The following is a 72,089-nucleotide window of genomic DNA, read 5'->3' as shown; positions in this document are numbered from 1 at the left end:
TCTGCAGAGGAAGGAGGGATGCCCCCTCCTTCCTCTTGGGAGCCAGTCTGACAGGGAAGGGCAGGGATGCCACCATGGCTGGGGCAGCTGGGGTGGGGGTGCAGCCATGGCAGTGGCTGCAGCAGCAAGGGCTGGCACATGCCACTGAGGCTGCAGGGGCCGGCAGGTGGGCACATGGCCACAGTCATGGTGGCAGGGGCATCCATTGTAAAAGTGTTCCTTAATGAGCCACCAAGAATCTTTTTTTGTTTTTTTAAATAAAATCCTCATGTTCAAACCTGCTGCTCCTAACAAGTTCCCAGCCTCACACAGCCTGATTTTCCAACCAGACCAGAGACTATCTGGGTCAGGGTCCGTTACAGTCCAACTCTTCTCCCTTCTCCAGGTGTGTCACCTGGCTCTTCAATTTCTCTGGCAATGACCCAGCTCATACCCACAGTCTCAGTGGGTAAACACTGTCTTTGTGCATCTGCCACTTCATCTTTATTCCCCCCTAGTGACTTCAAGCATCCAGGCCCATCCTGGTACTGCTCTATCCTCCCTGTTTGACAGGGGAGGGAGCCATTGACCTGGCTCTCTTTCAAGAATCCTTCTAGCAGGTTCCCAGCCTGGGGCTGCAGCAGCCCTGCTTCCCGCACTGGTCCCAGGGACTTTACCAATTGCTTTACCAAAGCAATCTCCTTATCATCTGATTTTTCAATGTCCTCTTCAGTTTTGGTCTCCAACCTTCATATATGCTGGGATACCACTGACTGTTCACTCTGTTCCTCAGAAGATCGGCTAGGTGTTCCACCCGTAGGCAGGGGGAAGTGGACTCCGCTCCCACCTGCCTTGCCACCATTTTCCATAGATAGATTCTCCATAATATTCAATAATATAAACAATTCTTGATATCTCTATATACCATACCATTTCCAAAACATTTTCACCTACCCAGCATATGACATCTGTCTGGGAAAAATCCAGGTGCTATTAATATAACAGTAATGGTTCGAATTACACTGATGTAACCTGTCAGCCAAGGAAAGTGAACTGGACTGTGCGTGTGTGAATAATGATGACTTCACTGTACTAGTCACTGAAGGTGGTAGACACCATTGAGTGAGAATGTGTATATGTGGCCATCACATTCAAAATGACTGAGCAGGTAGAGCAACGAATCTGCATCAGATTTGTGTTAAGCTTGAACCTGCCTCCATGGAAACTATTCAGATGATTCAGAAGGCCACAGCTATGGGCAACTGGTTATTGACAGCTTCATCATAACTATCTGTCCACCCATGCATCATGTCTCATGCAGAAACATCAAATCATCCAGCCCTCCTACAGCCCATATTTGGTGCCCTACAATTTCTTGCTTTTCCCAAAGCTAAAATCATCTTTGGAAGAAAAAAAAAGAGATTTCATACCATTGATGAGACTCAGGAAAATATGATAAGGCAGCTTATTGCTATTGGAAGATCTGTGTGAGGTTCCAAGGTGCCTACGTTGAAGGGGATGGAAGCATCATTGTCCTATCCACCATGTTTCTTGTATCCTGCATCTTCTTCAGTAAATGTCTCTATTTTTCATATTATATGGCTGGATATCTTCTGGACAGACCTTGTATTTCCAAAACATTTTTATCTATTCAATAAGCAAAGTGGAGACTATGTTCCCCTCTCATAGTACAATACTGAACAGAGTGGTCACTTTTCCTAAGCAGAGTAACTATAAGAATTCCATGTCCAATTAGAGCAGATAAGGAGAGCTTTGAGATTTTTTAATGATGGGAAGATGTTGGATCATCCTGCTTATATGAGATAAGGATGATTCTGACTTCAGAGCCTGCACCATAGTCATGTTTGTGCAGTGGCAGGATCCCACATGGACATAAATGTAGGTTTATCCTTACACATAGATACATATACACACACATACATATTTCAGTTAATGAGATACAGCCTTGTCTTGCTAGAGAGAGTGATTTTGTCTCTTGAACTCTTACTCTTCCACCATGCAGAGAGGACCAGTAAATGCTGATCCATGAAAAAGAGAATGGCACTGAGAGGATGGTGGGCTTCTCTTGTGTTTCCAGACTGCTGGATGAAAAAAAAGGTCATCCTGTGATTAGCTATACCTTCATACTAATGTGAATGAGTTGTGAGAGGGAAGGGGACTAGCACTGTAGATAACCAGAGTTTTATCGAGCCTTAAAGACAACTCCTGGTCCCAACATTAGTCCCCCAGTGATATCTGAGCCTCTGTAACTAGCCTCTTGCCAGCATCTCCCCCCTCCCCTTCACCAGGAAATCAAGTTTATCTCATTACCTAAAGCTGCTATCCTCCTTCCCATACATACATGCTTACAACACAGTTGTATCTCAGCTCTGGCCTCACTCCATCCACATCAGCCCAGTTTGTCTGTATTTCGCACTTTGGTTTCTCAACGTGCCTTAAGAGAGCGTAACAGCAGAGGCCACTTTGTAAAGGCAATAGAGTTACCATAAAGGGAGAGAGGGGAAGATTTAGAGTATGAAAGGGAGTTAGAAACCTGGCGCACTAGCTATAGGCTGTGGACTCTAAGAATGTAGAGCCACAAACACCGTGGTCCTTGTCAATGGGCCAGGAAGAGGAAGATGAAATCAGTGGGTCAAAGTCCTGCCTGGAAATGAAATCTAAGACTGCACCTGTGTGAAAGGTGACCCATCCTCTCAGCCAGGATGGTGCCTCAAAACTCCCATTATTTATGCTTAGTTCTTACTACTCCCTTAAAGTAAGGGATTGTGAAACAAGAGCAAGAGAATCAACTGGGCAGAACTTGCACCACACACTGGGTGAACCCAGGTATAAAATGTGGATGAGTATAAAATGCAAATGACTTCTTCATCTATAGAAACAGTTTCACTTGGGTCAGTGGAACAAGCAACCCTACTAGGTCATGGGGAGACCCTCAGCCCCTAACCTGTTGAGGGTGCTGTTTCTCTTTCTTCCCCTCTGAGTTTCCTACCCTACCAGTGTGGCACAGTGTCCCAAAGCTCAGTCACAGCTCTGCCCACTACAGTTCACAGTTAGAAAGGCTTCTGCTCCAAAGGTGGAAAGGCTTCTGCTCTAAATTGCTCCCCTTCCCCTCCTGCAGTGTTGGGAACTGCTCTGCCTGGTTTCAGGAATTGTAGCCATTTAAAGCTGAGTGTGCAAGCTCTGGAATGAAGCCACTGAGGAGACAAGGCTTGTCTCTGGCAGCAGATGCTGCCCCTGCTTCATCTCCCTGCCCCCAAAGCACGGTCAATGTCAATGATGGGTAAGACCCCGGGGGGGGGCAACCTAAGCCAGACTCAATCACTTGGGAGGCCATCATGGAAGGACTCAGGGTGTTGTGACAAAGAGGGAATGATACCCCCCCCCGCCCTTCTGACATAGCTCAGTCCCCATGTCTTCTGGGAGAAGCACTTCCTGACTCTAATTCACTTAAGCCTAAAAGCCCGAGATGGGGAGGACATGCGACCTTTTACCAGCTAACGCAGGGTCCCAGGTAATCTGGCAAGAGAAAGAATTCTTAATAATCCTGTGAAACCTTCTTTGATAAGAATGCTTTTAGTTACATGTTTTTATTTTCCCACAGCTTTATAGCCTTTTAGTTGATAGACCCTGATTTAAGAAGAAGCCCTAATGGTTCTTTGTACACTATCTACTGTTTACTGCCTGACAATGATGAATAGGTTGTACCCGAACTTCTGTGCAAAAAAAAAAACAAAAACAATAAAAGCCTGTCTAGGCGAAAGGTACGCAGCGCTCTCCCCTAGAGAGAGTGTCCTGTCCTTTTTCTCCACAGGACTTGGTAGTCTGTGTGAATTTGTTTTGATCATCCATAACTCTGCGGGCACTGCTGGTCAGTGCATGTGTCACTCCAGTGTCTGACCATAAGGGTCACTGCTCCTTACTCTTATTCCCAGAACTATTGAACTCCTGCATGGAGCGAAGACCACCAAAAAGGTGCCCCTCACTAGAAGTGTGAGTGACAGTGCTCTGCCACTACATGTAGTATCATTTTTATATTCAAGGGCTCATGGGAAGCTGGCATCCCAGACTCCTTCCAAAAGGAAAGAAAAAACAATAATTCTCTTATTAATCAGAATAACAGGCAAATCAGAAACGTCATCAAAACCACACCAAAAGCTTGAATTATCATTAGTGAGAGATTGGTATTCTATCTGACCACATCTAACAAAGTAACTGGATAATTTTTAAATGTTTATTTGTAGTGCTGGGCCAAGATCTAGAAAATGTATAAATGAAAAACTCAGATCCATCTGAACTTGGCATTTTCAATTGATCTAGTGGCTCATTTGTATTTAATCTATTAATTAGGAGACAGCAAAGAATTGCAAGTAATAACATCTTTTGTTTTTCAGAATGGTTATAGGATTTTCAGATGGTGTATTGAAAAGTATAACAAACAGATGCAAGCCTGGAAATAAAATTAAGCAAGGGTGTTTGAAGGTCAAAATTAGATGTTGCACAGCAAGGTCTGGGTTAATAGCAGTGGTAGAAAACAAACAGCTCCTTGTGACCAGACTGAGTTGAGAAACAACCAGGTCACAGGACCTATTCCTAAAAGCCCTGGAGCAATCAGCAGCTGGGAGCGTGCTGGGAATCTGAGAGGCGGTAGCCTGCTGAGATGGAAAGGCCAGTGTATGTGGTAGGGTAGGGGGTATAAGTTCCTCTGTACTATCCACCCAGTTGCAGTGATGAGATGTCTCAGGAGGGGCTCTCGTGCACCTGGCCCACGTGGAAAAGTTGATGTGAGGCAGCAGCACCTCTGCCCACCACAAATGTCCTTTACCAAAAGGACATTTTGCCTCCCAGAGCCTCAAATCTGGGGTCCGTGCTCAGAGAGTCCATGTATGTAGTATGGAGGAAAACATATGTGCTTTCAAAGCATACAGTGTATACCTGTGTATAGAAGCAGACATTCAGATCCCAGTGGTGCCTCTTTTTAGCTTTGTCACTTTCTAGTTGTGATGTTGATAAAGCCTCTCCATATCTCTTAGTCTGAATGTCCTCGTCTGTGAGGGCATGTTTATTTTGGAATGTTATGTGGATTATGTATGTTGTAGAAAGTTCAAGCAAGTTGTAGATGGCCCATAAGGAAGGAATTAAGAAAGTGGAAGTGAAGAGAAAATAAGAGGAATAATAAGCATCTAAGTCTTTGAAACACTGCATATTCTAGACCCAGCAACTACCAGGTCCTGCATACAATAAGGTAATTAACTTGCTGCTCAAACTCATTGCAGTTTGCAGAAACAGCAGGGGGCCTGTCTTTCCAGACAGACACTAACTCAGGTGCTCTATAGGCCCCTCCCCTCACTGGGGAATCAGCAAAGAATGTTAGAGATTGAGGCCTTCAGCCACTTAGGCCATTCACAAGAAATCAAGAGTAATAATGGCCTGGGATATATTGCACAAACCACTCAGGCTTTCTTAGAAAAGTGGGAAATTTGGCATAAAACATGTATCCCCTATAATCCTACAGTTCAAGCAATTGTTGAAAGAGTTCACCAAACATTTAAAACATTATTGAGTGAACAACAACAACAACAAAAGGAAGTCGGGAAACATCCCCCAGGAATTTAACCATGCTGGGAATATATACATACAATTTTTTGAATTGTAATGATAATTTAAAGTCACCCATAGACAAACACCTTGTGCAAAACAGGCCTGCAGTCCCACACCCCTTGGTCTTAAACTAAAACCTGTTAGGGGAGAGAAAATGAGAAGGCCCAGTTGCACTATTAACTTGGGGAAGGAGGGTATGCTTGTGTTTTCTCTCCAGAAGGACCACTGGAGCTGCTGACAAAGAGGATGAAGCCATATCAGAAAAGGTTTCCTTGGCAGTGACCCATCTCCACCCCAATTGGACTCTTCCGATCCAGGATTCTTTAAGCTGCACATCACCCACCCTGAAGTGAAATTCCATCCAGTACTCCTGGAGCGATATTCAACATCACCTAAGAGAAACTTTTTCTACCAATTTAAAAGGACAAATTGGTAAATTATAGCTAGAATTACATAGGCAGCTGCAGGACATTCAGTGCTTAACCAAGCAAGAAATTTTTCAAACCCTCTGTGACAATCTCGGCTTGCTAAACCCCAAAAATTGATTTGATGAGCTTATATCTGAAAATGTGAATCTTTGGAGCTGCCAGTTGCTTACTGATTATAATAGTGCTCTGTGGGACTTCCAGCCAAGATGGAGGCATAGGTAGACACACTGTGCCTCTTCACAGAACCAAAATAAGGACAACAAAAAATTAGAAACAAACAAAAAAAGAACCAGAACTGACAGAAAATTGAACTGCACAAAAGTCCAACGACCAAAGAGTTAAAACAGACACATTGGTCCAGACTGGTAGGAAGGGCAGAGTTGAGCGGCCGGGCAGAGAGGGGTCATGGCAAAAAAAAAAAAAAAAAAAAAAAAGTGGTGGCTTGGAGATCTTGGGCACACAAGGCAGCAGCTGATGGACCCCAGGTGCTCAGGTGGTGGCTGGCAGACCCTGGGCGCAGAGTGGCAGTGGGCAGACCCAGCAAGGTGCGCAAGGAAGCTGGCTGACCAGGTGGTCACACGTTTGTGCACAGATAAACCAGGAAAAACTGGGGAGCGAGACAGACTGTGCAACCCAGGGTCCCAGCACGGGGAAATAATGCCTCAAAACATCGATTGAAAATACCTGTGGGGGTTGAGGCAGTGGGAGAGACTCCCAGTCTCACAGCACAGTTCCTTGGAGAGACTCACAGGGTCCTAGCATGTACACAAGCCCACCCACATGGGAATCAGCACCAGAAGGGCCCAGTTCTCTTGGGGGAAGCAGCGGCAGGGACTTAAATCTGAGAGAGAGCAGAGCAAGTTCCACTGTTCCCTCTTGGACCCCGCCCCCACATACAACATCACAACCCAGCCACTGGGTTGCCCTGCCCTGGTGAGCACCTAAGGCTCTGCCCCTCACTACATAACAGGCACATCAAGATGAAAAAAAATGCCCCAAACAGAAGAACAGATCAATGCTCCAGAACAAATACAGCTAAGCAACAAAGAGATAGCCAACCTATCAGATGCACAGTTCAAAGCAGTGGTAATCAGGATGCTCACAGAATTGGTTAAATTTGTTTGCAAATTAGATGAAGAAATGAAGGCTACACTAAGTGAAATGAAGGAAAATGCACAGGGAACCAGTAGTGATGGAAAGAAAACTGGGACTCAAATCAATGGAGTGGACCAGAAGGAAGAAAGAAAGAAACAAACAGAAAAGAAGGAAGAAACAAGAATTCAAAAAAGTGAGGAGAGGCTTAGGAACCTCCAGGACAACTTTAAATATTCCAACAACCAAATTATAGGGGTATCAGAAGGGAAAGAGGAAGAACAAGAAGTGGAAAACTTATTTGAGAAAATAATGAAGGAGAACTTCCCCAATCTGGTAAAGGAAATAGACTTCCAGGAAGTCCAGGAAGCTCAGAGAGTCCCAAAGAAGGTGGACCCAAGGAGGAGCACACCAAGGCACATCATAATTACGTTACCCAAGATTAAAATGAAAGAGAGAATCCTAGAAGCAGCAAGAGATAAGGAGACAGTCACCTACCAAGGAGTTCCCATCAGACTGTTAGCTGCTTTCTCAAAAGAGACCTTACAGGCAAGAAGGGGCTGGAAAGAAGTATTCCAAGTCATGAAAGGTAAGGACCTACATCCAAGATTGCTTTATCCAGCAAAGCTTTCATTTAGGATGGAAGGGCAGATAAAGTGCTTCCCAGGTAAGGTCAAGATCAAGGAGTTCATCAAGCCCTTATGATATAAAATGTTAAAGGGACTTATCTAAGAAAAAGAAGATAAAAAGTATGAACAGTAAAATGACAGCAAACTCACAGTTATTAACAACCACACCTTAAAAAAAAGCAAAAGCAAACTAAGCAAGTAACTAGAACAGGAACAGAACCACAGAAATGGAGATAACATGGGGGTCAGCAACAGGGGAGAGGAGAGAGGGAGAAAAGGTATAGAGAATAAGTAGCATAGATAGTAGGCAGAAAATAGGGGGAGGACAAGAATAGTACGGGAAATGTAGAAGCTAAAGAACTTATGACACATGGACATGAACTAAAGGGGGGGATGTGGGTGGGAGAGGGTGTGCAGGGTGGAGGGGAATGAAGGGGGAAAATGGGACAACTGTAATAGCATAATCAATAAAATATATTTTAAAAAAATAGTGCTCTGTGTACTTTGCTGCATTTGCAAATTATTTCCCCAGGGTCGTGTAAGAGACCAGCAAATGGCAAGCTTTGTGGGATCTAGATCAGTTGTAAATAAAAATGGGGGGCGGGGAGGATATAGGGAACCATTCTGCATGGTGTGGGAATGTAGCCCAGCTCCCACTCGGAAAAGCCAGTGGGAAGCGAGGTCTGGCACGCAGGATCCACGCCCATGAGTAGGTTCTCCCATGGGGAATCAGGCCTGCATTGTACCTAGGCTGCTCTGAGACTTGCTTTTGCTAAAACTTCCTCACCCTGAATTGAGGCAAAAGTGCTTACTGTAACTTCCTAAGATCTGCTCTAAACCTCCCAAGTATGGGGCATAACCAATCCAACCACTTTTCCCCCTGGTCTGTAACATCCTTCTATTTGAAATAATTAGCAACATCTTTCCTTTGTTATCTGTAAAAAGTAATCACCTACAGCAAACCTGTGCATAGTAAAAGAGGACCATCCTCAATGTAATGTACCCAGGAAATCAATAAAAGCCTGTCCAGGCAGGAGCCAGGGCCCTCTCTCTCTCACTTAGAAAGCAACCATGCTGTCCCTATTTCTCCACAGGACTTCTGTAATCCGTGTGAATTTGTTCACTGTGGCCCCAACACATGGACCCTGCCTGCCAGGGTCCGCGTCAAGGGCACAGTGGCATCCACCTTGCAGAGGACCTGGAATAACCTAGCACCCAATAGCCTTAGCTGTTTGCATCCTCTCCTGTCCCTGATTGCCCTCAAATTTTATAGCCTATCTCAGGGCCCCTGCCACCCTACAAACACTGAAGACAGATCTGTGGCTCATTCCTCTCCTTACACTCAGAGTGGCTCTGGGTGAGTGTTCTTAGAGAATCACTTTCTGTTCACACTGGCCTCAAATATTCCACGCAAAGCCCCAGAGGCCACTAGCAAGCTCAAGGTATTTCCCCGGGAGCCACCTCCCACCCTCTGCTTCAAACCTAATGCCTGTCTGAATTTCCTAAGTTCTAGCCACTGTAACTATCTCATATCTCAAATCTCCTCGTTCCTCCCCCCAACCCTCCTTCCTTCTTTCCTTCTATTTGCACTCATTTTCCTTCCTCTTTTGTCTCCTTTCTCCCTCTCTCTCCTTGCCTTATTTATTCCTGTTGATGACTGTTTGCATGGCATTACAAGCTCTGGTCTCATTTTACCCCCAAAGACACTGCCCATCACCTAATCGCCTTGCTCTCAAATTCTTCACTCAGAGCTCTGGGAAGTCTTGCCCTCCATCAGACTCTGCTTCCTTGCATCTAGACACTATCGCACAGTTGGCAACTGTAATGGACATTAGTTACAAAAGTGAAGTGGGGGAGGTGAGTATATTCTCTTAGTGAGATCCTAAATATCTGCCTGCTCCAGTCCTGGTTCATCAGCCCACCCTTCAATCCCATGGGTCAACTCACATCCTTCCAATGCATCCTCTCCTGTTTAAGTTACCAAAATAGGCCACTGTTGTTTCCAACCAAAGAACTACATGGAACCTAGTTAAAGAGGGATCAGGGGACATTGGCCACACAGAACAAGATTATCCCAGTTGTCACAATGAGAAATGATCAGGGCCTAAGCCAAGGCAGGAGCAATGAGTGTGCAGAGAAAGGGGATGAATTAAAGAGCTAATACATGAGAAGGTAAAGACATGAGGCTCAAATGATGTGGAAGATGAACCCACCACCAGGCCCCTGATTGGGGTGTTGGATAAAAGATGGGATGGGACCCTAGCAAAGGGAGCAGGTGTGGGAGAAGGAGATGGCATGATCTTTTATAGGCAGAGAAGGACAGATATACCTGTGGAACACCCAAGGAAGGACATCCAGGAAGAAGTGGGTTGAACAGTTCTGGAAATCTCCCCAAGAGCAGATTATTGCCTAAGGCTGTTGAAGCTGTTCCTGCCTGGTCTTCTGAAGAGCAAGTCCCTCGTGAGGAACTTTGGGGCTAAGACTAGAGGAGAGGAGACATCAGAGTAAAATGACAGAAACCTTAGAGGAGAAGTCTGAGACCTGGCCTCCATCAGGCCTCCCACCACCTTGTGTTCTCAAAGATAAGCCACTTACTGTTTCTAAGCATCAACCTGCCCATCTATAGAATGAGGCTTTATGCCTTCCTCATACTTCCATCATCCCATCAAGGGGAATCATGAGGGTGAGAGGGCTTACTGGCCACTTGTAGGAATAGAGATTGATATTGCAGCCAAGGCTGGCCATGGGTGAGAATGGACCACTTTAGGTCAGGATCAAGGCCACAGCGATGAAGAGGAGGAATGTGAGGGCCCTGACACAAGGTGATATAATACCACTTTATTGAGGGTGGCCTCTCTTGAGCAACTTAGTACAGACTATTTCTTTTTCTTCTTAACCAAATGTGAAAGCCTCACCAAATACTTGCTGGCTTCCAGCAAGCCCTTGTGGATCCACTCTTCTCCTCTCCAGATTTTTAGATTTAAATCCAAGCTGTTAAAGGCAGATTTTTCTGGTCTCTGGGGTGCAAGTGGGAACCAGAATGATTCAGAATAGCAACAAGGGCTCACAGAGGCCAGGGATGCTCCCTTCTGAGGCTGGATGTCCTGGGCTGAAAGACTTCCCTGTGTCTGCAAGACTATACAGTTCCAAGGCCTATGCATGGCATGGGTACTCTGTGGAAGTCACAGAGTATGCAGTGAGACAGATGGCACCTCTTTTCAGCCACTGAAAACAGAGTCATTGACCAGACCAAGTAAAGCTGCAGACACTCAAAGTGAATAAAAGGCGCAATTGAATATTGTTACCCCTGGAATGGTAGTGTTTTGTGTGTGGTGTCCCATTTTCAGAAAATGGATGCATGTAATTCAGAACTAGTATAAGCATCCCCACAAGGACAATGAGAACATAGTCCTTGGTTTATCGGGGACCAGACTTAGGAGCACTGACAGCCTAAGAGATACCAATGGATTCTGTAATACTGAGGCTGGGAAGACCCCAAATCAAGACATCATCTGGACAACAAAGAAAGTGAGACTAACTGAACCAGAGGGAATGCAGTATTTACTACACTGGACTGCAGTACAGTCAGAGCCCAGTTCACATGGCCAATGCCCATGTGCAAGACCTATGACTTCAGGGAACTTACTTCGTCTTTTCCACACTCGGTTTCATTTTGTTCTTGGGGATGGGATGCATATAAAGCACTGACAAAGCACTGACACTTAGTAAATGCTCAATAAGTTGTAGCTTTTATTTTCCTATGGCTTTATCCTCTTTTCCTTTCCCTTATCTCCAGAGGTGAGGCATTGCCTCACAACCTTCATCCCACACAACAGCAAAAGCACAAATAGATGTTCTCCTTCCACTGCTCTCAGTGACCAGCAAGACTTACACAGGCACTTTACCTCCTGAGGGTACAATTTCTCATCTGCCAGCAAGTTGTGAAAACAGATGATGCGGAGGGCCACTTATTGCAAAAGTCTACGGAACTGAAAATTCATGACTCTCAATTTGTACTCATGTACCTGTGTAGTCTCAAGGCATTAGAAATTTCCCAGCTGGTTTGGTGTTATTACCTAGATATTCTCATGACAAAGTCAGCTTCACAATCTATACTGCAATAGACTCCAGGCTCGACAATTCTGTATGAGAGAGGAAGTCCTAGACACTCTGGGAAAGCATCATTTCTGAAAATATTAATGAATACTTTATTATGTATAAATAATAATGAAGAGAAATGTATAAGTGTCCTTGTTCTCCTGTTATTAGTATTTTAAAAGGCACAAAATAGAAGTCCTAAGTATCAATTCATTGCCTTTTAGTTTTGCTCATTAATGGCATTCACATTGCCATTAAAGTTTTCTTACAAGTGACCAGAGGGGAGAGGGGAGGGAATTTCAGGGGGAAAGAGGAAGGGTTTACAGGAACAAGTATAAAGGACACATGGACAAAAACTGGGGGGGGGGGTGGAAATGGGAGGGAGGTGGGGAGGGCTGGGGAGATGGGCTGGGATGGGAATAAAAGACAGAAAACTGTACTTGAACAACAATTAAAATTTTTAAGAAAGACTTCTCCATGTCATCTCCCTCAACTGACATCGATTATTTATGTCACCTGCTTCTCCCCTTAGCTTTCTGACATATTCTGGAATTCGGTCTTTGTAAGAGTCTGTCTTGAGAAGTGTGATAGATAGTGTCTGACAAGTGCATGGAGATGTACACTTATATCATGAGACTGCTGGTAAGGGGGAAGGTTTTTTTTTTTGCTTCTCGTTTTTTTAATGTATTTTTTATTAATAATACATGTGCAATGTTATATTAGTTTCACGTGCAAAACAGGTAGTGTTTAGTCATTTATATAACCTACAAAGTGATTACCCCAATAAGTCTAGTACCCATCTGAGATCATACACAATTATTACGATATTATTAATGCCATACTTTGTGTCTCTGTGATTTTTTTTGGTTTAAATTTTTTTATTTAATTATTTTTCAACTACAGTATCCTGTCTTTCAACTACAGTATCCCAGCCCCCACCCCCCCCCCCCCCGTGCCCCACACCTCCCTCCCATTTCCACCCCCCTTAGTTGTTGTCCATGTGTCCTTTGTACTAGTTCCTGTAAATCCTTCCCCTTTTCCCCCTGAAATTCCCTCCCCTCTCCCTTCCAGTCACTGTCCCCCTGTTCTCTATTTCAGTGTCATTGTTTTTATTCTGCTTGCTTGTTTGTTTTGCTGTTTAGCTTCCTGTTAAAGGTGAGATCATATGGTATTTGTCTTTCACCTCCTGGCTTATTTCACTCAGCATAATGCTTTCCAGTTCCATCCAAGCCGTTGCAAAGGGTAGTGCTCCTTCTTTCTTTCTGCTGCATAGAATTCCATTGTGTATATGTACCATAATTTTTTGATCCATTCATTTACTGACGGGCACCTAGGTTGCTTCCAGCCCTTGGCTATTGTAAATTGTGCTGCTATGAACATTGGGGTGCATAGGTTCTTTTGGATTAGTGTTTTAGGGTTCTTAGGATATAGTCCCAGCAATGGAATTGCTGGGTCATAAGGCAGGTCTATTTTTACTTTTCTTAGAAAATGCCATTCTGTTTTCCATAATGGTTGTACCAGTCTGCATTTCCACCAACAGTGAACTAGGGACCCCTTTCCCCCACAACCTCTCCAACGTTTGTTGTTTGTTGCTTTGTTTATGATAGCCATTCTGACTGGTGTAAGGTGGTATCTCATTGTGGTTTTAATTTGCATCTCTCTGATAACTAGCAATATTGAGCACCTTTTCATGTGTCTCTGGACCCTCTGTATGTCCTCCTTGGAGAAGTGTCTGTTCAAGTCCTTTTCCCATTTTTTAATTGGGTTATTTGTCTTCTTAGAGTGGGGTCGTGTAAGTTCTTTGTATATTTTGGAGATTAAACCCTTGTCTGAGGTATCATTGGCAATTGTGTTTTCCCATACAGTTGGTCGTCTTTTTTAATTTAATACTGTTTTCTTTAGCCAGGCAGAAGCTTTTTATTTTGATGAGATCCCATTTGTTTATTCTTTCCTTTATCTCCCCTACTCTAGGGGACATATCAGTAAAAATGTTGCTGCGTGAAATATCTGAGATTTTCTTGCCAATGTTCTCCTCTAGGATTTTAATGGTTTCACGGCTTATATTAAAGTTTTTTTATCCACCTTGAATTTATTTTGGTGTATGGTGTAAGTCTGTGCTCAAGTTTCTTTTTTTTTTTTGCACGTAGCTGTCCAGTTCTCCCAACACCATTTGTTGAAGAGGCTATTTTTAGTCCGTTTTATGTTACCGTCCCCTTTGTCGAATATTAATTGACTATAGAGAGTTGGGTTGATTTCTGGGCTTTCTGTTCTGTTCTATTGGTCCATGTGCCTGTTTTTATGCCAGTACCATGCTGTTTTGATTACAGTGGCCTTGTAAAACAATTTGTTATCAGGTATTGTGATACCTCCTACTTTGTTCTTCTTTCTCAAAATAGCAGCCGCTATTCAGGCTCGTTTATGGTTCCATATAAATTTTTGAAGTGTTTGCTCTATGTCTGTGAAATATGCCATTGGTACTTTAATAGGTATTGCATTGAATCTGCATATTGCTTTGGGTAGTATGGACATTTTGATGATGTTAATTCTTCCAATCCATGAGCATGGTATATGTTTCCATTTGTTTGTGTCTTCCGTGATTTCTTTCTTCAGGGCTGTGTAGCTTTCTGCATACAGGTCTTTTACCTCCTTAGTTAGGTTTATTCCCAGATATTTTATTTTTCTTTTTGCTATATCGAATGGGATTTTTTCTTGATTTCTGCTTCTGCTGATTTATTGTTGGTACACAAAAATACCTTTGATTTCTGGATATTGACTTTGTAACCTGCTGTTTTACCAAATTCATTTATTAGTTCGAGCAGTTTTTGAGTAGAGTCTATAGGATTTTCCATGTACTCTATCACGTCATCTGCAAACAGTGACAGTTTTGTTTCCTCCTTTCCTATTCGGATGCCTTTTATTTTATTTTCTTGTCTGATAGCTGTGGCTAAAACTTCCAGTACTATATTGAGTACAAGTGGTGAAAGTGGACATCCTTGTCTTGTCCCTCATCTCATTGGAAAAGCTTTTAGTTTTTGCCCATTGAGTATGATGTATGCTGTAGGTTTCTCATATATGGCCTGTATTATATTGAGGAATGCTCCCTCTATTCCCACTTCGCTGATTGTTTTTTATCGGAAATGGGTGTTGTACCTTATCAAAAGCTTTTTCCTATTGATATGATCATGTGGTTTTTGTCTTTGCTTTAGTTTATGTGCTGTATTACATTTACTGATTTGTGAATATTGAACCATCCTTGCATCCCTGGGATGAATCCCACTTGGTCATGGTGTATGATCTTTTTGATATATTGTTGGATGCGGTTTTCCAATATTTTGTTGAGGATTTTAGCATCTATGTTCATCAGTGATATTGGCCTGAAGTTTTCTTTCTTTGTTGTGTCTCTATCTGGTTTTGGAGTTAAGATCATGCTGGCTTCATAAAAAGAATCTGGGAGTTTTCCATCCTTCTGGATTTTTTGGAATAGTCTGTGGAGAATAGGGGTTAGCTCTTCCTTAAATGCTTTGTAGAATTCTCCTGTGAAACCATCTGGTCCAGGGCTTTTGTGTGATGGGAGTTTTTTGATTACTGCTTCAATTTCTTTTGCTGTTATTGGTGTGTTTACATTTTCTGCTCCTTTTTCACTGAGTTTTGGAAAATTGTATTTCTCTAGAAATGTGTCCCTATCCCCTAGGTTTTCAAATTTCTTGGCATACAGTTCTTCATAGTAATTTCTTACAATCCCTTCTATTTCTGTGGTATCAGTTGTGATCTCTCCTCTTTCATTTCTGATTGTGTTTATTTGTGTCCACGCTCTTCTTTTCTTAATGAGCCTACTTAAAGGCTTGTCTATTTTGTTTATCTTCTCAAAGAACCAATTCCTGGATTCACTGATCCTTAGAATTGTGCTTTTAGTATCTATGTCATTTAGTTCTGGTCTGATCTTGGTTATTTCCTTCCTTCAGCTTGCTCTGGGCTGTTTTTGTTGTTGTTCCTCGAGTTCTTGCAGGCGTACTGTTAGGTTGTTTGTTTGAAATGTTTCTATCTTCTTTAGGTAGGCCTGTATTGCTATAAAGTTCCCTCTGAGGACTGCCTTCGCTGTGTCCCATAAGTTTTGGGTTGTTGTGAGATCATTTTCATTTGTTTCCAGAAACTTTTTGATTTCTTCCCTAATTTCATTCTTGACCCATTTGTTGTTTAATAGCATACCATTCAGTCTCTATGATTTTGGGTGTTTTGGGTTTTTTCCTTTGGGGTTGGTTTCCAATTTCGGTCCCTTGTGGTCAGAGAAAATGCTTTGTATGATTTCAATTTTCTTGAATTTGTTGAGGCTTGTTTTGTGTCCTATCGTGTGGTCTGTCTTTGAGAATGTTCCATGCACATTTGAAAAGAATGTGTATTTAGCTGCTTTGGGATGAAGGGCTCTCTATATATCAGTTAAGTTCATTTCATCCTGGGTGTTGTTTAATGTTGCAATATCTTTATTGATATTTTGTTTGGAAGATCTGTCCATTTTTGATAGTGGGGTGTTAAAATCCCCTACTATAATTGTGTTGCTGTCAATATCTTTCTTGAAATCCTCTAAGATTTTCTTGATATATTTGGGTGCTCCTATGTTGGGTGCATATATATTTATGATGTTTATGTCTTCTTGGTGGATTCTTCCCTTGAGTATTATGAAGTGACCTTCTGGGTCTCTCTTTATGGCCCTTTTTTTGAAGTCTATTTTGTCTGATATGAGAATTGCTACCCCAGCTTTTTTTTCTGGTCCGTTTGCTTGGAAAACTTGCTTCCATACTTTCACTTTTAGTCTGTGATGGTCTTTTGTCCTGAGGTGGGTCTCTTGTAGGCAGCATATGTGTGGGCCATGCTTTTGTATCCATTGAGCTATTCTGTGTCTTTTGATTGGAGCATTTAATCCATTTACGTTTAAGGTTATTATTGTTAGGTACTTATTCATTGCCATTTTTGTACCTGTGTCCCTCTCTGCCTCTCTCTTTTCCTTCCTTTCCTTAAAGCAGTCCTTTTAGTATTTCTTGTAGGCTGGTTTGGTGGAAGCATATTCTTTTAGACTTCTTTTGTCTTGAAAGCTCTTTATTTGGCCTTCTATCTTGATTGAGAGCCTTGCTGGGTAAAGTAGCCTTGGTTGTAGGCCTCTGGTTCTCATTACTTGGAATATTCCTTGCCATTCTCTTCTGGATTGTAGTGTTTCCATTGAGAAGTCAGTAGCTAACCTTATTGGGGCTCCCTTGTATGTTACTTCTTTTTTCTCCCTTGCTGCCTTTAAGATTCTCTGTTTGTCTTGGAATCTTGCCATTTCAGTGATGATGTGTCTTGAAGTGGGCCTCTTTGGGTTCCTCTTGATTGGGACTCTGTGTGATTCCTGGATTTGTGTGACTTTTTCTCTCATCAACTTAGGGAAATTTTCTTTCATTACTCTTTCAAATACATTTTCTATCCCTTGTTCTTCTTCTTCTCCTTCTGGTATTCCTTTTATTCGGATATTATTACGTTTCATATTGTCTTGCATTTCTCTTAATCCCTCTTCATTCTTTCTGAGCCTCTTTTCCTTTTCCTGATCTTTCTGTGAGATGTTTTCTACTTTGTCCTCCAACTCACTAATCCGATCTTCTGTCTCATTGAATCTACTTTTAATACTTTCTACTGTGTTTTTCAATTCGGAAATTGTATTCTTCATTTCCTCTTGTCCCTTGCTAATAGTTTCCATTTCCTTTTTTTCATGTTGGTATAGTTTGTTGTGAGACCGTTGTAGCTCTCCTGTAGTTTCTGGTAGCTCATTGTGAGCTCTTTGAACTTCCTGATAACCAGTGCTTTGAATTCAATATCTGATAGTTGACTTGCCTCTATTTCATCTCACATTCTTTCTGAGGGTTCCTCCTTTCCTTTCATTTGGGGATTGTTTCTTTTTCTTCCCATTGTTTGTGAGACTCTTCTTGTTAGCCTCAGCCTCTTAGATTGATCTGTTCTGACTCCCTGGGCTTATGGTGTGAACTTCTGTGGTGGAATGCCTGTGAAATTCAGTGGTGCAGTCTCTTTTGGTTATCCTGTCGTTCTCTGCTTCCCTCTACTCAAATATGCAGCAACTTGTGGCTTCTATCCTGTAGCAGAGTGAAATTTGTCTCTCGGATTCTACTGTTGGGAAGCCTCTTCTGTGGGTCCAGCTCTGCTCTTTTCATATTTTCAAGTTCTGTGTGTCTTGTCTGGTTCCTCTGTGGCCGTCAAGATTTCTGGTCCCTTATTTTCATATATGCTGAGCAACTGCTGGCTGCCTGGCTTCTCCTCTGCCGATCAGACAGGATTCTCTCCCTTGTGTACAATGAACTGGAATCTGCTACATCCTACTCTGTCGCCATCTTGCCTCCTCCTCTATTTTTATAGCTATCAAATTTCTACTTTTTACTCCCTGAATTCTTTAACTATGTCCATACTCCTCAAGACAATCTATAGATTTAATGCAAACCCTATTAAATACCAATGGGATTGTTCACAGAACTAGAACAAATAATCCTAAAATTTATATGGAACTACAAAAGATCCCTAATAGCCCCATCACTTGAGACTGAAGAACAAAGTTGGAGGTATCATGCTACCTGATATCAAACTATACTACAAGGCTATAGTAATCAAAAACAGCACAGTACTAGCATAAATGCAGACACATAGATCGATGGAAGAGAATAGAGAGCCCATAAATAAACTCACGACTATATGGTCAATTAATCTATGACAAAGAGGCAAGAATACACAATGGGGTAAAGACAGTCGCTTCAACAAATGATGTTGGGAAACTGGACAGATACATGCAAAAAAAAAAAAAAAGCTAGACTTCTTTCTTCACCATGTACAAAAATAAACTTAAAATATGTTGAAGACATAAATAGATTTCTGAAACCATAAAACTAGAAGAAAATATGGGCAGTAAACTCTTTTTTTTGTCCTCTCCCAAAGACATGCTTATTGATTTTAGAGATAGGGAGAGGAAGATAGAAAGAGAGAGAGGGAACCATCAATGTGAGGGAGAAACATCAATTGGTTGCCTTTCATAAGCACCCTAACCAGGAGGTGAACCTGCAACCGAGGCATGTGCCCTGACCAGTAATGGAACCCATGACGTTTTGGATTGTGGGACAATGCGCAACCAATTGAGCTATACTGGCCAGAGCAGTAAACTCTTTGATATTACTTTCAGCAATTTTTGGTGGGGGGGATATGTCTCCTAAGGCAAGGAAAACCAAGAAAAAAATAAACAAATGTGACTGTTGTTTTAAAACAAGCATCAGCACATGTCACAAGGCTTAGAGAAAGGCTCTCTTATCATTCTTCAGTCCTGATGCTAGCAGGTGCTACCATTTAGAGGACAACTTAGAGTTACGTGCCCATAGAAAATAGAGGGGCAGTGGGGAAGGGTAGCTAAGAGTCAGCTTATGTGATTTTTACTGATGTCACATATATAGTTCCAACTAAAGTTTTCCAATTCTCCGACGCCAGCTAGAAACCCAACCACACAATTCAATTTTGATACTAACTACCTGGAGCTAAAGCAGACCCAAAAGTTTAAGGGCTCTGTCCCAATTCAGATGCCAGCTGCAAAGAGAGTGCCAAAGAACATTCACTTATGCCCAGCTGACCAAAAATTTGTTTAAGAGATTCACAGAACTCGTGAAAGCACTCTACTTACAAGTACAGTTTTATTATAAAGAATACAGGGGACTTCTGCCAAGATGGAGGCATAGTTGGAGACGCCATGCTTTCTCCCACAACCAAGTTTAGAGAAAACAAAATATTAGGAGCAGAAAGCACAGCCAGAACACAGAAAATTGAACTTTTTGGAAGTCTGATAACAATGAATTCTTCAGCCTGACCGGTAAGAGGGGCGAAGCCAGCAGCTGGCAGAGCGGGGTTGCACAGGAAAACTTGGTCAGACGGACTCAGGCGCACGGATCCCAGGCATGGGGTTGCAATGGGCGGACCCAGTGAGCAACCGGCATACCCAGCGAGGGTGCAGGGCAGCGGGTTGACTGTGGTCCTGCATTCATGCGCAGATAGACCAGTGAGGGAGTGAGCGGTGAGATGGGACCGAGCAGGCCCCAGCAGCGAGAGGCAGCAGAGGGGGCCGCCATTTCCCGACTCTGACCCCGCCCCCACATACAAGGTCACAACCCAGTGACCTGGGAGGCCCTGCCCTGGTGAACACTTAAGGCTCCGCTCCTCATAATTAACGGGTGCCAACAGACCAAAAATGGCTCCAGAGCCCATAAATCTAAGCGACAAAGAAATAGCAAAACTTTCAGATGCACAGTTCAAAACACTGGTGATCAGGAAGCTCACAGAACTGGTTGCTTTTAGTCACAAATTAGAGGAACACATGAAGGCTAAGGTAATTGAAATGAAGGGAAATGCACAGGAAATCAATAGTAATGGAAAGGAAACTGGGGCTCAAATCAAGGGAGGGGACCAGAAGGAAGAAAAAAAATGACCAAACAGAAAAGGATGAAGAAACAAGAATTCAAAAAAATGAGGAGAGGCTTAGGAAGCTCCAGGACATCTTTAAACGCTCCAACATCCAAATTATAGGGATACCAGAAGGGGAAGAGGAATAGCCATGAGTGGAAAACTTATTTGAACAAATAATTAAGGAGAACTTCTCCAATCTGGTAAAGGAAATAGACTTCCAGGAAGTCCAGGAAGCTCAGAGAGTCCCAAAGAAGGTGGACCCAAGGAGGAGCACACCAAGGCACATCATAATTACGTTACCCAAGATTAAAATGAAAGAGAGAATCCTAGAAGCAGCAAGAGATAAGGAGACAGTCACCTACCAAGGAGTTCCCATCAGACTATTAGCGGATTTCTCAAAAGAGACCTTACAGGCCAGAAGGGGCTGGAAAGAAGTATTCCAAGTCATGAAAGGCAAGGACCTACATCCAAGATTGCTCTATCCAGCAAAGCTTTCATTTAGAATGGAAGGGCAGATAAAGTGCTTCTCAGATAAGATCAAGTTCAAGAAGTTCATCATCACCAAGCCCTTATTATATGAAATGTTAAAGGGACTTATCTAAGAAAAAGAAGATAAAAAAGATGACCAGTGAAAGGACAGCAAACTCACAGTTACTAACAAGTACACCTAAAACAAAAGCAAACTAAGAGGACAGCTAAATCAGGAGCAGAACCATAGAAATGAAGATCACATGGAGGGTTAGCAACAGGGCAGTGGGAGAAGGAGAAGGGGGGAGAAGGAACAGAAAAGAAGTAGCATAGACAGTACATAGAAAATAGAAGGGGGGGGCAAGAATAGTATGGGAAATATAGAATCTAAAGAACTTGAGACACGTGGTCATGAACTAAAGGGGGGGATGGTGGAGGAGGGGTGTGCAAGGTGGAGGGGAATGAAGGGGGGAAATAGAACAACTGTAATGGCATAATCAATAAATTTTTTTAAAAAGAAAGAGAAAAAAAAGAATACAGACAAACAGCCAAATGGAAGAAATGCATAAGGCAACATGTAGAGTGGGGATGTGCATAACTTCCATGCCCTCTTTAGTTACGCCACCTTCCCTGATCCTAGATGGGTTCAGGGAAGCCACCAACTGGAAGTTCAGATAGCCTTACTGTTTCAGAGTTTTTAATCTAAGCTTCTTTTTTTTTTTTAAGGTAGACATAATTTATTAAGTTGTGATCATTGGTGATTGAAGTAAATCTCCTGTCCCTCTCTCCTCCCAGAAAGTCAGGGGTTGGTCTGAAAGTCTTAATCCTCTAATCTTCTGTTTGGTTCCTCTCCCAACCAGCCCCCATCATGAAGCTATCTAGGGTCCTGCCAAGAATTAACTCATTCAAATTAACTGAGGTATGGTCTAAAGGGCTTCCTTATGAGTAAAACAAGATATCCCCATTACTCAGGAAATTCCAAGGGCTTTACGACCTCTCGGCCAGGAACCAAGGACAAAGATCACATATAACCAGAGCTGGGCTGAAATGTTGGGACAGCCACCCATCACCAGCTGATTGAGTGAGCACTTGCACTCCTGAAGCATCAGGTTTCTGACCTGTAAACATCCCAAGACATCCCTCAACCTTCCTAACGAGTAGGTTGTGCGCACTCAGGAGAGTATGAAAGGTATCAAACAAGTGTGAGTTAAAATCCTACGCACATTGCCCTGACCAGCGTGGTTCACTTAGTTGGAGCATTGTCTTATAATCTGAAAGGTTGCAAGTTCAATTCCCAGTCAGGTCACATGCCTAGGTTGAGAGTTTGAACCTGGTCAGCATGTACAGGAGGCAACTGATCGATGTTTCTCTCACACATCCATGTTTCTGTCCCTCTCCCTCTCCTTCCCTTCCCCTCTCTCTAAAATCAATAAGCATGTGCTTCGGAGAGGATTGAAAAGAAAAACCTCTACACACACATTAGATTCTATTTCATTCCCACTACCATTTCTAAAAATCAGAACCAGCCATGACTCTCCTTCATAGCTGATAGGAAGGTAGATTTTCAAATGCACTAAAAAGAATTATTTGTTGGTTTTTATGAAGTTAAACATTCACGTACCCTATGACTCACCAATTTTACTCCTAGTTATTTACCACAAGAAATAAAAACCTATGTTTACAAAAGAGAATTGTACTTAAGTGTTCAAAGAAGCTTTCTCTTTTTTTTTTTCTTTTTCTCTAAAAACAACCTGGAAATAGCAGCTGAATGGATAAAGGAATTGTGGTGTAATAAAAAGGAAGGAACTACTTGTGGTCCCTGAGAAATAAGATACCTACTAAAGAAGGGGTTCTGCTGACTAATGGGGCTCAAATAGGACAGGAACAAAATCACAGAAATGGAAATTACATGGAGTGTTATCAGCAGGAAAGGGGGGGTAGGGGAATGGGGGAAAAGGTACAGGGAATAAGAAGCATAATGGCTAGGTACAAAATAGACAGGGGAATGTTAAGAATAGTATAGAAAATGGAAAAGCCGAAAAATTTATATTTACGACCCATGGACATGAACTAAGAGTGGAAGAATGCTGGTTGGAAGGGGCTGCAGGGCAGAGGGGGATAAAGGGGAGAAAAAAAATGGGACAACTATAATAGCATAATCAATAAAATATACTTAAAAATGAAAATAAAATAAACCCCTAGCACCCATTTCTACACAAGGAACTCTCATGCAAATTGCACTTCAGGAAGAAGCCTGGATTGAGCCACCTGTCTCTGCACTGAACTGCTTACCTGCACTGTGTTTTTGCCATCTGAACCAACCCTTATGAAGCAGTTCCTGGAGTCCTGTTTCAATCAACAGAACTCAGGTTTGCCCCATTCAATTGGAACTGTGCAGATATAAGCACATCAGCTTCTTCACCAACCAATCAGAGAAGCTCATTCTGTCCAAACAGAACAGTGCCTTTTGGACCAATCAAGCTGCAAGGATTTGGAGTCCTCATTTGTAAGAGGATAAACCAATCAGAGATTAGGGGCAAACGCTCTTGTCTATATAAGTCAGCTCCCCTTTGGCTCTGAGAGTACATTTTCCCTTCCCACTGAAGACTGTAGACTGCATGTCCCTAGCTAAAAAACTGGAGATGAAACACTAAAGATGTCTCACTAGACCAGAGCATACCACAGCACAATAAAATAGTGTAAGGCAGAGCACAGCAGCCCAGACTATCAAAGAGCAGAGCAGAGCTGTCTAGCTGGGGAAGGTCCTGGACCCAGGGCCTCCAAACAGCCGTGCTGTATCACAATTGAGCTGTTTGCACTGAATAAAGTTCCTTTCTTCACCACACCCAAAATTGGAGATTCCTATTGGTGTTGAGTTGATGCCAATGGCCATTGGTTGACATACTGAAATAAATAAAAATCCAAATGGATAAACCTTGAAATTTTAAGAAGCCAGACACAAAAATTTTATTTATATTAAATATAGAATAGCCAAAACTAATCTAGAGAGACAAAAGTAAGAACACAGTTGTTAGGTGGTTGGTAAGAAAGGGGTATGAGGAACTTGAAAATTATCTATATTATGTTTTCAGTTGTGGTTACGTAGTATATATGATGATCAAAGTTCTCCGAACTGAAAATTTAAACTCTCTCATGTTACTGTATATTGATTGTAACTAAATTAAAACAATTTTTAAAAGCCCTCTTAGTAAGGATCATAGGCCTGAGAACTGCATGGAGGTCTCTGGATAGGAAGAGGGGCCTGTGGGCTAGAAAGGACAAATCCCGTCTAATCCTAAAACCCAATTATGAATTCCTGATTGAATTAGCTACTGGGGGTGGCTAAGGAAGGGTTTTGATGGCTATATGAACACAGGTCTAAACTTACCGCTCCCTGAATCCTACACAGGATTGTATAAAATGAATTATTTGAGTCACAATCCTTGCCTGTCTCCCCCAGTTCTGAGGTCTCAAACCAGAAACTCCTGGGCCACAGCAAGGCATGCCATTCATCTCTGTATCCTCCATGCCTGGCAGGACAAGCAGGCCTTAGGTGTTCTATAAATTCTAAATTGTACTAAATTGGTAAATACCAAGGTTGGCTATAGATGACTCAGAAACCCAACCTTGGATGCCAAAGTATGCAGTTTGTCAACATGCATTGACTATATTAAGCAGATAATCATGCACTTCCTACAACCAAAAGGTGATAGGGGTGATAGGGGTGGGATAGCTTTCTCTTCATGCTGAATACCAAAGAGGCAGCAAATGCAGACCACTCAGAAGCTGTGTTGTAAGGGGAGCAGAGAAAAGGGGCAGTCTTTGTCTCCCTCCCCACCCCTCTTTTTCTTACTCCCTCCCTGCCCTCCATGCTGTTGGGAATAATCATGTATGTATTTTGTGAAGAGATATATTGTGGGGGAAATCCTCATGAGTTCCTTCACTTCATTCACCTCATCCACTTCTTTCTCCAAATTTCTTTTTTTTTAAATTTTAATTGTTGTTCAAGTACAGTTTTCTACCTTTTACCCCCATCCCAGCCCACCCCCCAGCCCTCCCCACCTCCTTCCCATTATCATGCACCGCCCCCCACCCTTGTTATTGTCCCTGTGTCCCTTATACTGGTTCCTGCAAACCCTTTCCCTTTTCCCCTGAAATTCCCTCCCCTCTCCCCTCTAGTCACGTCAGCCTGTTCTCTATTTCAGTGTCTTTGGTTATATTTTGCTTGTTTGTTTGTTTTGTTGATTAGGTTACACTTATAGGTGAGATCATATGGTATTTGTCTTTTACCGCCTGGTTTATTTCACTCAGCATAATGCTTTCCAGTTCCATCCATGTTGTTGCAAAGGGTAGCAGCTCCTTCTTTCTTTCTGCTGCATAGAATTCCATTGTGTAAATGTACCATAGTTTGTTTTTCTTTGCACGGAAGTACAGAGAGGAGATAGAGTGTGAGGAGAGTTATAACTCCTGCTAAAGACCCATCAGTCCCAGATAGACTCTCAGGCACATCCCATAGATGGGCCAGATTAAATCACCTGCATGGGTCCAGCATCACCATGGAAACAAATCCACCTCTGGGAAGTAATGAAAATTGCTGGTGTAGAGTCAACTTGATTTTTAAAAAGGTGAGTTACTTAGGGCTGAAAAAGGAGTGATAAAGTGTTGATTCTAGTTAAGAAGTAAGAGGTCATACCATCCACCAAGATATTGGGTATGCACAGAAGCAACTGTTTATAAATCTAATGTTGAAGTTTGAGCTCAGCACTTTGTAATATCTATTAATGATACTTCTTGACATCTACTTATATGGTATACATACATTTCATCTTGATCATCCAAGTTTAATCCCTCAACAACATGAGAGACACCTCTAGGGGTCTACAGAAACACCCAATAATGGGGCATGCTTCAGAGCAACAAGAACAAGATCAGCACGACTATACCTCACAGGAAATAGCTTCTGGTTCCAGCCATGAAGTCCTCCAATCTCAACCCCAGCGGGAAAAGAGAAGTTGGACTGAGCTTGTGGACCTGAGTAAGTGTCCTGCAGATGTAATTGTCTCTATGTTTATTCCCATAGAAATAGAAATGACAGAGGACTGGCAGCCTGTTAGAAAGCTTGGTAATGTATCTGTCTCAGACCTGGGGAATCCAAAAGTCAGTCCTGGGACTTTTCTTCCCCCTTCTACCCACCACTTCGTTGAACACCACAAGCCTGTGCCAGAGACTACAGCAAGGGCAAGAACAGCTTACCCAGGCTTCATGCTCATATTTATGGGTCATTTCTCATTTTCAAAATGACTGAAACTGATGGGGGTAAATAAAGAACAGATAAACAATACAGGGAAGAATAATACAGGGAATAATACAGGGAAAAGTGATATAGGATCTGGTCTCCCACACCTGATTCTCAATGCACCTCAACCTCATAAGGGTAAATAATATGTGTCCTAGAGCAGGACACACCCACAGGCAATAATTTATATCTCTAAATCCAAAAAAGTACCAAACAGCAGTCAATGCTACAGATATAAACCCCAGTTCCATTCACATACTGACCCTCTATGGTCTAAAAAATCAATGAGCAAGAAGGTGCTTCCCTAGTTAAGGGTTATACATGGTCAGATTTTGAACTCTTATGGAGAAAAATTTTTAGGGACATCAGCAAGAAATAAGTGGAGAATGGAGCAAAAATGGCTGTCATTGGCTAACAGATCATCCCCTTACTCAGCAAGTTTTTACCTTATTTTGCAACCTCAGAATGTCAAAGGTGGAAGGATGTTTGTGACCCTCAGACCCTCTCACCTCACTATATAGGTTATATCGGCGAGGCCCCAAGGTTTATACAAGGGAAGTAGGCCCCAAGCTTGCCACTCCCAGGCTGGCCCTGTGGCCCTGACATTCACATGAAGGTCTTTTAATGACAGTACCAGCTCTTCCTCAAGTAGGTGACTTTATTTTGAGATTGTTGACAAATGTATTCAAAGAAGCTGACATTTTAGACTCATTTGATTTAGTAAGAACAAAGCATTTGCATGCCAATGTGTAGGCTTAGACATGAGTTTCCCTTCAGTATAAATAGGACATATATCATTATGCCATGGTAGTCCCAAAAAGAGGAAAGCCAGATATGTTTATCAAAAAGGGAAAGCCAGTTACCTGGCTGGCATGGCTCAGTGGACTGAGTACTGGCCTGTGAACCAAAGTCTCGCTGGTTTGATTCTCAATCAGGGCACATGCCTGGGTTGCAGGCCAGGTAACCAGTGTGGGGCACGTGAGAGGCGACCACACATTGATGTTTCTCTCCCTCTCTCTCTTTCCTTTCCCCTCTCTCTAAAAATACATAAATAAATTTTTGCCCTGGCTGGCACAGCTCGGTGGATTGAGCGCGGGCCTGCAAACCAAATAACTCCAGTTCAATTCCCAGTCAAGGCACATGCCTGGGTTGCAGGCCAGTTCCCAGCAGGGGACACACAAGAGGCAACCACACACTGATATTTCTCTCCCTGTCTCCTTCCCTTCCCCTCTAAAGATAAATAAATAGAATCTTTTTTTTTTAAAGGGAAGTCAGGCAAGACTGGAAATGAAACTTCCCCTGTGAGACATAAGAAACTTCCTCGGATAAAGGCAAGACCAGATTCCAAGACCAGATAACACCCACACTCCGAGTTCCCAGCACAACCCCACTAAAAGGTCCACTGCCATCCTGAGTGGCGGTGCCTACTCTGCTCTATAACTCTACCTTGTTCCGGTCACCTCAGGTACTTTCCAAGGTCCAGGGCACCAAAATCAAAGAACGGCCCTGAGAGGACTGTCACTTAGTACAGGCTACATACAGCTCATGAGCAGAAAGAAAGGTCAGCAGGGGCAAAAGTCACTCATAATCCTCGAACATCTTGTGGAACCAAAGGGTTGAGCTGATAGGTGCCAAGAGCCACCCAGCCCCCATGACTCTCCCTTTGACTGGACAAGCACGAGAGTAGCTTTAAAACGGGGGCGGGGGTAAATATTTTGAGCACAGATGCCAGTTGTTTATGTAAGTTCTGGGAAATGGCAACTGCCTTGCATCTGGAGAGTCTAAGGAGCCTCCTGCAGGAGATGGGTTTGGGCATGGCCCCTTAACTGGGGAGAGCAGGAATTCATGGTTCCAGCTCATTTGTTGCCAGTCACCTGTGAGAGATCATCCTGCCTTTCTCTGCAGCTACCAGATTGGGTAGAACTCAGGAGGGAGGCCAAAACTGTCTCAGAGTGGAAGAGAAACAGTAACGCTAGTGACAGTGCCTTCTCCCACTATTTCACAGTAAGCATGTGCCTAGCACTGTGCAATGCATCCCATACACATTATTTTATTCCCATTTATTAGGTCCTGGCAGGCACCTATCTTATCCGTGGAGGTAGTACTTTGTTTTCCTTGCTGTAGGGACAGAGAATAAAGTGATATGATGTTACCACCCTGAAAGGGCATCTGCTCTGTGTGCTCTGTTGTGACTCACATTCTTGTTCCAGGGACAACAACCAAAACTGCACAGTGCCCCAAAGAAAGATGTCACCTTCACAGGCTTTAGTTTGCTAAAGAGTCCTAGGCTGAGAGGGATCTGAGGACCCTGGGGCGGAGAGCATTGTGGGGGTGGAGAGGATTTCTCCTGAGCCTGGGCATGAGTCAGACTTCTTTCAACTGGAGGCTGTACCTATATCTTACTTTGTAAAATCCTGGAGAGGTGAAGGCCCTGTGTCAGCTTTGACTGACAAACATCCTACAACTAAGTGGCTTAAAACATAGCTACTTCTCATCTCACAATTCTGAAGTTAGCTACATGGCTTTCTTTCCTGTTGCTGGGTCAGCTGGTCTAGGATGGCCTTCTCTGGGACTGCTCCTGTCAATTCTTATCTTCTAGCAGACTGGCCTGGACTGGGTCCAATGGCATCTGGGTGGATTCAGAGAAAGAGAAAGAACAATGGGAGGCCTTGAGGCTCAGAGCTTGCGCACCTTCACTTCCATCACATGCTATTGGCTAAAGTAAGACATAAAGTAAGACATCCCAGATTCAAGAAGAAAGAAAGGAACTGAAAAAAGTGCAGATATAGGAAAGAGTAAAGGATGTGGCCATTCTTGCACTCTGCCACCACCTCCATGACGTGATCCAGGTAATTCAGAACCACATCCCTTTAAGAAACCTGTGGATTGAACAAAGGAAAATTCAGTGGTGACTAATGAGGACTGAGTGCCAGAAAAGTGTCTTTTTATAATTTAAATGCGGGTTTGACCACCTGCCCAACCCATGAGACAGGTGCTGGTGAAAAAAGGAAACAGGTTTATTCAGTGTCAAAACCTGGAAGAATGGTGGACTGCAGTCTCAAAGACCATCCCCTATTGCTGCTCCAGCCCATGGTTCTTAAAGAAATAGGGAGGAGAGGGCTTTTTTTCCCCCCCTATCCAATTATTTTGCTAGCTTTGGAAGCTCAGGCCCTGTCCATTCATATTTCTAGCTTTCGGTGCACTGGGGCCCTATCCACTCATCTTTCTAGCCTTTGCTACACTCAGTGTAGAAACTTCCCCTTGTGACAACTTGATCAATGGGGCTCCCAGGAGCTCCCTGACCGTCTACAGTAGTGGGGAGGGAGAAAGGCTACAGGACCCCAGTGATGAAGCCTGGAGATGCTGCATCTCTTATCCTACCTCCTGACATGGGACACGACTCCCACACATCCCAGACAGCCAGTTCGAGTCCACAGGGCACCCCAGATTCTGGTGTGTCAGCATTCTCTGTGCAGCACCCATGTGGCTTGTGTTCCCACTGTCTATTTTAACATTCTGAGTGTTCGTGATATTTAATTCCCCTAAGAATCTTGTTCAACCTTGTGAAGAAAGAGTTCCTCCAACTGGATCGAATGTATTTTCCTCCAGCTTGCTCATTAGAAACCAGAGCAGATTATCTACTTTGGAGAAATGTGGCAATTCTTATACTTCAGTGTTATAGACTAAAATCTGTACCCACTAAAAACAGATGAGTGACCTACCTATGATCAGAGAGGCTAAGTAACGTGCCTTGGTTCACACAGCTATTAAATAGCTGAACCCTGAACAGCCTACTAGCCCTGCCTCTATCAACCACACAATATGATATTTCAGGTGCCTGTAGTTGAAGAAATACAGTCCACCAGTTTTGGTAACCATGACATGAAACCTGAGGGCTAGCAGCTGCAAAGAGAATAGCGTATAAGATGGCCCATCAGGAAGCAAGGAGCCCTGGAAGCTGGGTTCTTGGCCACTTTTACTTCACCCTCCTTCTCCAGTCAGGGACCTGGAATATATGTTGGACCTGATATTTGTTGAAAAAAAAACATGTATAAGTGGACCTGTGTAGTTCAAACTCATATTGTTCAAGGGTTAACTGTACATCTAGAAGGATATACCTTAATACCATGTCTGTCTGGAAAAAGTCCAATCATTGTTAATGTAACTAGAATGGTTCGTGTAGCATCAATGTAACGTGGAAGTCAGAAAAAGTGGGTTGAAATGCACATGTTGGAAAAATGACAACTTCACTGTACTATCAGTAAGGTCAGTAGACACCACTGAATGAGCACATGTACTGTGTGGCCACTGCATTAGAAATGACTGAGTGAGTAGAGCAACGAATCTGCATCATATTTTGCATTAAGCTTGAACATTCCTCCATGGAAACTATTTGGATGATTCAGAAGGTGACAGCTTTGGGCAACTGGTGATTGGCAGCTTCCTCATGATAACACCCCTGCTCATGCATCACATCTCATGCTGAGTTTTTTTGCAAAACATCAAATCACCCAGGTGACTCAGTCCCCCTACAGCCCAGATTTGGCACCGTGTGACTTCTTGCTTTTCCTCAAACTAACATCATCTTTGAAAGGGAAGAGATTTCAGACCATTGATAAGATTCAGGAAAATACAATGGGGCAGCTGATAGCAATTGTGACAACCACATGTGTAAGGTTCCAAGGTGCCTACATTGAAGGGGACTGAGGCATCACTGTCCCATGTGCAATGTTTCTTGTGTCTTGTACCTTCTTCAATAGTTGTCTTTATTTTTCATAGTGCATGGCTGAATACATTATGAACAGATGTCTTATATTTACATTTGGAAAAGGATACTGTCTTAATTTTTGTCTTTCTATTCTGTTTCAAGATGCATTTTCTTTATTTTTCTCAAAGTAATATACATACTGAGCTTAAAGGTCAAGAAGTGATAAATTGTTGTCTTAAAGCAACAAATACAACAACAAAAAGCTGTCTTATTTCACAAATTTCTCCCCTGAGTTCCACTCCCCAAGGAAATATTGCCAACTCTTCTAGAAAGTTCTTCTGATATTCACTTTATCAGGTTTTATTCGTTTGGTTTTGTTCATTCACCCACCTTCGCCCGATTGCTAATCATATTCATGTTGCAGTTTTTGACTGAGGAGCTCTTGGCATTAACTTTTGACCTCCCATCCCTACTTCTGTTCACATCTTCCTAAAATATAATCATTCTGAAGACTTGGTTTCTTCCATTCTGGGAAATTTTCTTGTATCATATCTTCAACATCTTTTTTTCCCTATGTCTGTCTTTCTCAACCTCCTATAAGTCAGTAGGTGTACGTTAGTAGGTGTTCTCTTCTACTTCTCTTTCTCTGGCTTGATTTTAGATTCTACTTGATTTAGATTCTAACTGTTCTATTGTTTTTCTTTTGTTTCCTTCATTATGTTTAGGTGTTGTTTTTCATTTCAAGATTCTTGTGCTCTTACTAGTTTTTAGTTCTATTTTTAAATTCTATTCTGTATTTGTTTTATAGATGTAACACCATTTCCTATATCTCTCAAGGTAGTTAGTACAGTCTTTATTATTTTTCAGTTTCCTATGTGTTCTTTCATTGTCTGTACCCCCCCTCTGGGTTCTCTTTTCCTCACTGTTTTGGGCTCTCTCTGTCAGGTTGGACCCTTTCCTTTAATACCTGGTACTTCTGGGTTGTCCATATACCTAGAACGAGGTACAAAAAAAAATTGGAAGTGTTATGTGAAGATTACCAGGACTTGTGCATCTCACCAGAGGGTCATCAGATTTTTTGGCCCCTCAAAAATTCATGTTCAGTCTTCTGTGGGATTTTCATACTCCCCAGGAAGAGTTCTCCAGCTGCCTGCCTGGGGATACAGGTCTGCCTGATGCTGTTCTAGGGTCAAGGCAGAGGAAAGAACTATTCAACGGGAGTCTGATTTTAGTCCTACCTTCCGTCCTCTGCTTTTCCTAGTCTCCTGCAGCCTGTCACATCACCATTCAGTTCATGTGGAGAATAAACCTCTGGTCTCCACTGATGGAAAAGCAGGAGAAGGGCAAAGGACAAGGCCCCCAGATGCTTTGGAGGGAGGGAAGGACTTGATAGTCCAATTGCTTTATTTATAGGCTTTCAACTTTCCCCCTCATTTTTATCCCCAAGCCTGACCCTTGCTCCTTGGTTTTTGGTGTCCCTGGATGCTGAGCACCTCGGGGGCTTATAGGGTAAAGCATTCAGCACTCAAAGGAAAAAGCCATCACAAGTAAGAAGCTCAAACCTTCCATGTTGTGCAAAGTCAGTTTCACTCGTCCACCAGTTTTGATTTGAATTCCGTGTCTGCCCTTATTTTGTGTCCTTGGTTCAACTGTCACATTATAAAACAGAAAATCAATGCTTTTAAAATTGTCCTGCTCCATTTTGGTGGGAGGATCCAAGTGTTTATAGCTAAATAGCCACATTCATCTGGAATACTCTGTGTTTTAAAAAATAGACCCCTCTTTCAGTTACATCAGGAAACCTTATGTTGTATATAATATAGATTAACAGTTGAGTGAAGGTGGGTGAATAAATGGAGCCAAATAAATAAAATATTATTTTAGCACTTAGGAAAATCACAAATGACTTTGGATGACTTAGTAAAATTTATGAACAGGATTCATATTTTTCCTGACAGAGCCTTAAACATCTTTTGAAAATTAATCTAAACCCCAAAATTGATATGTTCAGAGACACTATCATTAGTGGCTACCCCTCCTAATTTCACCCCAGCCTTTACATTCTGAACTGAGTATGGTTTTCTGGGAGAGCACAGCCAGGACCCTCGAGGAGAAGCTCTTCTTGAGGCTCCATTGCCGAGGAAACCCCTTCCTCACAGCAAGAGCAGAGGGGGACCCTGTCCATGGCCCACAGCACCTGTGACTAAAATATTGTTTCCTCCACATGTTGGAGTCCACTCTTGGGAGCATTTGGGGTTTAATCTTCTAAATGTTACAAATCAATTTCCAAAAAATATGAGGTCATCAAGAGGGCCAAGCTCATGGGTTTAAAACCTCCTGTGACCACACGCCATAAATCTGTGTCTTAACAGTTCATCTCAGGAGACCAAGCTGCACCAGCAGGGCCATCTGTTTAATAAGCTTGCTCAGCAAAGTAAGTGGTACCTGCGTCAGGCCACTCCAGTCATGGCAATCCCTTACCTTGTCAATCTTCTCTTTCAAGGTAGATTCATTGAAATGGAGTTTGGGGTTATAAAGACCTCAGTCAGCCTCAGTGACTCATAAGGATCTGAATGGTCCAAGAACCACATTATAAACAGAGACAAACCAATGCCCAAGCCTGTCCAAGCTCTCACTGACCTTTAAAGGTGAGTTAGAACTCACCCACAGGTAACCTATCCTGAAGACCATTGTGCCATCCCTTCTTCTGGAAGACCATTGTGCCATCCCTTCTTCTGGACAGAGGCCCAAGCCCTTATCTGAGGTATAGGGGACAGACCCAGACAGCTCAGTATCCCGTCCTGCCCCATTTCAACCCAGATCAGTGCCTTGGTGGATTGCCTTGCCTGGAATGCTCTGCCTCCCTGTGAGCTAAACACTCACAGGGAAGTTGTTAACACAAGACAGTAAATAGAACAGGCCTTAACACAGATTCCAGCTACCCCACACACTGTGAGGGAGCAAATGCAGATTATGTTGAACGTAGAGAAGGAGGAAGAGATGAGAGGCAAAAATGAGTTTGTCTGAAAATGTATCTGCTGTGCCCCGTTATTCTGTTGGGTATGTGGCTTTGCCTATGTCCTCTGCTTTGGTTACATAAATCTCAAAGAACTAAATATAAATAAAGCATCTCTTTGCACATGTCTCCTTCATTTGCTTAAGCTCCACCATCCTTGAGCCCATGAATCTCACCTGCTGGTGGGAAGGTCAACACTGACTTATGGAATTCAAACACATGCAATGTGATGGGTGCTGAGGGTTGAGAGAGTTAATTAACTCTGACTGTGGAGATAAAAAACAACTGGCCAAGGAGGTGCTACTTACCTGTACTTTAAATAATGAGTGTAACGGTGATCAGGAGAGAATTTTGGAAAAGAATGAACAAGATGAGGAAAGAATGAAATGAGATGGAGAACAACATGAAGAAAGTCAGCATGCAAGCGTGTGTCTGGTGGGGCTGAGGCTGAGAGCCCAGACTGGAGAAGAAGAGGGAAGAGAAGGAGACTGGAGAGTTGGAGAGATGGAGCAGGACAGCTTACAGAGGGCCTGGGATTCTAGACTAAGGAATTCAGACTTTACTCTTTAGGCAATGGAAAATCTTTGAAAGTATTCAGCAAGATGTAATTTTTAAAGATGTGCCATTTCCGGAAACAACTGGGGCACAGTATGGAGGGTTGATTGGAGAGGGGTGAAATGGGAGGCTGGGGGACCGAGCTGTGGGATTGACCCAAGCAAGAAATAATGAGGGATGAACTTAAAGAAGGCTAGGAGTCACAGACCAGAGGAGGAAAATGAGAAGCACTCTTAATACAATTGGCAAAATTGGAGGAAGGTGAAGAGAGAATGTCAAAACTGGTTTTGATGTCTCTAGCTTTGGTAACTAGGGTAATAATGAGGCTGGTAACCAAAATGTAAAACTCAAGAAATGGGGAAGCAACTGAGTGGAAAGATTAAGTTCAACCTCAGTTCTAGGAACTGAAAAAAACAATGCCCAGTCTCCCTGAACTTCTCCCCCAAGCCCCAAGCAGTATGCACCAGGGCAACTAAAATGGTCTCCTGTCTCTGGGCAGCTTTCTGATGGAAATACATGTAAAACCAGAAGGTGCAGCAGAAGGAGCAGAGCTAAGGCTGCTAGACTCATCACTGCCTCATTTCTGTTTTGTTTGAATTTGAGCAAATGCACTTAACCTAACATGATTCTGCTTCCTCCTCAGTAAGTGTGAATACTAAGAATAGGGTGTATATATAGCACTTTGCATGGCATCTAGAATGTGATGTTGAGCAAGAACTCGTTATTATAATCGTCACTGACATCATTACTAGTTTTCAGAGCCCTGGAGACAGGGCATTTTCACTATCATGTGGCTTGGATTACTGTAGGTTTATTAAGACAACCTGCCATCCTCTATCTACAACACATAGAGATTCTGGTTGATGTACCATGAAATGAAACAATATAGAAACTACAGCTCAGAGTGAGCCCTGTCATTTCAAAGAATGGCATTCCCTTTGCCCTTGTTGTCCCTGAGTTCAGGCTAGACTGTGCCCCCAATTTTGTGTGTTGCTGGCTCAGAAGGTGGAGTCCTATGGCAACACAACCTGCCTAGGCTTGGCCACAGTGTAGTCAGTTTTCTTTGTTCACTTATAGTATCAGCTCCCATTTCCTTGCATCTGCTCTAGAAAGGTACTTTTGACACAGTACTTCCAACCCAGTAAGACACATTTTAGACCTATTTTACAAAAGAGGAAGTTAGGATTGAGAGGGCGTAAGGAATATCTCAGGACACATAGCCGTTAAATGCAAACTGAGCCTGGCCCTTCCTCTGCTGGCCCAGCATTTTGGAGACTGTGGGCAAGGGCCAGAAGAGGAGCCAGGCTAGGAAGGAAACCCCAACTCCCTTCCCTTGTTTTCTAGATAGTATCCTTGGCACACCTTATAGCACTTGTCTGGAGTCTTTCAGGAATCATAGCCATCCAGAATCATAGACTCCCAGGTCTGAATCATCCCATCAGTGCTGGAGAACTTCCCACAGTGTCACTCACCCACCCTCATATTCATACAAGCTCTCATGAGCTCATGTCCCCCCACAACAGCCAGTCCTATCAGTCAGGGGACAATTCTTAGAACACATTCCCTTACTTTGTGCTATCAGTTCCCACCCATAACTTCTACTCACTAGCACAAGTTTGACTCCTTAGGATACAATAGAAACTGGAATTTTACCTTCTCTGTGTAATAGCCACAACACCCCCCCCCCCGTCTAGAGCAACAAGGACCCTAACATTCTTTCCTATGCTGTTGTAATCTGAGACTCTTTTTTTTTTTTGTCATGCAGACTATTTTTTACACACTTTACAGAAGGTTCCACACAGCCATCCACAGCTCTCTGTTCTTTCCTCTGTTCTTCCCCTGTCTCAGCTTTTCACAACCTCCCTGGGCATCCACTGATCTCTCCAGGAAATGCTAGAGAAATTCTCTTCTTCCCCAGAGCCCATTAGTGACTACAAATTCAGACTTGCACATCTGGGAGCTTCACCACTTTCTCAGTCAGCTTCTATTTTAGGGTGTCTGGTCCTTGGTTCCTATCAGTCTTCTCACTGAATTCTGAGAGGTCTAAGCAACTTACCTGCCCAGGCATATGGCTCTTCCTTCCCCATGGAATTCCACAAATGGCTGAATGTTAGTAAGAGGGGTCATGAACTCAGTCATAGTTTTTGCGGTTTCTTCAAGAAGGGCCTTCTCTTGGATTCCTCCACACTTTGCTTTTGCAATAAGCCCTACTCTCTTTCTACCGCCTGCTCCACACACCCCTCTTCCTTCCACCTAGGGAACAGACCTAGTGAAGGAGGGGTGTTCTCGAGGATGGAAGATCACCCCTAACCCTCAGCCTCCTTCCAACTGGGCCCAGTGCACAGGAAAGAGATTCACAAGGAAAAGGCTGTGGAGAGAACTCAGTTCTGACAGTGCCCATCATGTCAGGAGATATGCTTTTTGCTGTAATAAAACTTAAGCAAATCAGCTTAACAATAAGGAACAGGTAAGTAAAGCAGCTCAATAACTATATCCCTGTGTTTCTCCTCATCTCTCTGGGTAGACACCACTCACTGGTTATGCCTTTTGCCTCCACCCCCTCACCTTCATCACAGGTTAGCTGCCCAAGTGGATCCAAATGGAGAAACAACCTGTCCTCAGTCCCCTTGTTAAAAGCGAGGGACACTTTCCCAGGAACGATCAACACGTGCCACTTCCAGGCTATTTGATTAGAATTAGCTCATATTCTCATTCCCTAATTAGGTCATACTCTCATTCCTTAATCAAAGTCACTAGTAAGGGGAGGCTATAACCAGAATGGGTGAGCTGAACATAACCCACGACCCAAACCCTAGAAGTGCTTCCTGTATTCAGAGTCTGAAGGCATCAGTCACACAACAAAATCAGCTGCCATCAGCAAGTACCAAGTAAAGGATGCTGTGGGGCCAGCCAGAGAGAACATGTTCCCACAGGGCATGGAACCATGGCCTGCTGATGACACCTGGTCCCCAGCAGCTCCATCTGTGCAGTGCACTGTGGGTCAGAGACCAGGTAGCAATATTTGAGGGATGGGGTTCAGGTATCAAGATCTGAGGAAAATTGGGAAGATTGGAGTTGATAAACAGTCTTCTGTTAAACACAGTCAACTAACCTGAGAAATAAATATGTCACATCACACATTTTAAAACTTGGTATTAAAAGTTACACAAACACAGAGGTTCTTAAATTCATTCAAAGGGGAGGGTGAAAAACAATGGTAGTCTTTATAGAATGCTGTGAAATCTTGATCAAATTAATCAATCAAAATAGAATCATCTTAATAGCAAAAATTGTGTATCTATTATGACTGTGAAACCATCCTCACCAAAGGAAAAGAAGTGGATTATGCCTGAGTTTTCCCTTATGACTAGAATTTGGTCCGTTTTTTTTTCTAATTTGTTTGATTGTTTTGTTGTCTATCCCATGTGAGAAAAGGGGTAAAGATTTCTGAGGATGCCTTGGAGGAAAATGAAAACTTGCTATCATTCGATCTCTTATATAAATTATTAAATTAAGAATTATGCTAAGTGAAATAAGCCAGGAAGTGAAAGACAAATATATGAACTCACCTGTAAGTGGAACCTAATCAGCAAAACAAACAAACCTGATACATTGAACTAAAGAACAAACTAACAGTAACCAGAATTGGATGGAGAAGGATAATGACAGAAAATAGGGGAAGGTCTACCAAGGAATATGTGAAAAGGACACATGGACAAAGCCAAAGGGGATAGGTTTAAAGGTGGGAGGTGGGGAATGGTGGGGTGGAAGGCCATTATGAGGTGAAAATGGAGACAACTGTACTTGAAAAACAGTAAGAATGAATTAATGAAAGCCCACAATGTCCAAATTTGAGAGGCTGGGCTTCTTGGCACAGCTCTCAGAGCATACTTTAAGAACCATGAATCTAGTCAAACCCTCTCATTTATTTTCTACAAGTTACTGAGACTAATAAATATTTATGTGTTTCCTCAAGGTCACCAGTTAATTATTGGCATAGCAACTCATGTCCCAAAGAATCATAGTGATTTCCCACATCACATGTCCTGAAACATGTCAGGAATAAAGGAAGTTTCCTATGTGACATGGGTCTGAGCTAAGAATGTCTGGTCAGAATCCAAACCTGCCATAGACTCAAAAGATTTCTAATTCACTGATATTCAGAAAAACAGAACCTTAGAAATCATTTCAGAATTTGTTTCTGCTAGTGATTTAAAGGCACCTTTCTCTCCCACATACACACAAATAGGGACCTGCATGCACACTGCCACCTCCAGACCCCATCACCCTGAGGTCCAGGTGTGACTGTCTCTGCTCTGCCTGATAAGGAGGGGCCTAGGCTGGCTGTCTGGCAGACTTCCTCCTCCCGGCCAGAAACAGTTAATTGCCAGCTCCAGGCTGCCTGCCTCCAGCCCAGCCTTAATCGGCCTGATCTCAGGCTGCCACTAGAGCCACAGCAGTGTCTCAAAGTAGTGGGGACATTCTTCCAAGGTAATGATTAAGCTCAGTGCCTGGCAAGGGCACAGGCAACCAAGCCAAGAAGGTGAGCCCTATTCACACCTTGGCCAGGCTACAGTGGCCGGGACTGGTTTGGGAAGGCAGGGCCTCAGGGAATGAGGGCCCCAAGCTGGCAGCCACAGTCTCCTACTGCACACAGGTCTTATGAGAGCGTCTCAGGCCAGAGCCTCTGCTGACAGCTGTTCTGGGACCCTGCCCTTGCCCCAGCACCATGAAGCTACAGGTATTCTGGACTGGGCTGGAATACACCTGCAGGCTCCTGGGCATTACCACTGCAGCAGGTAAGACTCCACCTCCCTGCTGTAATTTCCTGCACACTAGGCAGAGCAGACAGGGCTTCCTGAGAGGTGGAAGCCATCTGACCAGGGGTGGGCTGAAACATCTAACCATATCTGCCCTTCATTTTCTTTCCCAAGACGCCCCAAAACAATGTTCTGCAGAGCAGCATCCAGTGCAAAGGAATCAAAGGGCCTGGTGTTAAATCTTTATTTGGCAACCTACCAACCTCCTTATCTTCTAAATGAGTGGGAGGATTTGCCCCATCTCCTGTGAGGTAGGGGCTGAAGGTTAATATGTAAAAGGCCAGATGCCTCACTGTAGAGTTATGAAAATGGTCAACAGGGTGCATCTGGTTTATTCAAGCCAAGCCCCTCTCATGGGAGAGAATTACCAGCACTCTGGCAGGCCGAGATAGGGGGCTGGTTATGAAGATCTTCATGCACTCTGTGATGCATGAAGATCTCCCTTAATGCACTGTGTGATGTACTGTGTGGTGGGGGCTTCCCTTAATCCACTGTGTGATTTGGGGAAATGGTTCCCTCTGCAGGGCTCCTCTCCCTTACTGGCCTGATCCCACAGCTGCTCTACTTGCCAGGAAAATAGATGGAGCAGAATCAGTGTGACTGCAATCCTGAGTGCTGCCTGCTTACTTCCCCAGTGCAAACCCTGACCCTGAGCTTTATGCCCCCCATATGGCCTGGATCTGTGTGGGGGAAGTGAGTAGGCAGCATTCTGAGCTCTTAGTTCTGGGCCACACTGTCCCTTGGGAACAAGGAGGAGACACCCACTATCCTCCAAGTAATTCTCCACTTTTGGAGAATGGGAAATGTCCCCCAGCTCAGACTCAAACAGTGTTGCTTCCAGCCCCAGCCTGTCCTTTGCCAATGTGTGAACTTGGAAGAGCCATCTGGGCCCTTTGGAGTTGAGCCATCTGGTCTGTACAATAGAGATAATTGGATCAGCTGGCCAGTTGTTTTGGAGAATCAAGAATGCATGAACAGATTATAGCTGGCTGAAACTGGGGATAAAAAACTCTTGGAAGAAGCTTGAGAGTGGGCTCTGCAGCATGTAGGCCCCGAGTTAGCACAGAAAGGGCATTTGAGATGATCTAATTCTGCCTTTCCTATTATAAGATGGAGCATCTGAGCTCAAATAAGGGAGTGACCTTAGCCAAGGTCACATTGCAGGTCAGAGGGACAGCCAACCTGGAGCCTGGGTCTCTTGACTTTCAAAAAGGCCAGGACCCTGACCAAAGAACTCTCTGCTTTACAGGGTAGGAAGTCACACCAAGCAGACACCAAGAAGGGTCTAGAATTGCTCTGCTGAGTGTTATTAAATGAGCTGGTGGGGGAGCCAGTTCCACATTCTGTCAAAAACACCTGTACCCTATGCTATGGGAATGACTGCCAATGCCCCCAACTGCCCATCCTAGGGAAGGAAAGTTAACCCTAAATAACTTTCTACATCTGGACTCAAGTTCTGGTCTACAACTGTTGATCTTAACTCCACCCTGCCTCCTCTAAGCCTTGGTTTCCAAATGTGGACGCACACCCCTTTCAGCTATCAGGTGTCACAATGAGTCTCCCTGCCACACTCTGCCCAGGGCCAACACTCTGCCTCCTGTCTAAAAACTATTTTAAGATGTATCTGTCCTTAATGGATTAGTTAAAAACAGTTTAAAAGTCTGATTTATCTCAGCCAGAGTAAAGGTCTGCAGCCATGTACATACCTGCACATGTGAGTGCTCCTCTTAACCACAACCCTTGTCTTTGTACAGAGGCTGGCTGTTACTGCAAAAGATGGGCCTCCAACTTGGTCTTAATATAGGATCTAGGCTAAAAATCAGCCATTAATTGCCTTCTATTGGCCAGGCTTTTCAATAATCTTGTTGGGGCTTTCTAAAGTGATGAGAGCAAGTGGGAAGCTGGAGAGAAAGGCTTTGGTGTTCTTGGGAATGAATTTTCTTCCAGTATCACTGAACTCCTGGCCTGTTTCCAGTGTATAAGATTTGCAAATTCTTTATCCCCTTAAGCCTCTTTTTAATGAAATTGCTGTTGCAAATTCCAGACTTTATTGGCAGGGTCATTGTTTTTAGAGAGGAAGTAAGACTTGAGACAGAGGCTCTCAGTTTGCAGAAATCAGAGACCTCTGGTAGCCTTTGGTCCTGCTGTGGGGAGGATTGTGGTTCTCAGAAGCTTGGAAAAGCATGTGACTCTACGTCATCCAGAGAGACACCTCCAGGAACCAGGCAGTTTCCATCAGCTGGCTTCATCCCCTATGCAGACAGGATCTGTGACTGTCAGAAGTTGCAAAGGTACAAAATCCCAGGGGACTCCACAGGGATGGAAAGACCCAGCAGCTTGGCTACAGTGTGCCCTGCACAGGTGCTGGCTGAGCTCATCACTCCCTCTTCACCCAGGCCCCTATGGATGAAGTTTCATTAGGATGCCAAGTGGTCCCACGGGCCATGCTGCCCCAACCCTCATCCAGCCCCATACCACAGAGTGGACACAGACAGAACATTACTACCAACAAATGAGAGTACACAGGCCATGGATGGACTGCTCCCAACCAGAAGTGTTTCAAAAATTAGAAAATTCTCTTCCTTTGTATCAATCATAAGGTTTATAGGCCAACACAAACCCACTCTTCTCTACTGGTCTTATACTTAGCTAGCTTCACTCATTTGCAAGACCTCCCTGGCTGAGAAGGCCCTGTATGTATGACCTCTCAGAGCCTGTTAAGCAGAAGGAGGATGCACTAGGAACTGCACACAGGTTGTGAGCACACTGAATTTCCTGTGCAGATGCTGTACATCTACTTGTTTGTCCCTCAGAGCAGGTCCTCACTGTGTCTACCTGAGAGAAGGGCTAGGACAACCTGAGTTAGAAAAGGCTCCAGGGGAGCCTGTATCATGCAACCTGTTCTCTTTGCAGAATAACCATCAAGAAAGGGAACCTGGGAAAGGAGGTTTTTCTTTTTTACTTTTTTAAAATTGTTGTTCAAGTACAGTTGTCTCCATTCTGCCCCTAACTGCCCTGCGCCACAGCCATCCCCACTTCCCACCCTTGATCCTATCTCCATTTGGTTCTGTCAATGTTCCTGAAAATCTGGGAAAAGGTGTTTTAAATGAGATAGGAGCACAGCAACCTGGAGCATCCCTTCCCTATAGAAAGGGCAAAGAGCTGGGCATGGGGGTTGCTTCTTATTCCTGCTCTGGGAAAGCAGAGTAGTTTCCCTTTGAATTCCTGCAGTCTTCTCTAGCCCTGAAGGTGAATCTCCATGAATTTACTCACCACTTTTCAGCCCTGCCCCAAGCTTGCAAGAAATGTAATAGGAAGTGTTCCCTGTGTCAGGGCAGATATTGTACCTTGAAGGCCCCAGACTTGGGTGGGTGTGGAGAAAAGAGAGGGGAGACTAATTTTCTCAGGCCCTTTCCTCACAGCTGCATCCTTGTACATGATGGGCTTGGGCTTTCCCAAAAGAGGAGGTGCTGAGAAAATGTCTATGCACTCTTGGCTGAGGCCTCCCAACTTTCCTCAGAGAAAAGTGGTTCAAGCGTGAAGCTCTTTGCTGCCAGCACTCAAGGGCATTTTTTGCTGTTCTAGCTTCTACTCTGGGTGTAATAGCTGACAATGAACATTATTATTCATGTATTTACTGTGGGCCAAACTCTGTGATACATGGTTTAAATATAGTGTCTCATTTCATCCTCATAACTACCCTTTGGAGCACTGCTATGTTCATCCTCATCCTCATTATATGTAGGGAAAACTGAGCCTTAGTGAGATAGAGCAATTTGCTCTATTTCTAACAACCAAAAAGAGGGGAGGCAAGATTTGGACTAATGGTGGTCCACTCCTAAGATTCAATTCTTAATCAATGTGTTCTTTGCCCTAATCAATCTAAAGGGGCACTTTTTTCCAGATCTTGGTGATCCCGGGATTTAGGATGCAAAACACACAGAGTGTACCAGTGAGGTCTAAGACCACCCATCATTCTTCCATAGTACCCTGCCATCAGTCAGTTCTGACAGGCAGAGGGACCATGGTGAGGATGGACATAGTAACAATGGAGCATAGTCAAGAATGACCAAACACTTCTTAAATCTAAAGACACTGACATATACAGCCACTCATTCTGTCTCTGAGTGATTACATGATTTGACTGGTGCTACTATTACTATCTGCCAGACCCACTCCTGGACCTCACCCAGTGACAAATCTGTACACATCTCCAGAGAGAACTATCACAGTAGCACCTTCATTTATGGATACAGCATTGCATACCTGACAATATACTATAAAGTCATTATCTTGCTGAAGTCCCACCAATGTCTATGAGGGCCAATGTCTGGGATCACTTAGGAATTTGTCTCTTTTTTCCTAGGTTTTGACCCATTAACCTCTCCTCTACACTAAGGACAGGGCCATACTCCTGCCACACTCCATTTGAAATGGTGGCTTATAAATATAGACTAGGGCAAAAGAAGCATTTAAACCCAAATGTTCTCATTATTTTTTAAAGAATACGGCAAATGTGTATTTAACCTTAACCCTATTCAAAGCCTTCAGAAACAAAATAATGTTTCCAAAGCAACCACCCTGCACTCTCTATTCTAATTTTCATCCTTCCTAAATGTATACCCCTGTGACCACCTCTTGCTCCTACCATGTAAGGAATCTTCATGCACTCCAACACATCAATGGGTGGAGTTATTAACCACTTTGTTTTCAGATCCTCCATAAATGCTTACCATCTTCTTTTCCCAATCTGTTTGTCTCAGTGTGTAAATGAAATATCCTTCCCTCTGGCCCACTCCCATACCACTGAAAAATAAGCATTTTTCTTTATTTCTTTGTACTTGTGCCCTCCTTCTTAGATTAAGAACAAGAAGCCTAGAACTCCACTTAGGATTTATTTACTCATCAAATATTTGCAGTTTCCACTTTATGCAATGTAGACACATATATTAGAATGGTATGACCTCCATCTAGAGAAGCATATGGTGACCAAGGAGACAAGCTAGAAAATACACATCCTGGTACTAATCACTACAGCATAGTGTATAAGAGGATGAATTATGTCCTTCTCTATCACTTACTAGGTGTGTGACCTTAGGCATGTTACCTAACCACTTTAAATTATGATGGAAGGAGACTTGACTTGGGTGGGGGGGTGGCGGTGAACACACAATACAATATATAAATGATAGGTTCTAGAATTACACACCTGAAATCTATGTAATCAGTGTCATCCTAATAAATTTAATAAAAATAATCTTCTCATCTATGAAATGGGGATAACAAATGCATCTATCCTTTGGGGTTGTGAGCATTCAATGACATGATGACTAAAGCAGGAAAATGCCTGGCATATAGATTCTCACTGGGTGCTCATTGATTTTAGAGGGATTTTCAGAACACAGGGACTATACAGCATGATTTATGGGCTTTCCTGCAGTATGGTAAATGAAGGAAGGTCAGAGGAAAATAATAAGGCAATATTTGACCCTTGAAGCTGGAGAAGGGAGAAGGGGCTGGACTGTGAGAGGCCTTACACTAACATTTCCCTCCACACTTTGAGCTTGGGTTATTAAGATCAGCCCACAAGAACTTGGTTATTTCTTTTTTTAATTATTAAATTGATTGGAGTGACATTGATAAATGAAACTATATACATTTCAAATGTACAATTCTATGATACATCATCTGTATATTGCATTTTATTCCATCCACCAAAAGTCAAGTCTCCTTCCAACACCATTCACTCAACTCCCTCATAGTAATCCAACTAAAAAGATGATAGCCTTGTTTACTTTTCATAGGATGACAGTTCTGTGAAAATCATCCTTAGTTCTGTACAACCATCTACAGGAGGTTATTATCAAAAAGGAATGTAGTTATATACAAGTGGCTGATGCTGGGGAGAGAGGGCTTACATGGTGTCCAAAGCAGGTCACACTGCTGAATCCAGTATTCAAGGGTTGGGGAAACAGACTTCTCTGCAAAGTCAGAACAAAATGTGTGGATACCGAGAGGAGTGAGGTTTGGAGGCATCACAACAGTCTACCACAGGGACTTTCTACAGGGCCAAACAAAATCAGCCTCTTGGCTGGTCAGCTTTAATCTATGGCTCATGTTTAAAGAAGCTAGTAAAGAATTAGTGGACTGTTTTCCCTTCAGAAAATTCTCCAAATAGCCATGTGAGAGTTATTGGAGGGTCCAAAGTGCCACACTGAACTCTAAAATTACTTTTAACTGAATATTTAAAACTTGCTATTATAAAATTTTGATTTTGAATCACAGTGTCTCTGAAACCTGGCTCATAAGTGTTGGTTGAAGAGCTCTCAATATACAGGTAAATCTCCCTACTGTGTTTAGAATCTATCAGAACTTCTGAGTTAAGAAGCCTGTAGCTACTACCTTATGTCTCAGCAGATTCTTAGCAACTGGCTTCAACATCTCCATGTTTTTAGAAACAGTGAAAATCTCTTTCACTTCTACAACTAGCTGTGCCCTCTTCTGAACCTAAAACACCACCAGCCATTGTCATCAACCCATTGCATTCCTACCTAAGATGCCCCTTCAGACACTAATGACCCTAATATCAGCAGGGGATAGCCCATACCAGCAGATGAAGAGTAGCAATAAATAAGACATGGGGAGTTATGAGGCTACCCTCAGCGGCAGTGAGTATAACATTCTCATCCAGCTACCCAGGTAACCAAGACAAAGATCACTGCCTTGCAAGAGAAGCTGGTTAGTTAGTGAAGTCTCTAGTGATCTCTGTCAAGTATCCTATGTTGCCATGAGGGCATTGAATGCAAGACAGGTGTCAGATCTCAACACAGCAAGGGAATCAGAACGGACAATGTACAATCAACCACAAAGTCCATACCGAGGCAAAAGCAGCACAAGAGCTAAAGCCAGGGAAATAGCCCCTCAACAATCAGCACCACGCACAGACCCCATCCTCAGGAACACAATCGTACAAGCCCTTAGGGTCCCTAGGAGACTACACAGAGGGTATTAAAAAGGGATGTGTGGTGGATGGGCCTGCAGAAGAAGCTGAGATAAGAAAATCAATGAGCAACATTGGTGCATAGAGAAGAGCTCTTAGTCACAATAAAATTGTGTATTAATGGAAGAAAGGATGAAAATAAAACCTCTTTCCCCTTGAGACCACTAAATGGGAACAACTTGCCTCTCATAATAATGCTATTAGCCATCATCTACATTTGCAGAACACTCTATAATTTACTGAGACTGATCTCTCATAGCCAATCACATAGTTTTTAAAGATTTTATTTATTTATTTATTTATTTATTTATCTAGAGGGTTAATCTTTTTTATTTTTATTCATTTTTAAATTTCTGTTCAAGAACAGTTGTCTCTATTCTTCCCCCCGCCACTCCCCCCATCCCAGTCATGCCCACCTCCCACCTTCAATCCTACTCTCCTTTGGCTTTGTCTATGTGTCCTTTATATATGTTCCTTGACAACCCTTCCCCCTTTCCCATCCCATTATCCGCTCCCACCTCCCCTCTGATTACTGTCAGTTTGTTCCAATTACATGTTTTTATTATTCTCATTTTCCAGAAGAGAAAGCAGGTAAGAGTCATGATTTGTTTGAGGAGCCAAGACTCAGCCTTTTTGATCAAGCTTCATATTCTCTCTGCTATAGCACAGCACCCTCCTACCTTTTGTCCACCCACATACTGGGGCCCACAAAATGTTCACAAGGTGTCTACCTGACCAAAGCCTGCAGCACAGCCTCTTGGTCCACAATCTCTAACAATGGCTAAGCCTAAACTAGCATAAATAGCTCAGGAAGGTAACTCAGAAAAAAAACCTAGCCTCTGGGAGAAGAAAATTCTCCTCCAGGGGTTGGACACAGCCCACACAGGAGAGACAGGAAAGGGGGTGGGATGAAGAGGCCAGCCTTGCCCACAAATGCTTGAGGAGAACGAGTTGGCTGTAACTGGTCCCATGCAAGAGGCCTACCTAGGGACTATAGGAAAGTGAAATGAAGGGGTGGGGATGACTTGCTAGAATGGGCTTGTAATGTGCTTCTATTGGGCTGAGATAAGGGATAATGAGATCTTACGGGACAGATAACGGGAAGGGATGAAGTAACAGGCCCCTCCCTAATAGTGATATAAAAGCAGCACAGCACAGCTCTGCCAGCACCTCCCACCTGCAGCAGGAAGCGCTATACAACCAGTATCAAGGCTGTTCTGGGGAAAATTCCTTCTTGCAGAGAATTTGTTATAATGAAGCTCTGTTTTGGGGGATGTGTATGGCATTTGTCTCCCTGTCTCCCTGCCAAGCTGTCAGCTCTTCTGACTCCATGCTGAGTTCTATACAAGGACCTCAGAGTCCTTTGTTGGGATGAATTGCTGATGAAAGTCACCTATTTTATGCTGAACTGGAGCCCTATGAAGGCAGAGTTTCCAAGATTCCAGCCAGGCTGCCACATAAGGTAGGAAAAGGACCAAGAGTGCAGACTACATTGCATCAGCAGCCAGAGCCCAAAGATTATAGTCCTTGAACATGTCTGGATGCCAGTACTGGAGCCATGGCCCTAGGAATGATGCCTCCCTCAGTTTAGAGTGAGTGCTTATTTAAATGTTGTGCCCAAGTGCCTTGCTCAGCTCACCATTGTCCTGGCTCAGCAGATGCTATAACTTCTGTTTTACTCAGAGTCCTGCCTACAGTTGAAGAGCTGGCAAAGTTCCTTAGTCTAACACTACAAAGTGAAGACTGAGCCCATCTTCATTCACAGGGATTATGTGAGTTCTATAGAGTGCAGGTGGTCCACCCATGCAGTCCTGGGGAGACAGACACTCAGGAGACAGGATGGCTGACCTTATCAAATACCAATTTCATTCTTCACTCTCTAATTTAAGGCTATACTTTACATTCATTTTCTGTCTTCTAAAGTGTCTGGTTTTGAAGATTAGACCCTGAAAAATTAGGAAACTCCAGGTTCTCAGTCAAAACAGTTTTGGAACCCTACATCTATGTCATGTAGAACTATGGCACCTTCCATAAACAGCTGGTTCCCAGCACATGTCAGTGGCTAGAGGTCAGTGAGCACACAGGAGAGGGCCTGTCATGGCAATGCCTCATGTGGCTATCTGCAGTGAGTACTGGATATAGTTCACAATTCTTTCCTGTAGTGGGAGATCTCACTTTTTCCTTTCTTCACTTTTCAACTGAGCATCTTTGCAAAATGGAGTTGTAGAAGGGACCTGCTTTGGAAAGACAGAGCCTCATGGATCCTCTAAGAAATCCTACCTAAGATATGAAACCACCACAGAATTCTATGGCCCCAAAGAAGGCCCCAGACACTACCCCTATTCCTAGGTAACTGGATCTCTAAGGCTGTGTACCCATTTGGGGAGGAGGACAGATGCTGCAGGACCTAGGAGCCTGGGAGTTGACTTCCTGACAACCAAGTTGAAGACCCAGTGAGAAAGGCCAGAGGCCATGAGGCCTTTGGAAAATTCACTCCTGAAAGAGTCAGAATGTAGACCAGGCCAGACACTGAAACTTCTAGGTAAAAAATCTCAGGTAGCTAGAGGATAAGATAAGCTGATTTTTTAGTTATCTATGGCTACATAATAAATCCACTCAAAACTTAGTGGTTTAAGACTACAACTCTTTTATTATGCTCAAAATTTTGTGGCTCAGGAATGCAGGCAGGGCACAGTGAAAACGGCTCTCCTGGGTTCCATAATGACTGGGATTTCGGGTAGGGCAACTAGAGCAGTTATATGTTCTGTTAGCTAGGTTCAGCAGTTCTTCTGCACTTTGTACTTTCTGGGGCTGGAATGTCAAAGAATAACTTCCTATACATGCCCCGTGCTTGACTGGCAGGTTCTGTGGTTCTCTCTCTCTCTCTCTCTCTCTCTCTCTCTGTCTCTCTGTCTCTCTCTCTCTCTCTCTCTCTCTTTGCATGATTATCTTGGAATTTCTCATACAGGGTGGCCTCAGAAACTTAAGACTTCTTACATGGTGGTAGCTTCTCCCAGAGTAAGTATTATAAGAAGTGTCAGTAAAAGAAGCTGTTTGCAAATTAGCCATGCAAGTCCCCAAAATTTACCTCTCCATCATTCAATCAGACAAGTGAGTCACTAGGCCAGACCACATTCAAGGGAAGGAGAATTATGTTATACCTCTCAGTAGGAAGAGTTGAAAATAATCTGTGCTCAGCTTCAATCTAACACATATCGCTGTTAACAAAGAAGCCTCAAATTGCATTGTTATAATTAGATTTACCTCTCAACTAACACTCTGAAGTATGTGTGGTCAACTCCCCTTTGCTGTCACAGATCCAGCAGGTCGGTGTCAGAGTTACTGCCTGGGGGTCAGCAGGAATGTTTTCACAAAGAAACCATTCCTGGCTCACTTATCTTAGAAATGGTAATTGGCACAACCTTGAGAGTCCAGGGAGAACTTCTGGGAGATAAGTGTCAGGACTAGCATAAGTCCTTGCTGAAGCAGTGGTCCCCAGGCACTCGGCTATACCCAGACTGCTGATAAAGAGGTTTTCCCAGAACCACAGGGCACAGCTGTCTCATTGGACCTGGCTCCCTTGGAGGGGTGGGAGGGAGTTGTCAGGTAAAAGAGGACATAAGGGTATGGGACCAGGAAGCCACACTGTCACTGCTTCAGTGTGGCCATGTGAACTTGCTCAGCCCTAGAAGTTACACAGAGAGGCACCCAGAGACAAGGCCATACCCTTCATCTGTACATGGAGTCATGGCTGTCACACTTCCAAACTCTTAACTCATGCTGCTCCATCCTCCTGGTATCACCTTGCCTTTCTCCTCTACAGAGATCTCCTCAGTTTCCAAGGAAATGCAACCTGTGTTCTTCCCATTCTCTATGCTATAGCTTGTTCCCACCTTCGACATCTCTATTTCATGGGTCTGTTCAACTGACTGCTCAGGCTCTGACACATATTTCCTTTGCACCCCTGTACTTCACCTGGACTGGCACAAAGGATATGCTGCAAATGAGGGTATAGACTCACCACTGGGGACTTTGGACCTCGAACAACCAGAGCAACCCTTGGGTGGCTTGGTGGATCTGCCCTGGGGGGTGAGATTTAGGCTGCAGCCACTTGTGACACTCAGAAGAGAGCCCTTCCCATGCTGTGGGCTCTTTGCCAGATTCCAAGGGTAAGCGGTGAATGTATTAAGTGCCAAAAGGGTCACTAAGATAGGGATAAGGCAATTTTCTGCAACTTTCTGATGGACTTGGGGGATGCAGTAGTCCACTGCCCATGTAACACAGGCTTCATCCATTTGACACACCCCATTCTTATCAAAGGCCCCAGGAAATATCCTCTCCCACCTGCACCATTCTCTCCACGGTCCTTCCCCAACCTCTGCCAGCAGGAACCTTGAAACCACTGAGGATTGATCTTGACCTCAGCTTCCCTTTGTCCTTTACTACCAGTGGCCTGGACCAACTTGCTCACTTCCAGAATGTTGGTTTGGGTTTTTTGTTTTTTTTATAAATAACATGGAGTTGACAATTCCCACCTTGAGGAATGTTGTGAGAGTAAAGAAGATGTGTGTAGGGGGCCTACTGCAGTGTACAGCATGTGTTGGGATCTCCCTGCGAGGCAGCTGGGGTGACCTACCCAGGGAGCTTCCAAACCTAAATATCTTGTGGTTACTTGTGACCATCTCACATCTCTGCTTCCACGACCCCCAAAAAGGCAAAAGACCATCATGCAACAGCAGGGAATGCCCTTCACCTCTCTGCCTGAAAATTTTCCTTGTCTGAGCCCCCAGACAGAGCAACCCTGCCCTCTCCCAAGTGCCCTGCCTGCAGATTCCCTGGGCACACCATTAAGAGCTGAAGCCAGAAATTTGCTTTACATCAGACCAACAAAGAAAATGGAGACTACCAGTGTGCTGGGAGAGAGTCAGAAACATCTAGAGCAGGGTCCTCTTCCTTGACCACCATGTCACATCTGCCAGCAGTCTTAGCCAAATATCACCAAAGCCTTTTACCCCTCTATCTAAGGTCAGGGAGCTTTCTGAAATGCCAATCTGACCACATCACTCAGCTGCTCCAAAACACCCAAGGTCTCCCATGCCTGATGTGTGGTGTCTTGTTCTTAAAAGATTCACAGTCTGGCTCAGTCCACATGTACTGCCCAATGCTCCACTCCTTGTGCCCCTGCTCCACAAGAAATAATTTGCTGTTATGCTTGCAAGGAGAGGTCTTCCTGCAGTGCCCTGTCCCTTCATTTATACATGTCCATTTCCTGCTGCCTTCACAGTCCACGTTGGTTTAAAGTCTTCGGGAATGGCCCTTGTCTCTCTGGCTCTCAGAGCACTTCAGTGAGCCTCTCTTACTGTCTGAGTCATGGTACTTTTTTCAGTTTGTATCTGTCATGTCTTTCCCCTTGGACCAAGCGTGCCCCAGAGAGAAGCCCAATGCCTGACTCTAGCCCACCATTGGGCTTAACCCCACATCATTCAAACAGAAAACACAGAAGATGATATAGAAGATACCATCTAAGAAGAGCTGCCAGGAGACACCCAGGAGTGCAACCAACTCACTCCAGAGCAGAAGAAGGGTCATGGGCTGGAGCCACAGGCAGACAGACAGAAGTAGGGGACATATGGAAGGACTTTATGTTGGTCCATCTTGTCTCAACTTTGCATACTGACCCTTTGTTTCAGTCAACAGGTATCAAAATAGCTCTCCACAGGCCAAATGGGTGCCAGTTAGAGAACCAGGCTGTTTCCAAAATTGTTCTCTGCCACCTGCTGGACATTTGCCACAAGCCCATGTAAATCTACAAAGACTCTGATGTGAATGAAGCCTGAGACAAAAATTAACAAGCTATTTTACTGAGCAACTGTGATGTACTTAGCATAATCAGTTTACTTAATCTTCATAACCATTATATTCAAGAAAGATAATGGGGTAACTGAGGCTCAGAAAGATTGAGTGACTCAGCTACTAACTAACAAAGGAGAAATTAAAATGTAGGATCTAACCTAGGCATTCATGGTTGGTTGGCTTATTTACTTCGTTTACACTTTTTGTACCTCAGCTTCCTCTTTTGTAAAATGAGGATAACATAGCACTTTCTCAGAGGAATGTTGTGATAATTAAAGAAGTTAATAAATGTTAACTGATGAGAACAGGACACATAGTGAAAAATAAATAAATGAATATTTGCCTGCAACGCACACATGCTACATACAACATATAACACACACCACACATAACTCATACACCATCACATACATATACCACATGCACCACACATCCAACACACATACGTATCACAACATGCTAACCACCACACGTGTGCACACAATACCACCACATATGCATACCACATGCAACACATACATGCCACACACAAAACAATGCAGACATTACACACCATAAACATACACTGGTAGACAGTAAAAACCAGAAGACTGCCCACCACCTGCAGCCAGAAATCTCAAGTTTGATCTGTAGGTCCTTTATATTCTGGCTTGTGTGTGTCCTTGTGAGAACACAGCCTCATTTCCCTCCCTGTGAAATGGGAGTATGGAATTCTCTGCATCACAGGGCTACTATGAGGAGCCAATATACATGTGACCATTATGTGTAAACCATTAAGTGCCCTGCAGGTTGCATTGGCACTGCAGAGGGGTGTGTGGCTGACTAGCATTCCCTGCTCCTCACTGGGGAAGAGTCAGTGAGCAGCCAGGACCTGCTAAGGACAGAGACACAGCGTCCTCCGCTGCTCTCAAACACAGGGGAGCCTTCACCTGTGGGTGCTGTCCTTCCTTTTCTTGATTAAAGCACTCTGTCCCCTTCTTCCTGTAGCACTTCCACAATCCCCCAGATGTAAAGATGGAGATGCTGGTGGTGTAAGTGGGGGGGTTCTACACTTCATTTCAGGAGGCAGCACTTCTACAGTGGGCAAAGAGCTCAGGCCACCCAGGGCTAGAAGCTTACACAGCTTCTCTGCCAGGGAAGAAAGAAAGCATCAGGCCTAGGGATGCCCATGGGCAGCAGAAGAGAATGACTGCTCACAAACAAATCTAACAACCCAACCCACCATCTTTGAATTTTCAGGGTAGGATAGGACAAGGTGGCAAATAGTAGGTTACGTCATCCGAGCCTAGAGAGAGAAATATAGATGCACTGAGTATGATCACGTATGTCCAGAAATAGGTCTGATTTGTGGGCCAACATCATCCTGGAAGAAGGTCTGTGAATATCTGAGTGCTGTCTGGGAAATGTTTCTATCAGTGAGTACATGGGGTCAGAGCTATGGCTGGTTGACTGAAACTGTTAGAGCAAGAGAGTCCTGTGAGCAAATGACAGGGAGCCAGCAAGTCTGCAAAGGTGTGTCCAAGACAAAATTCCCCTTGGAAAATGGAAGATTAAAGGTTTGAGCACAAGCATTTGAACACCAACTGTCAAGAAAAGACAAGAGGGAGATAAGGCTGAGCACTTCCCATGCCAGAGCAAAACCCCAGGGGCTTCATAAGCACTGAGTCCAAAGCAATGAGCCATGAATGTGAGATGTAGGTGCCAAACCAGCAAATGAAAAAAAAGGTCATGAAAACAGCAAGAACAAGCAGTTCTCACTCATGTCCAAACACTGAAGCCCAGACACACAGCACACATGGGCATGGGCCTGCAGGACAGTGAGGTCCCTTTAACCCAGGACACACAGAAGATAGCTATAGGGCAAAGCATGTGGTGTCCTGTCATCATGGGCTGTCTCTGGGGGTGCTCAGGGATGGTGGCATGACCAGTGTAGGCAGAGAAAGATGGCATTTGTGCTCTGGACTAAAAGACCTGTGGGGTTCTGCCTGAAACCACTCTTGTTTCCAGAAACCAATTCAGAAGGCTCCCTGCTCTCTTGTATCTTCCCAGCCACCAATCTCTGTGCCTCACAGGAAATAGTCCCCAGGGAAAAGGCTGACTCTATGGCCAAGGAGCCCTCCTCAGGTCAGTGCTGTGGCTGGAGCACCTGGGCCACTCTCCCCTCTCCTCTTCCCCTTAGTGTTGATCGGCGTGGGCACTGAGACCTTCCTCCGGGGGCACTTCAAAAGCTTGGCTTTCTACCTGCTGTGAGTATGTGGACACAAGCCCTTCTTTGCCTGCATATTCTGCCCCACCTCACTCTGAGTCTATCTTTTCAGATTAACCCAGAGCACCCCACCCTTTCCCTCGATAAGTCCATCCTATCCCAAAGGTGGAAGGACTAGTGCAGCCCTTAATATATCCTTTGCTTTTGGAAAGGGCTTTAGTCAGACCATCCCATAAATCAACCAACTGTCTTTCCATCACCCCCCATATATCCATCCATCTATCAACCTATCCATCTGTCCACCCATTCATCTCTTCTATAATTTCTTAGCTAGAAAACATTAACTGAGTTCTTCCTTTAGAGAAAGGAGCATCTAAAAGGACTATAAACTTCATCCCATCTTCATGCCAAGCACAATTAAATGTTTTTTTTTATTTACGTCATGTCCTTTAATGATAGCACTGTAAAAGTGAATAGTGTCCCAGTTTTGCAAATTAGAAAATTCAGTGGGAGTAAGCTGCTCAACCCACATCGCCAAGTTCATGAGCAGCAGCAGGGCACAGACTCCTGGGGCCCCAGTCATTTTATTTCCCCAAACTCTATTCTTTCATTTCTGCCAGCTGTCTCTGCAAACACCCCCTGGCAGGGAGGAGATCATGGCACAGTGATGTCCCAGGGTGGGAGGAAAGCCTGGCATCCCTGCAGGCTCTGACTACCCAGCTTCTCAGCAGCCCAATCCTGAAGGACACAGGGAGCCCAGTATGCCTTTGGAGTCAGCAAGATGCATCCTCTCCTCCTCTCCCCCTCCCCCTTCACACCTACCTTCATCACAGTGGCCTTGGCTGCATGCTAAGGAGCCCACACACCCTGCTCAGACAAGCTCTTTGGTGTGCAGAGTGGATCACATCCACCATCTTCCAACCATGTTCCAACCTCCCAGTGCATTTCCACAATGCCATAAAATCAGCCAATTAGAAACACAGGGCCCTCTGACAAACTTGCAATGGCTGCCACAGCCTCCAAGCCACACTTTTTTGTAATCTTCTAACCTCCACCTTATTCCTTGTCACTCAGTTTATACCCCAGGAGGTTCTGACTCTTTCCCAAACACATATCACCTTCCTTTAAGCCTTTGCTCATCCTGTCAGACACCTGGGGTGCTTTTTGACCCACTTCGGTATTCCCAAAGCATTCCTTCCTGGCATTCTGCCCTGGGACCCCAGCCTGTGCCTAGGACTCCTACTGGCTGGAAGTGACTTCTTGCTCTAAAGGTTCTTCATGTCTTGCTGAGCCTGTCCCAGCCACTATGCACTGTCTCCCTAGAATCCAGAAGCAGGTCCTGGACTTCCTCTTCTTCCTATGGTTTCCTCGTAGACCCACAAACATTATTAGGGTAAGAGCTGGAGGGTTATTATCTGACTATACCAGGTCAGGTTGTGACAAGTTAATGCTGCATGCTTTCTGCCCAGCACCCTGCCTCTTCCTGATTGCCTCTGTCTGTCTTAAGAGGACACTGTGCCCACCTGGTCATTTCATGGTCCAGTCCTAGAATAAGTTATTTCTGACTATTCCCTGTTCTCCAACCCCAAGGAATTAGTACCCATGGTCCACCTTGCCCATCCTTCCTACACTCATGTCCATTCATTCCTCAAGGGCCATCCAGATATCTTAATGTCCTGCTTCCCTATCTTCACTCCTTTCTCCCATTCTCACCCACAGCATGCACTCTCCCCTATGCAGATCTTAGACTCTTGGCATTGTGTTCCCTCAAACTTAGAGCCTTCATCTATTGTAACACATGCCCTATGTGAATGTCACTGCCTTCTCTGTGTTCCCAGGACCAAGCACGGACCATGATCAAGAGTAGGCACCAGAAGGAACTCATCTGTCATTGGCTTTCCCGTTGTTCTTCTCCACTTCTCCTTTACACTTGCTTCCTCTCCCTTCTTCCTCTTTCCTATGAGACCTCTCACTACCTTCCTCATACTTACCCAATGTCCAAAGGTATTAACACTTAAAATCTGAACAATAAGAGTTAGGAAGACACTGGGAGGCATAGAGAGAGTGGGAGAAAGTAGAGGTAAGGTACTGAATAGTCACAGTGAGAGACAGAAAGCAATGATAGTAACTAATACATACAGAGGTGGGCAAAAGTAGATTTACAGTTGTGAGTATGCAAAACACAGAGTTTATTCTTATATTGTTATTTACTAACATGTACTTTTCCACATGAACAACTACAAACCTACTTTTGCCTACACTAATATCTATATGTGATGAGAATTATGTGCCAAGCACATTTGAAGGACTTTAAAAATATCAACACATCTAGTCCTTGTAACAATTTTATTGTTGAAACACAATGATTACTCTCAGAAAACTGAGGCAGAAAGAGGTCAAGCCCCTTGCCTATGGTCACACAGTTGATCAGGGACAATACCCTGAGGAAGACCCTGAGAAAACCCTGAGGAAGACCCTGAGGTCCCTGAGGAAACCCTTCCCCTGCAAGGCAACATCTCCTCTCACTCATTCATTTACTTCAATGCAAATCCACAGAACACTTAAAAATAAATCTTTCCAAGAGTAGGCTAAGGCCACATGGAAGAATTTGAGACCACCAGACAGACAAGGAGAGAAGGGAGAAGTTCTTCCAAGAAAAGCATGCCTGTGCAAAGGCCCTGTGGCACCTGGCAGTTTCCTGTGTAGTCAGAGGAATATGGAAGCTCATGTAGGCTTTTAAAAGGCACAGGCTTTTAAGAAGCACAGGACAAGGAATTTAAATTCTGTAGATCGGTGAGATTCTCCAGTTAATAAAAAAATAGAAAGTATTAGGACTGGCCCAGGAATCCATCATTTTACATATTCCCCAGGTAGTCTTATCAGAAGGTCTCTGGACCACACATGGAATATGAGGATGCTTTGAAGAATTCTAAATTGGGAAGAATATGATCAGACTTGGGTGTCAGAGCAAGCCTTTGGGCAGCTTCTGGTGATGAAGTGGAGGAGCAGGGTGCAGAAGGTGAGGGCTAGGGAGTCAGTGAGGCCAAAAGGGGGAAGGTACATGTGTCCCAGGGGCAATGTCCAAACTCAGGTGATACAGGTGAGGCCAGAGATAATGGGACTAATTCTAAGGCTATTTAAAGAACACAGTCAGCCTGTCCTAGTGACTTTTTGAAGGATGAGAAAAGAGGGAAAAGAAAATGAATTCAGCTTTAAGACTCTCAAGTCGGGCAATGACTGTTTGTCCTAGTAACCATTGGTAGAAGAAAATCTGCCACAGTCTACACAGGGGAGCTATGATCAAGGCGGTTCTCTCATATCAGCCTGCAGCATCCTCCTCACCTATCTCTGAGCCCCAGACCCCAGCTCCTTTACCACCACAGCCCAACCCAGCACAGGTCCTGGCATCAAGATGGCTCCTGGTAGAAGCTGGTTGGGTGATGGGGTTAAGTCAAGAACCTCCTGGTCAGTTGGTTAGCTGTAGCTACCCAGAAGGCCAATGTGCTGTGAGGAGATGGCCCACAGGAAAGTGAAGGGAGAATCAAAGAATGCCCAGCCTCCTTCACCTGTCTCCATCATAGGTTTACAGGAGTCACCGTCTCCGTGTGTGAAGGGGCCTATTTTGTGGCTCAGATGTTGACCATCTGCTTTCAGTAAGTAGCCTCCACTGCCAAGGGATTCATGCCTTTTCTTGGGGGCCAGGGAGGGAACAACCCTAGGCCTAAAGGGGCCTTTTATCATCTCTGGAACCCTCCTCACTCAGCTAGGGTCTGGTCACAAAGGAATTGACCACCAGGGGGAATTAAAGAAGCATGGCAAGCAGTGGGGTGTAGAAGGAGGGCCAGCCCCCATCACTGCCCAAAGCTAGCCTGGGCAGGATGAAACTGTACCCTGCTCCAGGCCAATTTGGAGAATGGCAAAGATGGACCTAAAGGCAAGTGCTCCCTTCCTTTGAAACCTGGAGAGAGCAACCCTGAAGAAACCTGCTTGGTACCAGGCCTCTGTCAGGCCTATGTATGGATTCTGCATGCTCCTCCAGGCCAACATCATTTCATGCCTAAGCAATTTAAAAGCCCCTCCAGGCCAACGTCATTACATGCCTAGGCAAGTCTCTGGGAACAGGGCGCAGCTGGATTCCAGCCTGCTCACCCACATAGCCAAATCCTTTGTGCAGGGCACGATCTGCACAACCATTCCAGCCAGGTGTTTCCCATACTGACTACCTTCTCCACTGTACTGTGGACTTCCCAGGGGACCCCTGAGACTCCTGAGTCTCTTTGCACTGCCTTTGCAGTCCCTTTGGAGGGGCATAGGCAAGAACCCTAATTATGTAACTACTGAGAACTCCCACCCTAGGGAGGTTCAGCCAGAGGCCACTGTAGAGAACATGGTCACAGTAAAACATCACCCCAGCCTCCTATATCCTCACAGAATGCTGAGGCTTTCCTGAGTCATTTTCTGCTTGCCACTAACCCTGAACTTTTTCCTCCCAGGTGTCAGCCAGGGTCTCTGGCCTACAAAGCAAGAGAAAAGGCCCAGTGGCTGGGCTGCTTCCAGAAGTTCCTGGCCTATATGCTGCTGTCTGTGGCCTGCTTCCTCCACCCTGTCCTGGTCTGGCATGTGACCATTCCAGGTAGGAGTTACAGGAGGTAGTGGAGGCAGGCAGCCCCCACCACAAGTAGGCAATGAGCAGAAAGGGTTGAATCCTTCTCACCTCAGTCAGCAGTGACATTGACTCCAGGGTCCCCACTTACCCCATTGCCTGCTCTGGCTTAAGTCATGAGGATGAGGACCTATCAGACTTCTCCATGCTGATTAAATATCAGAAATGTCCCTTAATCTTTCATGTAGGTGTCCAGAAACTGCACCTCTAAAAGGGACCAGGCCTTCCTCTCAAAGCCTGTGTAGAGATTGAGCTTTAGGAGGGTAAGAGATGGCCATTGCTCTGCCCAAAGCCACCTGTGTCTTCTCAGTGCCTGATTCAGATGCAAACTCTTCAGCCTGGTTGGGAAAGCATAACATGAAAGAACCTATAAAGACCCTCAAAGCCTCAACATCTTCCCCTACTTCATCTCACAAACCTGGCTGGTCAGCCTAGTTCCTGATCTCAGAAGCCAGGACTCATACTTCCACCTCCTGGATTTTGTCCTAACCTTTTCTGCTAATAGCCTCCTCTGCCTTCTTTCTAGCTATGAAACTGTGCCCCGTCTCATGACCCATCTAAAATGCCAGGAAGCAAACTGCCCAAGGAGATAAGATTGAAAGCCAGAGTCTCCTTTTCCTTCCTGCAGTTTCTCATAAAGTACCTGTTATGGTTTCTGAAGGCCACTCTGCCAGGCTCTTCAGTGGACTTCTGAGCAGGATTCATCACTGCAGAGGCTAGAGCAAGTCACTACCTCCTGCTTCTTGGAAAGGGAGAGAGGCCCAAGAGGCTCTGGCCCTGGCAGGCAGGACAGCCACCTTCCCCTCTTCTTCAGGACAGGGCTGGATTCCCAGCAAAGAACCCAGAGCTTCAAGTCTCAGCTTGGAATGAAGGGGTCTGGAGGCTGTGTGAAGAGCCAGGAAAGGGGACCAGAGCTACACCAGCCCCACCCAAAAGTATCTGTACTTTTCTTTGTGGTTATTGGGGAAGCTAAAACATGAAGGCAATCTCCCACTTCTGGAATGGGAAGGAAGTCCAGTTCAGCAGATGGGCCCTGGTATCCAACATAGAATCCAGACACATTGAAGGTGTCACAGGCCCAGTCCAATGAGCTGTACTAAGAGGGAAGCTGAGTGTGATGATGGAAGTCTATTTGGGCAACACCAGGGTCAGCTGTTAGTAGAAAGGGAGCTTCAGGAACAGGGTACCTGATCTAACAGTCAGGAGGAAGGCCCTAGAATGGCACTGGCCCTGCTGACATGCCCCAGCCAGGCACTAGGCCTGCCCCTTGAATCTGATGTGGGTGTGTGAGTCCAAGTTAGGTGAGAGGGCTGGAGCACAGGCAGCCTGAGTGTGGCCACACAAGTGTGCTGTCATGACCTTTTGAAATGGTGAGCTCGAATAGCCTCTGGCTTTTCTCTAGGACACATCTAGCATCCTGACCTCCCAGATCTCTTCCAGGCTCCATGCTTATCATCACTGGCTTGACCTACTTCCTTCTCAGCAAACGGAAGAAGAACAAAGCTTCCCCTGAGGTGCCAGCCCCCCAGGAGCAGTACACAGACCTCTGCAGTAGTGCCATGAGCACCATCATATCTGGGGACATTGAAAAAACATACACCTTCCATGGAGCCCTCAAGGAGGGGTCCAACTCCTTCTTTATGCACATGAAGTGCATCCTAAAGGGGACCAGGAAGCCCAGCACCCTCCAGCATCCAGATGCTCTGACAGAGTTGACTTTGGAGCATGCTGACTCACTAGCCAAGAAGAAACAGGTGCACTTTGAAGATCATGTGGTCAGGATCATCCCAGGCCTCATTGAAGGCCCAGACAATGAGGACAGTGAGCCAGAGGAAACCACCTCTGACACTACCCCCATCATCCCTGCACCCCAGGCTCCACTCTTCCTGTCTTCTCTAACAGATATCATCCTCTTCTGAGCTGCTTACTCAAGCCTTAGAGATGTTTGGCAAGGGGTCGGCATAGATTAATGGCTCTACCTGGAGTTTTCTGATATTTGTGGGTCCTCCAGGGAGCCCAGGGTCTTTGTAGGTCAGCTCTTCAAGGGGTGACCAAACATACTCCAGTGGACCTCTAGGGCCATTGAGTGGCATGATGGGTCCTGAAGTGGCCTTAAGGGAGGTACAAATGAAGCCCAAACTGCTTCAAACCAGAACAAGTTCTTCTTCCTGGACATAGAGTGAGGAAATCCTTTTGCTTTCTCCAAAAATATCATCACTCCCACTTCACACAAGGCTGCCTCAGCCCCAAGAGAAGCTACCAGACTTCTGCTGCTCCTAACACAGGTCTCAACACTCAGCAAGGACTTCTGTCCATTGCATTTCTGAAGCAGCATCCCAGCTTTGAAGGCCCAAGGATTCACTGACAAGTTATGCGTGTACACGGAAAGTATAGAAGGTGGCCATGGGTCCCAACCTCCAAATGAGATTGCTCAGATAGGGAGAAACGACCAGGCTGCAGGCTCTCAGGACAAGGGAGCAGTGCCCAGAAGTGGGCTGCATGCTCTTTGTTCTCTGGGGCTAGCGCTGGGCAGCAGGAGTCACAGAGCCACTGAAGGGAAAAGTGCCACTTTGCTCAGTGCAGGGAGAGCCAGGCCAGATAAGGGGTGCTTGTTCTGAAAGCACCACTGAGGCCTCTCTTCATCCCCACCACATGAACTTTTCCAAGATTCCAAGTAGATGATGTAAACTAAAAGCTCCTGAAAGCCAATGACAGATTTTAGCCATGAATGCTACAGCACAAGATGCAATGCCTGCTCTACGCAAGGACCACAGAGGTGGTGCCCTGAAGATTCAACCAGCAAAGAGAAGTGGCTCTGCCATTCTTAGGTGCTTGGTAGTAGAATAGATGATAAATATATGTTTGTTTAAAATGGGAGGAAATAAGAGGGAAAGAGGGAGGGTAGGAGGAAAGTGATCGAGCAGGTTAGCTTTCTGCAACCACGTCATGGAAGTGAGAGTTAACCCAGCTTAAGCAAAGAAATTTGAATCAGATATTCCTTAGTTAAAGGACTTGCAATACGTTTTCATTTCTAAAAAGTGTCCTTTGGTCCACGGGGTTGTTGTAAGGAAGAGTAAACATGCTCTTCTTCATAGACAATCTGAATTAATGAGAAATCCAATCACACACTCCCGAGTTTGTGTGTGAGCAGACACCAGGACCTGCAAAACAGCCCTCAGAGCACATACTTAAAGGTCTAGGTAAGAAATGTGTGTTCATTCTTGTGTACTTTTCAACATCCCCTACAATTTATTTCACAAATGTATGGAAATAGCCAACTAGAAGCTAGTATCATTTTCATGGCTGAAGACAGCAAGTGTCTCATATTAGCAGGTCTCTTCCTGCAATAACAGTTCTTTTGTAAACCAAGTAAAAAAGACACATTTCCATAAGCCCTCCATGGTGGAAGTAGTAGAGATATTTCTTTAACTGTCACTGAGAAGGGACTTCAGGATCTGAGAGTCACAGCCAGAAGACAATGAGTAGTATGAAACGTGAGTGTGGATATATGGGAATTGTGCCCAATTTTAATGGGAAAGAGTCCTAGACAGGACACGTGTGCAGAGAAGCAGCCCAGGCTCTTGCACCTGTCATGTGAAGAAGAGCAATGTGATGAGCACAGCACAGATGCAGCCAGCCTCTGCAGACCCCAATGTTCCTGCCTTATTCTCAGAAGCAGAGCTGGATGGATGACAAGCTTACATGCAAGAAGCACACCCGGAATTATAATGTCAGAGCCCTCAGATCTCATTTAATAAACATTTCTGTAAACCCAAGAGCACTGTGTTTGTTGCATCTTAGATGTAAATGGGAAATTGGGAGCTCCAGGTGATATGCTGTGCCTGTGACTGAGACATCTAAACTTCCTTGTGCCTGTCATCAGTTAAGGGAGAGTCTGATGCAGCATTAGAGATCCAAACAATTATGATCTTATCAAGATTAGCAAAGTACAGTTTTCAAACACTCTTATTGCTGGAAAAAGAAAAAAGCTGAGGTGAGACCATTAAATAGACCAAAGCCCTCACCTCTGTCAGTGGACCAAGAAAGAAATTTCCACCTCCTCATAAGCAGATGTAATACCATGTGTCACCAGTTGATTCTCAGCCAAAGACAACCATCCTTATTCACTCCTATCCCTGTACAGAGCCTCATTCTTGCTGAGAACAAAACAAAAGCACTGACCCCATTGTGTCCCACATCCCTTTCTCAGCAGAAAGCAGATCAGACATTTTGTAGATGTGAAACAATAACAGGAAGTAGAAAGAACTCATTAAATCTTCCACTAACATGAATAGAAAGAACTCATTAATTCTTCCACTAACATGCTGATTGACCTTGGCCAAACCCCTTTATCTCTCTGGTCTCAGTTTCCCCTATTAAGCGGAAATAGCTTAAAAATTTCTCCCAAGATTGGTGGTATGACCACTTAACCAAGAAAGACGGGGAAGTGCTCTTCAGATCAAAAATCACCCAAGTCAGTGTTAAGTGCACTTTTCTTTTACTGTGGGATCCTCACAGTGAGAAAGCCCCAACATGTGAAAGCACTGAGGAAAACAACACCAAGACTTTTCTCTGAGGCAAGGCCAATGCAGATCCAAAAGCTTCTTTCTCAAATTCAGATTCCAGTGCTTGAAACTGGAGATGATGCAACCAGCAACCGTCCAGCTTAGAGAGTCATGGTGGACCCCCAATCCTAAAGAGCCATGCCCTGGAGGTCTCCCAGTATAAGCACTCTTTTCCATCAGTCATAGGGGCTTTTTTTTTTTAGTTTTTTAAATATTTTTATTGAGATATAATATACATACCATAAAATTCACCAATTTATTATTTTTTAGTACATTCATTGTCAAGTACATCACAATTCAAGTTCACATTTCATCATGGCTCCTAAAAAACATTAATGGTCACTTTTCACCCCACTTTAAACCCACCCTAAGCAACCACTAACCTACTTTATGTCTTTATAGATTTCCTTTCTGGACATTTCCTATACATGGAATCAGATAAGACATGGTCTTTTGTGACTTGCTTTGTTTACTTATCATAATATTTTCAAGGTTCATTCATGTTTCAACATGTATCTTTATTTTATTTTTTTTGTGGCTGAAAAATATTCCATTATATGGATATACTACGTTGTGTTCATCTTTTAATCTGTTGATAGACATTTGGGCAGTTTCTACTTTGCGACTATATAAATAATGTTGCCAAGAACATTTATGTTCAAGGGTTTGAATGGATATATATTTTAATTTCTCTTAAATATATACCTAGGGGCAGAATTGCAGAGTTAAATGGTAACTCAATATTTAACCTCTTAATAAAGTGTTAAACTTCCAAAAGGGGCTGTACCATTTTACATTCCCACCAACATTGTATGAGTGTTCTTTCCACATCCTTGTCAACACTTATTATTTTCTGTCTTTTTTATTATAACCATCCATTTACTATTATTTTGATGTGTATTTCTATAGTGACTAATGCTGTTGAGCATCTTTTCATGTAATTAATAACCATTTGTATATCTTCTTTAGAAAAGTCTATTTAAATGCTTTGTTTGTTTTTTAATTAGGTTTTTTTGGTCTTTCTTTTTTTTTTACTTGTAAGAGTTCTTTATATATTCCAGATACCAGATCCTATTCAGATATATAATTTGAGAATATTTTACCCTGGGCTGCCTTTTCACTTTCTTAATAGTGTTTTAGCAGTATAAAATATTTTATTTCATGAAGTCCAATTTATCTATTTTTTAAATTTTGTTGCTTTTTCTTTTGTGGTCAAGTCTAACAAATCATTACTTTTAACTGAAGCTCATAAATATTTACTTTTATATTTTCTTCTAAGAGTTTTAGAATAAATGTTAGCTCCTAAATTGAGAAACATGGTCAATGTTGAGGTAATTCTTGTACATGGTGTGAGTTAGAGTCTAACTTAATTCTTTTACATGATATCCTGTTGTTCTAGCACCATTTATTGCATTGAATTGTCTTGGCATCTTTTGTCAAAAACTTATCGATCATAAATTTCCATTTTCAACTCTATGCCATTGATCTGTTTATCTGTCTTTATGACATTACAACACCGGTTTGATTACTGTAGTTTTGCAGTGAAGTACATATTGAAACAAGAATGTTTGAACCTCTAACTTTGTTCCTTTATTTTCAAGATTATTTGACCCTCTGAGGTTCCTCTCACTTCCGTATGAATTTTAGTATCAAGTTGTCAGTATCTGTGAAAACAAATCTTGGATTTTGATAGAAATTTCACTGACTTTCTATATCATATTTGGGAATATTCCTATCTTAACATTATTAAATCTTTCAATCCATAAATTTAGAGTGTCTTTCCATTTATTTAGGTCTTTTATTTCTTTCAATAATGTTTTGTAGTTTTCTTTGTGCAAATTTTACGTGTATTTTGTTAAAATTAATTCTAAGTATTCTATTTTTCATACTTTTGTAAAAAGAACAGTTTCATTTTTTCCACCTTTATTGAGGTATAATTGACAAATAAGTTATATCTATTTATATGTTCAATGTGATGATTTGATATATGTATACCTTTTAAAATGATTTTAACAGTCAAGTTAATAACATATCTAACACCTTACATAGTTAGTTTTCTCTCAAACTTCATTTTCAGGTGCTAGTATGCAGAAATACAATTGTGGGTTTTTTTGTATATTGATCTTATAGCTTACAAACTTGTTTAACTTTTTTAAAATTTTCAATTATATAGTTCAGTGTTATCATCTCTAATCACCATGTTTTACATTAGATCCTCAAACTTTTTTCACCTTATAGCTGAAAGTTTGTGCCCTTATCAATCTCCTTTTATTTTCCCCACCCCACAGCCCTTGGCAACCACTTTTCTGTTTTACATTTCTGAGTTTCATTTTGGAGGGGTGAAGATTTCACATTATGTACTTTATTCTCTTGTTGCTATATCAAATGGGATTTTTTTTCCTGGTTTCTGTTTCTGATATTTTCATTGTTGGTGTATAAAAATGCCTTTGATTTTTGAATATTGACTTTGTATCCTGATGTTTTGTCAAATTCATTTATTAGTTCGAGTGGGTTTTTTGGAGGAATGTATAGGATTTTCTACGTACCTTATGTCATCTGCAAACAATGACAGTTTTGTTTCCTCCTTTCCAATTTGGATAACTTTTATTTCTTTTTCTTGTCTGATTGCTGTGGCTAGGACTTCTAATACTATGTTAAATAAGAGTGGCCTATGTGGGCATCCTTGTCTTGTTCCTGATCTTAATGGGAAAGCTGTTAGTTTTGTCCATTGAGTATGATGTTGGCTGTAGGTCTCTCATGTATGGCCTTTATTATGTTGAGGAGTTCTTTCTCTATTCCCACTTTGCTGAGTGTTTTTATCATAAATGGGTGCTGTACCTTATCAAATGCTTTTTCCACATCTAAAAATCAGGTGATTTTTTATTTCCTTTTGTTTATGTGATGTATTATGTTTCTTGACTTGCAAGTATTGTACCATCCTTGCATCCCTGGATGAATCCCAGTTGATCATGGTGTGTGATCTTTTTAATGTATTGTTGGAGGCAGTTTGCCAATATTTTATTGAGAATGTTAGCATCTATGTACATCAGAAATAATGACCTGTAGTTTTCTTTCTTTATTATATCTTTATCTGTTTGGGGGATTAGGATGATGCTGGCTTTATAAAAAGAGTTTTAAAAAAAGATTTCACATTATATGATACCATGCACTATTTGTCTTGCTCTGTCTGAGTTATTTAACTTAGCACGGTGTGAAATAACTTAGCATAATGTGAAACAACATGGTCCAATTATGTTGTCTCAAATGGCAGAATTTTCTTCTCGCTCATGGTTGAATAATATTCAATTGTATGTATACATATCCCATCTTCTTTATCTATTTATCAGTTGACCAACACATGCTGATTCCATATCTTGGCTATTATAAATAATGCTGCAATGGATGGTAATGTAGATTTACCTTTGATACTCTGTTTTCATTTCCTTTGGATTGAGCCAGGAGTGTATTTTCTGGATCACATGATAGTTCTATTTGTAATTTTTTAAGAATCCTTCATACTGTTTTCTATAGTGGCTCCATCAATTTGCATTCCCACCAATGGTGCACAAGGCTTCTCTTTTCTCCACATCCTAGCCCTAGCCTACACTTGTTATTTTTTTGTATTTTTGATGATAGTCATTCTAACAGTTGTCAGGTAATTTCTCATTGTGGTTAGTTTTGATTTGTGTTTCCATGATGATTAGTGATGGTGAGCACATTTTCATGTACCATTTGGCCATTTGTATGTTTTCTTTGGAAAAAATATCTATTCATTTATTCTACTCTTTTTAATCAGAATGTTTGGTGTTTTTTTTCTATCGAGTCATTGGAGTTCTTTATATGTCTAGAATACTAACCCCTTATCAGACATATGATCTAAAAATATTTTCTTGCATTTTCTAGGTTGTTTTTTAAAATTTTGTTGATTATTTCCTTTCCTGTATGTGCAGAGCCTTTTACTCTAATTTAATCTCAGTTGCTCATTTTTGCTTTTTTTGCCTTTATTTTTGGTGTCAAATCCAAAAAATCATCACTAAAACTGATATTAAAGAGTTTACCTCTTATATTTTCTTCTAGGGCTTTTATTCTTTTAGGTCTGTGTTCAAGTCTCTAATCCATTTTGAGTTGACATTTTGTGTATGGCATAAGATATGGGTCTAGTTTCATTTTTGCACAGGGCTGTGCAGTTTTCCTGACACCATTTATTGAAGAGACCATTATTTTGCCACTGTATATTCATACTCCTTTGTCATAGATTAATTGACCATATATGCTTGGGTATATTTATGGGCTATCTCATTGATCTGTGTGTTCATTTTTATAACAATATCATACTGTTTCAATTACTATACCTTAATAATAAAGTTTTAAGTCTGGAACTGTGATGTCTCTAATTTACCAATTACAAGACTTTTTAATCAATTCTTTATTACTATCTACATAGAACATTATGTCATTTGCAAATAGAGATGGTTTTACTTCTTTCTCTTCTATCTGAAAATCTTTTATTTTGTTCTCTTGCCTAATTTCCCTGAGTAGAACTACCACTACAACATTGAAGAGAATAAAATCAGACATCCTTGTCTTGTTCCTGACCCTTAGGGAAAGCATTTGGACTTTCACCATTGAGTATAATGTTAGCTAGATTTTTTGTAGATTTCTTTTGTGAGGTTAAGTAAGTTTCCTTTTATCTCCAGTTTGTTGAATGTTTTTAGTCATGAAAGCTTATTGGGTTTGTTAAATGCTTTTTCTGCATCTTTGAAGATAATGTTTTTTCCCTTTGTTCTATTGATATGGTTTATAATAATTCATTTTCAAATGTTTAAAAATTAATGTTGTATTCATAAAATAAGGCCTACTTGCTCATGTCATATAATTCTTTTTACATGTTGCTAGATTTTATTTTATAGTTGCTGTATTTTGTTGAAGATTTTTGTGTCAACATTCATAAGGGATATTGATCAGTAGCTTCCTATTCTTGTGATGTCTTTGCCTCCTTTGATAAAATGAGTTAATATGTGTTCCCACCTCTTCTATTTTGTGAAAGAGATTGTGAAGAACTGATATTAATTCTTTGCTTTGGTAGAATTCACCAGTGAAGCCATTTGGGCATAGATCTAATTCTAAATCTGTAAAAACTTTCTTCTTGAATTAGTTTCGGTAGTTTGTGTCTTTCTAAGAATTTGTACACTTTATCCAAATCATCTAATTTGTTGGGATACTGTTGTTCATAATATCATCTTCCAGTCCCTTTTATTTTTATAAAATCAGTAGTACATATACCTTCTTTTTATTACCAATTTTAGTAAATTGCATCTTTTCTTTTTTTCTTAGTCAGTCTAGCTAGAAGATTGTTAATTTTGTTGATCTTTTCAAAGATTCAACTTTTGGTTTCATTGATTTTTTTCTTTTTTTTAATATTCTCTATTTCACTTATTTGTTTTCATCTTTAATCTTTCCTTCCTTCTGCTTACTTTGCAATTAGTTTAGTCTTATTTTTCTATTTTCTCCAGATGGAAGATTAGTTTGTTGGTATGAGATACTTCTTATTTTTTAATATATATACCCTATAAATTTCTCTCTGAGCACTGCTCTAGCTGCATCACATATGATTTATGTTGAGGTTTTGTTTTCATTTATCAGAAGAGTATTTTCAAGTTTCTTTTCTGATTTATTTTTTGACTTGTTGGCTATTTAGGAGTGTGTTATTTTAATCACTTTTTTCTAATTCATTTCCATTATTGTTGGAGAATGTATTTGGCATGATTTCAATTCTTGTAAATCTATAGCTTGTTCCATAGTCTGTCTTCTACTATGTTCTATCATGGAGGATGTTCTACATGTTCTTAGAAAGAATGTGTAATTCTCCTATTGTTAGATAAAGCACTCTCTATGGAGATTTGTTGAGTCTAAGTGCTTTGTAGTGTCATTCATGTCTCCTAAATTTTTGTTAATTATTTGATACTTGTTATATCCATTATTCAATGTGTGATTTTGAAGCTTCTAACTATTATTGTTAAATTGTCTATTTCTCTCTTCAATTATGTCAGTTTTTCTTTCATGTATTTGGGGCTCTAATGTTAGATACATACATGTTTATAAATGTATGCCTTCTTAATGCATTGACTAGCATGATAAAATGTTCCTTTTTTATCTTTAGTAACATTTTTTTTTTGTTTTAAAGTAGATTTGTCCCTGGCTGATGTGGCTCAGTAGATTGAGCACTGCCCTGCAAATCAAAGGGTCGCTGGTTTGATTCCTACCCAGGGCACATGCGTATATTGTGAGCCAGGTCCCCAGTAGGGGGCGTGCAAGAAGAAACCACACATTGATGTTTTTCTCCCTCTCTTTCTCCCTTTCTTTCCCTCTCTAAGAAAATTAATAAATAAAATATTTTTAAAAAATAAATAAATAAAGTAGATTTGTCTGTTATTACTGTATCGACTCCAGCTTTCTTATTATCATTATTTTTCTGGTATATATTTTTCATTCTCTACTTCCAACCTATTTGTATCTTTGAAACTACAATGTTTTTCTTGTAGACAGCATAGAGTTAAATCTTGTTTTGTTACCCACTCTCTTCACCTCTGCTTTTTTGTCAACATTATTGACTTCATTTACATTTAATGTTATTGATATGGTAAGATTTATATCTCCCATGTTCTTTTTTGTTTTTTATATGTTTTGTGTATTTTTTTTATTTTTCTGCTCCTCTTTCACAGTTTTCTTTTTGTATTAAGTATATGTTTTCTGGTGTAAAAATTTGATTTATTTACTAAATTTTTAATTACATTTTGAATGGTTTTCTTAGTAGTTGTCTTAGGGACTACAATATGCACTTTAAAAATATCAAAATTTATTTTACATTTATACTAACTTTATTCCATTGAAACAGAGAAACTTTACTTCTATATAGCTTCATTGTGTCCCTCTATTTTATAGTATCATTGTTACATATATAGGGTCTATAAATGTAACAAACCCAGCACTACATTGTTGTAATTATTACTTTTACAATCTTAATATCTTTTAAAGAAGCTGAAAGAAGAAAAGATATCAAGTATATACTTATCATTTTTCATGTTAACCCTCTTATCTGCCATTTCATTTTCTCCTTTAGGTTCAAGTTATCATCTGGTGTTTCCTTAATTCAAAATAGCTTTGTTTCCAACTGCCTTATGTGTGCTATTATTGTCACAGCTTGAAGAACTTTCTTTAGTATTTCTTGTTAGGCAGATCTTCTAGTAACAAAGTCCCTCAGATTTTGTTTATCTGAGAATATTTTTTTCATTTAGTTTGAAAAGAATTTTGCTGGGTTTAATATTAATGTTCTTGGTTGTGATACATGGTGGATTTAATTTAGTGTGGTTGAGAGATTTATTTATTTATTTACACTGTGCATCAACTTTCAGCACTTTAAAATGTCCTCACACTGCTTTCTGGCCTTCATTGTTTCTGATGAGAAGTAAGCTGGAAGTAAGCTGTCATTCTTATTGAGCTTTTCTTGTACATGATGAGTTGCTTTCTCATTGTTATCTTTCAACATTTTGACTATGACCTGTCTGAATGTAAGTCTCTTAGAATTATCTTAATTGAAATTGATTGAGCTTCCTGGGTGTGTATATTAATGTTTTTCATCAAAATCATAAATTTTTCAGCCATTTTTATTCTTCCCACTTTTCTCTCTACTCCCCTTCTGGTAGTCTCATTATGCATATGTGGTGTGTATAATGGTGTCCTAGATTAGTATGAGGATCTCTTCATTTTTCTTCATTCTTTTTTCTTCTCTGTTTTTTAGATTGCATAATCTCTATTAATGTATTGATCTTTAAGTTTGCTTATTAATCTTTCCTCCTCCATGTTAAATTTTCTGTTGAGTGTAGTTAATTTGTTTTGTTTATTGTACTTTTCAACTCTAGAATTTCCTTTTGGTTCTTTTTTTAATTTTATTTATTTTTAGAGAGAGAGGAAGAGAGGAAAAAAGAGAGAGAAATATCAATGTGTTTTTGCCTCTCATATGCCCCTTACTGGGGACCTGGCCTGGAACCCAGGCATGTGCCCTGACTGGGAATTGAAGCAGCAACCCTTTGGCTCAAAGGCCAGCACTCAATCCACTGAGCCACAGCAGCCAGGGCTCCATTTGGTTCTTTTTAAAAACAATTTATATTTCTTTGTATTATTTATTGTATTTATTCTTATTCTATGTTTGGTAAGACATCATTATGCTTTAAAAAATTTTTAAACATGGTTTCTTTTAGTTCTATGAGTATACTTATAATAGCTGCCTTGAAGTTTTTGTCAGCTAAGTCCCACTTCTGGCCCCTTCCAACATTGTGTCTATTGCCTACTTTTTTCCACTGTGTATCATATGTTATATTTTTTGTTTATCTATAAACTGGACATCTCACATGATATATGGTAGCTACTCTAGATACTGGTTCTCCATCATCCATGCCTGGGGTCTCTTGTTGACACGTGCACTGGCTCGCAGTGCCTGTGGCATCATGGATGAGACATGAGACAAACTCACATGGACTACCGAGTCCTGTGGAGGAAAAGGGACGGCATGGCTACTCTCTCAAAGGAGGAGAGCCTCAGAACAGCCTGGCCACCCTCTCAAAG

The 72,089-nt window shown here is 42.7% G+C and overlaps 1 protein-coding gene across 5 annotated transcripts; it reads left to right on the top strand.

Moving 5' to 3' along the window:
- The first annotated feature begins 38,834 nt into the window (after positions 1-38,834).
- On the top strand, positions 38,835-64,387 carry TMEM72 (transmembrane protein 72). 5 transcript variants are annotated; one of them, XM_037137212.2, is made up of 5 exons: positions 38,835-38,903; positions 39,018-39,159; positions 57,821-57,892; positions 58,733-58,872; positions 60,343-64,386. In XM_037137212.2, the coding sequence occupies exons 1-5, from the start codon at positions 38,855-38,857 to the stop codon at positions 60,819-60,821; spliced, it is 882 nt and encodes a 293-aa protein (XP_036993107.2). In that variant the 5' UTR covers positions 38,835-38,854; the 3' UTR covers positions 60,822-64,386. The 5 variants fall into 5 exon arrangements, with proteins under 5 accessions (XP_036993107.2, XP_036993108.2, XP_053523359.1 ...); XM_037137213.2 differs by lacking the exon at positions 38,835-38,903 and adding an exon at positions 54,213-54,279 and having other exon boundaries at positions 38,911-39,159; XM_053667384.1 differs by lacking the exons at positions 38,835-38,903; positions 57,821-57,892 and adding an exon at positions 54,213-54,279 and having other exon boundaries at positions 38,911-39,159.
- Positions 64,388-72,089: the final 7,702 nt, after the last annotated feature.

Source organism: Artibeus jamaicensis, unplaced genomic scaffold, assembly GCF_021234435.1.
Source record: "Artibeus jamaicensis isolate MK-2021 breed Jamaican fruit bat unplaced genomic scaffold, CSHL_Jam_final contig_468, whole genome shotgun sequence".
In the NCBI taxonomy this organism is placed as follows: Eukaryota; Metazoa; Chordata; class Mammalia; order Chiroptera; family Phyllostomidae; genus Artibeus; species Artibeus jamaicensis.
This window is presented reverse-complemented; position numbering and strand designations above follow the sequence as displayed.

Excerpts from the sequence above, each read along its gene's own strand:
- TMEM72 (XM_037137212.2), top strand. The coding sequence starts at position 38,855 with ATGATTAAGCTCAGTGCCTGGCAAGGGCACAGGCAACCAAGCCAAGAA. Across the intron at positions 38,904-39,017 it reads CAGGCAACCAAGCCAAGAAG|GTCTTATGAGAGCGTCTCAG; the intron begins GTGAGCCCTATT and ends TACTGCACACAG. Across the intron at positions 39,160-57,820 it reads GGGCATTACCACTGCAGCAG|GTTTACAGGAGTCACCGTCT; the intron begins GTAAGACTCCAC and ends TCTCCATCATAG.